This window comes from Aegilops tauschii, chromosome 1 (assembly GCF_002575655.3).
Source record: "Aegilops tauschii subsp. strangulata cultivar AL8/78 chromosome 1, Aet v6.0, whole genome shotgun sequence".
Lineage (NCBI taxonomy): Eukaryota > Viridiplantae > Streptophyta > Magnoliopsida > Poales > Poaceae > Aegilops > Aegilops tauschii.
The window spans coordinates 495,410,632-495,482,720 of NC_053035.3; the positions used below are offsets into that span (position 1 = coordinate 495,410,632).

Genomic DNA, 72,089 nt, shown 5'->3' on the forward strand with positions numbered 1-72,089 from the left:
TTTTTGAAATTACTACGTTCCCCAACAAAAGGCCCTTAGTTCTGCACTAGTGACATCTCAAATAGAAGCAAAAATGATCAAACTAAACAAAAATAAATCAACAATAAATAGTTCAATTTCGTTGTTACAACCCAAGCAAATAGTTTATCGTTCAGTACAACAAATAATGCAATAAACACAACAAATAGTTCATGAACAATACAATGTCGAACGCAGAAATCATGCTCTTTGTCGTCCATGCCATGCACATCACTCCTTAATGAGATCCTTCTGAAGATCATTGTGCGCTTCGGGACGCCGAATGGCATGATAGGAGGCAACAAAACAGGCCATCCTTTCAGCCCTCCGTCGCACTCGCACGGGATGTCCCAAGAGCTCATACTGTGAGTAGTCTAAAATCTTGGCCGCGCGGGGGGGGGGGGGGGGGGGGGGGAGGGGGAGAAGCCGCCGCGGGGCGGGGATAGGCCGGGGAAGCGCCGGAACGGTCGCCGGGTGGCGCGGTCGGCGGCGGTGGCGCGGCTGGATGGGGGGTGATAGTTGCGAGCGAGCGCGCGAGAGTCCAGCGCGTGGGAGCGGGCGCAGCAAATAAGCGGCGCGCGATTGAGTTTCGGCCCGCGCGCTGAACTACATATGCCGCGCGCGCTGTTTTTGCGCGCCCGCTGGAGCAACTATACCGGTTGCGCGCGCGCTAAAACGGGCAATTTTGCGGCTTGGCGCTAGTTTGGCGCGGCTGTTGGAGATGCTCCCAACACCAGAGTCGACCCCAACCTCTCCCAACTAGCTCCCGCGCGCGTGGCCACCTGCGTGTGGATTGGGGCCCCAGCTCGTGAAACGCGTGCTCTCCTGCTTAAACCCTGATGGACTCAATGAACCCTAGAACTGATGAGTCAGGGCCGGGCAGCATTATTTGCAACTTCTTTAGAGTTACCACGATCATCCTCCAGATAGATCTGCTTAAGATCAGATCACGTGGCCTTATTGAACACACATGTACATTTCTTGTTTTCCAAATGCACCATAAAGTACAAGCGGCAATAGAGTTGAGTGCAGCATGATTCTTGCTACTAGTTGGCTAGTACTGTGCAACAGAGATCCCAGTGGCAGCAACAATATGTATCCATGTCTGCTGAGCAACAACACAATCAAATGTACTCAGACGTCGGGAGTATGCGAAGTTATGGGGGACCGTTGTCCCAAATGGCCTAGTCCTCAGCGACGGTGAGCTTGGAGCTGAGCGCCGACTGAAAATATCGAGAGAGTCCATCGATATGCATGATCCGTCCAAGTAGTGCTGCTCAGGTGTGGCTGGCGCGGAGCTGGAACCCGCCCTTGTCCATTTGCCTGCGATACGTGCACGCACACAGCTGCACAATCTCCTTGGAAATGTACCCTCGCTCGCCCCCACACCCTATCTTGTAGGAGTATCTCTATCCCTTGGGTGGGACACATGCATGCAACAGCGAATCAGCTAATCTTATGCACCGACCATTAGCATCCACTAGTAGAAAACGGGGCAAAGGTCAAAGGGCAGTTTTCACATTAGCCCCGGTTCAGTCACGAACCGGGACTAATGTGAGCATTGGTCCCGGTTCGTGAGCCCAGGGAGCCGTCCGGGGCCTCGTGGGCATTGGTCCCGGTTCGTATGGACCCTTTGGTCCCGGTTGGTGGTACAAACCGGGACCAATGGGCCACGCTCCTGGCCCACCACCCTTTAGTCCCGGTTCATACCACAAACCGGGACTAAAGGGCTGGTCCTAGTTGCGGCCAGTGTTTAGTCCCACCTCGCCAACCGAAGGGGGCTCACACCAGTTTATAAGCCCGTCCCTCTCTGCCTTTTAAAGTGAAAATAGATGCCCTTATACAGGGAATTTGACCTAAATTCACAGTAAATTTCATAGAAATTTATTATGAATTTAGGTTGAATTTTCTCTATAAGCGCATCTATTTTCATTTTTTTATATTTATAAAATAAATAAACCTTAATAAAATAAATAAAACTAAATAAACCTTAATAAAATAAAATAAAATAAACTATAGTAACTACAATAAATAAACCTTAATAAATTAAGTAAAAATAGCAGCAGTAAAATAAATAAAAATAGCAGCAGTAAAATAAATAAAAATAAAATGCGTCTGGAAGAGATTGTCCGTTTTGTACACGAAGTGCATCCAGTTTATGCCGTAACCCTCTCAACTTTCTTGCACATGCTATGTGGATGAAATGATGATATCATGCCAACTTTCAACCTTTTCAGAGTTCATTTGAAATGCTTTTCAATTTTAGGGTCTTATAGCTCAAAATAATTAGTAAATGCATGAAAAATAACAAATGAAGTCAGAAAGGATTGAAAAATGATGATGTGGCTTTGAATGGTGCATTTTGAACACACAGAAAGTCAGGGGTTCAAATAAGTTTTAAAAAATGAAATCCCTTTGTAACAGACGAGTTTCTGGATGAAATCCTGATACTTTGAAAGAGATTGTCCCTTTTGTACACGAAGTGCATCCAATTTTTGCCGTAACCCTCTCAACTTTCTTGCACATGCTATGTGGATGAAATGATGATATCATGCCAACTTTCAACCTTTTCAGAGTTCATTTGAAATGCTTTTCAGTTTTAGGGTCTTATAGCTGAAAATAATTAGTAAATGCATGAAAAATAACAAATGAAGTCAGAAATGATTGAAAAATGATGATGTGGCTTTGAATGGTGCATTTTGAACACACACAAAGTCAGGAGTTCAAATAAGTTTAAAAAAATGAAATCCCTTTGTAACAGACGAGTTTCCGGATGAAATCCTGATACTTTGAAAGAGATTGTCCCTTTTGTACACGAAGTGCATCCAGTTTATGCCGTAACCCTCTCAACTTTCTTGCACATGCTATGTGGATGAAATGATGATATCATGCCAACTTTCAACCTTTTAAGAGTTCATTTGAAATGCTTTTCAATTTTAGGGTCTTATAGCTCAAAATAATTAGTAAATGCATGAAAAATAACAAATGAAGTCAGAAATGATTGAAAAATGATGATGTGGCTTTGAATGGTGCATTTTGAACACACACAAAGTCAGGAGTTCAAATAAGTTTAAAAAAATGAAATCCCTTTGTAACAGACGAGTTTCCGGATGAAATCCTGATACTTTGAAAGAGATTGTCCCTTTTGTACACGAAGTGCATCCAGTTTATGCCGTAACCCTCTCAACTTTCTTGCACATGCTATGTGGATGAAATGATGATATCATGCCAACTTTCAACCTTTTAAGAGTTCATTTGAAATGCTTTTCAATTTTAGGGTCTTATAGCTCAAAATAATTAGTAAATGCATGAAAAATAACAAATGAAGTCAGAAACGACTGAAAAATGATGATGTGTCTTTCAATGGTGCATTTTGAACACACAAAAAGTCAGGAGTTCAAATAAGGTTTAAAAAATGAAATCCCTTTGTAACAGACGAGTTTCCGGATGAAATCCTGATACTTTGAAAGAGATTGTCCGTTTTGTACACGAAGTGCATCCAGTTTTTGCCGTAACCCTCTCAACTTTCTTGCACATGCTATGTGGCTGAAATGATGATATCATGCCAACTTTCAACCTTTTCAGAGTTCATTTAAAATGCTTTTCAATTTTAGGGTCTTATAGCTGAAAATAATTAGTAAATGCATGAAAAATAACAAATGAAGTCAGAAAGGATTGACAAATGATGATGTGGCTTTGAATGGTGCATTTTGAACCGGGACCAATTCCACCCTTTGGTCCCTGTTGGTGCCACGAACCGGTACTAATGAGGCTGTGGCCCCACGAGCACCTTTAGTACCTGTTCGTGGCACGAACCGGTACTAGAGTTTCTTACTAGCTAAGCAGTTTTTTAGTCCCACCTCGCTAGCTGAGAGGCACTAGGAGCGGTTTATAAGCCCTGAGTGCAGAGACGATGAAGAAGAGGCGCAATGCTCACGTTGCTTAGCTTCAAGCCTTGAGGAATAAGGTAGACTGCATCGAGCTATGTGCAGTGCAGTCTACACTATTCCGAAAGGCTTGAAGCAAATCAACGCGCATTGCGCCTCTTTTTTATTTTTAATCATTAAAAGCAAAAAGAATTTTCATAAAGAACTTTTTTTGATAGAAACTTTAATAGCAGAAAGAATTATCATAAAGTAAAATAAATAAGTAATTAGAAATAAAATAAATAAGTTTTTTGTTGTAACTAGAAATAAAACAAAATAAATATAGCAAAAAAGAAAATAAAAAACTAAATACAGCAAAAAGAATTTTCATAAAGAACTAATGGCACTAATAGAAAGTTTATATGTTTTCTAAAACTAATGGCACTAACAGACAGTTTATAATTTTGCTGACCTAAAAGCAAAAAGAATTAAAAAATAAAGCAAAAAACAAAAGAAAATAAATAATGCAAAAAATTTAAAAAACTGCCACCTATTGGGCCACCACGGCCTGAATACGACTAGAAACCCAACCTGGGCCAGGATTCAGGCCCGCAGAAGGCCCAATAGGCCAACAGACATCACAGTTTGACATTAGGCCCATAAGCCTGCATTTGAGAGGAGCTCGAGAGGGCAGCCGCAGTGGAGCTTATAAACCACTCCGAGCCCCTCTCAACTAGCGAGGTGGGACTAAACTTTTGGCCGCGGGCAGCGCAAGGCCTTTGGTCCCGGTTGGTGGCACCAACCGGGACCAATGCCCCCCCTTTAGTCCCGGTTGGTGCCACCAACCGGGACTAAAGGCCTCTGCTTCCCGCCCTTTGCGCTGGTGAAAAGAGGCCTTTAGTCCCGGTTGGTGGCACCAACCGGGACCAAAGGGTGGGTATTGGTTCCGGTTGGAGCCACCAACCGGGACCAAAGCCTTTGTTATATAAGTAACACTTTGGAAATTTGCTGATTTCCATCGCCAGTGTCCCCCCGCCCGACGACTACGCCGCCAGGCTGCCCCGTCGTCGTCGCCGTCGCCCGTGCCCCCGAGCCCACGCCATCGCCCGTCGCCGTCGTCCTCCGCCCCCCACCGCCGTCGCCATCGGCATCCGCCGCGCGCCCCCGAGCCGTCGCCCCGTATGTCACCGTCGCCGCCCTCCGCCCCCGGCCCGCCGCGGTCGCCGGCCGTCGCCCTCCGCCACCCACGCCGTCGCCCTCCGCCACCCTGTGAGCACCGCCCCGATCCCCTCCTCCTCCTCCCTGTAATGGATGTGTAGTTAGATTTGTAATTAGATTTGTATGTGTAGTATTAATTTGGATGTGTAGTTAGATTTAGTTGTTGTAATTAGATTTGTATGTGTAATATTAATTTGGATGTGTAGTTAGATTTGTAATTTAGTTGTATTAATTTGGATGTGTAGTTAATTAGATAATTTAGTTGTTGTAATTTAGATGTATTAATTTAGATGTGTAGTTTAGATTTTTTTGGTGATATTATTATTGAATATGCAAATGTTTGTATGTTCATATGCAAAGAATATATCAATTTTTTCATAGAATTTTTATGATTTTTTCTGTTGTAATTTTGTTCATAGAATTTTTATGATTTTTTTTGTTCATAGAAATTGTGTATGATCAAAGTCATTTATGTATGTTCATATTTAGAAGAAAAAGAAGGAGAGAAAAAAGGAACATAAGAAGGAGAAGAAGAAGAGAAGAAGAGGAGAGGAAGTAGAGGAGAAATAAATAAGAAGATGAAAAAGAAGAAAAAAAAGAGTAGAAGAAGAAGAAATAGAGGAGAAGAAGAAGAAATAGAATAATATATTATTCTATTTCTTCTTCTTCTCCTCTATTTCTTCTTCTTCTCCTCTTTTTTTCTTTTTTTTCTTCGATCTCCTCCTCTATTCCTTTCTTCTTCTCCTCTTTTTTTGCGTCTTCTTCCTCTTCTTATTTTTATCGGGTATGTCATTGTCGATATATGTACCCCCCTCCCCGATAACTTTTAGTAAGTACTACCTAGAAAGTGTTTAATAGAATTAGTTAGAAAAATAATAGAACTAGTTAAACTAGCTAGTTTATTTTTAGTAAGTACTACTTTATTCTATTTATAGTAAGGAAATTAATAGAACTAGTTTGTTTTTTTAGTTAAAGCAATTATTCCCGCATCGACGTCGACGATGCCTATCCCGCATCCTCGTCGTCGACTCGGCGGAGGAGGCCGGCTTGATTAGAGGGGCCATGTCCGGGACTGGGCTCCGCCGGGCTGCTTTTGGGAGGTGCTACCTTCCGGTGGGCGTAGGTTGGTGAGGAACCAGCCCGTCGTTGACCCGATCCTTGTTTGGTGGTGCTCGCGTGGGCCAGTGACGGTGCCGAGGCTTCCGGACACCGCGGAGGAGGTACGTCACCGTGTCAGCGAGGAGGACCAGCACGTCCGTCGCTACATGGTTGCGTTGGAGGGCAGGTTCGACAGTACCTGGCAGGTTCTTTAGGGATCTCATTGGAGCTATGATCCTGTGATGGTTCCGTCCCTTTGGGTGTCCACCGCCCGCGCCGATGTCCGTCGGGCGCTACTGTTCTAGCTGTACTAGCGATGCTATATGTATGATAGTATTCGAGGTGTATTAGTGATAATATTCGGCGATGTACGGACGCATGGAGATGATGTAGTTTTACTTATAATTGAATGCATCCTAATTTGAATACTACTTTATTTTGTGATTTGATTTTGCTTATTGAATGCTCAAAGTGGAAAACTACTACGATCCTACTTTGAATGCTAAAATTGGAGAGCACTATGATTAGTTGATAGCTTATAGGGTTTTTGTTTTCGCAGAAATCTAGGAGCCCCCCCCCCCCCCCCGGCCCCTCCATCATCCCCGCCGTCGTCCCCGTCACCGCACCCTCCGACATCGAGGTGAGACCAGCCAAATCCTCTTTTAGAAAGATAATTAAACGATATTTCGGGTTGACTGTAAGTCTGTCGAGTCTCCATCATATATGAGAGGACGAAGAATCCCGACTGTGTTGTCGTGGGGGTAGCTTCTCCTTCGTTCCCGTGTGCTAGACAATTTGGTGTAATGCACTCGAGAACGAAAGGAGGAGCTACCATCACCGACGGTCGCAAATGTCAGAGAGGAATCAGTGAGGGAGAGTTCCACCATATATATATAAGAGGACGAAGAATCCCGACTGTTGTCGTGGGGTCGCTTCTCCTTTGTTCCCGTGTGCTAGCTAGACATTTTGGTGTAATGCACACGGGGACAAAGGGAGGAGCGACCATCACCAACAGTCGAATGTATACACCACGTGAGCTGAGAGTTTTCAAGAAAAGACTCGACAAACCGATAGTCAACCCATGATGAATAATAATGATCTAACTTAGGTTTTTTAGTACATATATTTAATTGTAGATGTTTAATATTTGAATTATATATGAACATAGGAAATGTCGTACTCGGACGACGAAAGTCTCCCGGGGGAGTGCGACTGGTGCCACGACGACCGAGGTCAGTGCGACAGGCCTCACCTGGACGAAGATCGGCGCTTCAGTATTAAGCTGGAGGAGACGTTCGATGTTGAAACGGTACGCAACGATGACAAGTGTTATTTTTTCGTAATTAAGCACGACTTCAACTATTTCAACGTGTACTTTTCATCTTTTACAATTCGGCTAGCTTATCCCATGCCATGCAAGACGCTACGTCTTGGAGAGGATGGGTTTCGAAGACCATGAAAGTATGGAAACAAAGAAAATTCACCTAAGGACCCATCATGATATAGATTTTGAAGTAAAGCTGTATAATTCTGAGAGCGTAACCCATTTTGGTTGCAAAAATTGGAAAGCATTTTGCAAGATGTATGGTTTTGGTATGGTTGTCACCATGGATCTTGGTGATCCTGACATCGAGCAAGACAATATGGACATTTGGGTCCTTGTTGATACGCCTCCAATTCTACCGCTATGTGAGTTTCTCAAACATAGTTATTAGCTAATTTATATTGTTCATTTCAAAATAGTTGACAACTTATTTTCATTGACAGCTTATTTTGATTGTTCAAACAATGTGCGGAACATGGTAGACAGAACCTACTACACCGATGGCTCTGAGTTAACTTATAAGGAGAAAACTCATCTGGTCGGATTTTGTACTGATATTGAGAATTACAATATCTACAATCAAACTCCTCATCATTATGGTCCTCCATACGTGCCACTAGTGCACGTGGTGAACTACGGTAACTACTATGGAGATACCCTGGTAAGATTTCTTACTATTACGACATCCGTGCATATTTTGCATAGTTCTAAAACTAGTGCATTATCATTAGTAACTATGAAGTTATTACTATGTTTTTCAACAGATAATCCCAGAGAATTGTGTGCCTCATTTGATGTATCAGAATGGTAGGCTTGATGTTTTGAATATACAACCAGGTCATCCTACGAATCTCAACTGTCCATACCGGATTTCTAAAAGAAGTGGAGACATGCAAATCAAAGAATGGAAAAAAATGTATGGACAGTCGCAAGGAGCTTCTTGGAAGCAAAAGGAAGCGAGGCGCAAGAATTGGAGACAGGATTATCTCCATTCTCCATAATGGAGAGTCAGGGTCTATATTGTTTTATGCTATTTTACCTTAAAGAGGGTATTTCGGTCCTACCTAATACTGATGATCATGTGCTAAGAACAATTAAGTAGGGTTGGTTCGATGACTGTGAGGATGATGATCGATCGTATGACTTGTTATTAATAACGAGTAGAAGTTGTATGATGATGATTAGTAGGACTTGTTATTATATATGATGATGCATGATGCGTGCATGAAGAGTTATTATATATCAGCGGGTGAAATGAATATGGATTGGATTGAAGTGAAGGCAACATGCATGTGGTGCGTGTCGAAAGTAGTACAATCCAAACTTGATCAAGTCCGGATTAGTATTACTTTCGACATGCACCACATGTTGCCTTCACTTAATCTAAGCCATGTTTAGGCATAGCAGTACGTAGCGTTGGTAAACCAAGCACGGAGATATAAGAGAGGACACTTCTCTCTAATAGCTACCTAATAACAACCTAAATTAACCCCCCAAAACCCCCAACCCCCCCCCCCCCCCTTCAAAAGAAAACAAAAACCTCAGCTCCTGCCAGGTGCTGACGCGTGGATGCCTATTGGTCCCGGTTGGTGGCACCAACCGGGACCAAAGGCCCTCCTGCCTGGGCTCCCCGCACCGGCCACGTGGACGGCCTTTAGTCCCGGTTCGTGTAAGAACCGGGACTAAAGGGTTAGGGCATTAGTAACGACCCTTTAGTCCCGGTTCCTGAACCGGGACTAAAGGCCCTTATGAACCGGGGTAAAAACCCCTTTTCATACTAGTGATCCAATTAATGACATGCAAAACCACCCGTCACAATCATTACCGGAACCGCAAAGTGATTTGCTGTACAGTACTATATGTGCACTGTCACACACATATATTTATTTTTACATACATGCATGCAATACATATATACACACATACATACGCTGGTACGCATATACTATCATTTTGAAGGGAGAGAAAAGGGCATTTCAACCCATATATAATTCTAACTCATTTATGTCTAGAAATCACCACATAAGACAAATTAATATTCCAATCATTCCGATAAATTATACATGCCATTCTGAATATCAAAATATTCTTACAGAAGGCACACCACTTTGTACCTGAATTGGGGAACAATCGTTCTGGTACAGGCATCGATCGCACGGACATTCTTCACTTTTAAGCTGCTACCGGCAAAATAAAGTCTCACCCAAACATTAGATTGGAAATGAAACACACATGCTCTCTCTCTCTCTCTCTCTCTCTCTCTCTCTCTCTTTCTCTCTCTTTCTCTCTCTTACTTGCGTTGCTTTCACCTTCAAGAGCAAAATGCACAAAAAAAGTTATCTAAGAAAGTATGAATTATTGGCATTGTATTACTCTTAAAGAAGAAAGAAAACAAATAATACAAAAACAAATAATTACAAAACTTGCGTAGCATTTACACAGAGAATTGCATTTCTATAGTATGCAAAAGATAAGCATATAATAGTGAAATTCTCAAAAAATGAAATTTCATAAGAAGGAATGAATTAGTGACATTGGTATTGCCCTTAAAAAGGAAGACAACATAAGAAATTAAGTTAGTTAATAAAAAAAGATTGCACAATTTACACAAAAATTGCGCCTTTTTAAAATATGCAAGAATAAACATATAATAGTGAAAGTTCCACAAAAAAAGGAGATTTCTAAAAAAGAATGAATTAGGGGTGTTCGTATTGCCCTTAAAGAACATAGAAAATGAAATAGAAACTAAAAGAAAATCAAAATAATTTTATAAGGAAGAATGGATTAGTGGCACTAGTATTACCCTTAAAAGAAGAAAGAAATGAAATAGAAACTAAGACAAAATTAAAGTCAAAATAATGAAGTTTTATAAGGAAGAATGAATTAGTGGTACTCGTGTTACCATTAAAGAAGAAAGTAAATGAAAAATAAATTTAAACAAAATAAAAATAACAAAGTTTTATAAGGAAGAATGAATTAGTGGCATTGGTAGTACCCTTTAAGAAAAAAGAAAAAGGAAAAAACTGGAAAAAAAGTTACACATAACCTTGCACTAAAATTGCACATTTTGTAATACGAAAAGAATAAGCATATAAAGTGCAATTTTCACACTCTAATATAATTTACACATATATTGTAACTTACACGTATAAAGATGAATTAGTGACATTAGTATTACCCTTCAAAAAGCTAGAAAATATAAATTAACTAAAACAAATGATGAAAAAATTGCACACAATTTACCCAAAAAATGTGCATTTTTATAATATGCAAGTATAAACATATAATAGTGAATTTCTTGCAAAGAAAATATCTATGTAGGAATAAATTAGTGGCACTGTTATACCCATAAAGAAGAAAGAATATGAAATTAAACAAAAACAGAAATAATTAAGTTTTATAAAAGAAGAATGAATTAGTGACATTGATATTACCCTTAAAGAAGAAGAAAAATAAAATAAAAACAAAATCAAAATCAAAGCAAATGTAACATAACGGCTAACATCATCTAGAGTTTTCTTTGCCCAAGCCCAAAATAGATAGTTCCTCCCTACATAAGCTTGACATCTTAGGCTTTATATATGCAAAGTTTTGAAAGTACTAGCTACAAAGAGTTTACCACTAATACAAAAGTACATAAATTACTAAGCTACACAAAATCTCAGAGTTTCCCCATGAAAATCAGGGGGGTGAAAACAACAAATCACAAAGTAACCTAGATAAATCTTATGGTTTCCCCCATGAAAATCAAAGGGGGAAAGTGATAGAACAAAGCAAAGATAGATCTAAATGGACAAAAACATCTTGTGGAGGAGGGGATTACGAGTGACAAAAGAGCAGGCAGTAACGGGCTACAAGCCCATTAAAAAAATCCACTCACCCCAAACCAAAGTAAGTCAAAAACTGTAAGTCCAAAATAGGAAGAACACACACACACACACACACACACAAAAGAGCATGAATCTTGAAACACTATTCAACGGTCCCAAAAATCAAATGACCCAAATTTAAAATCCAGGCGACTTGTGTTTAGCTAAAGTGGGAAACTAACGACCCGATTGCATCTTTCTTTTTTCTTTGTAAGGTCCTGGCATATGTTATGAAACCGACCTATAATCTTCTGTTTTATTTGGATCCAGTTGTAAAATGTGGTGTATTACCTGCCTTGCCTTCGTTTAGTGCAGTTTCTGGGTTTCTTGGCTCATCTATCGTTAAAAACGAATATTTGAGCACTCTAATTAGTAACATGGTTTTTTTTGCAAAATAATAATAATTAGTAGCGTGGTTTTATAATTAATTATTTAATGTGTGTTTTGGTGCCGACGCTGGCGCGGGAACGAGGACCCAGCGGTGGTCGGGGACGCCCTCGAGAGTATGAAGAGAAGGCAAAGAGGGGCGCGGAGCGCCTGGAGCTGCATGGACAGATGGGCGAGCGCCATCGTCTGCACTGCGTCGACGGGCGATAGGGAACGATGTGAAGTCAAAGCTTTCACTGCTGAGGATGGCAAGCTCCTCCACGTCGTCCGGCTCCGCTTCCTGCAGCAGGAACTACCAGTCCGCGGGGTCGTCGTCGTCGGACGCTGTGTTGCCAGAGCTCGAACATCGGTTGGAAGTGGAAGGGGCGAGGAGAGGAGGAGACGGAAAGTGGAGTGGAGTAAGGTTTGATTGCGGTCTAGGTTTCGTCCGAGTGGAAACATATGTGGGGTCTGAATGAGTCAGGATGGGCCTGTCAGATGTGGCAAACACGCTCGGACGCATTGGAGCCTTCCCATACCCGCTTCAGATTGGAGCTGGATTTAAGGGTGGCCAATTTGAGGAGCTCAGCTGAGTCACTTCGGGAAGCCCAACTATAAATGGTATAATTAAGTACGTGGACCCAGAAAAACAGGACGCCCGAGCTGAATGAATTATCATTCAATGTGCGCACATGACAAGAACTCTCTATCCATACATAATTATAATATTTTGGTAATACCTACTCGTTGGAATGTTAGGAGAAATAAGTATTCCGGCTCACAGGACTCAAGTTCTAAACTTAACACCGATGCTTGTATTTGTATGAATTTATTTCAGGCCTTTTCAACGATACGCGTTCAGTCAAAAGAGACGTTCCTATCGGCTATGAAGACGTTTCTGACGGCTTCGTCAATCTTAAGAGCATCTCCAGTCGCGCCCCCGACAAGGTCCCTCATGCGATTTTTTGGCCGCCGGCGCCGAAAAATCGGCCCAGTCGCATCCCCAAAGGCCCTTTTTTCGCCGTCTCGGGCCGAAATTGCTGCCGGCGGACCCAGGCCGAACCCGGCGTGCTGGGGGCGCTTGGGGGCGCCGGCCGAATCGTTTTTGGCGCGAAAATCGGCGGGCCCTCCTTGGCAGCGACTCGGCTGTGTTCTCGTCGCTTCGTCGTCCTCATCGCCTCGGTTCCCGCGGGGGAATCAATGCCAAAGCTGCCGCGCCGGTCAGCCTCCATTGATGCGTCACGGGCGGCGCAGTGAAGGCGGGGCGACGCGCGTCCCTCGCCCGCCACGCGTACACACGGCGGCCACGCGGCCGCCGCCTATATAAGTCGCCCCCTCCCGCACCGGTGAGCCACGCACAGACCTCGCTCTCCACCGCCGACGCCCCCGTTCCTCCCTCTCTTCTCGCCGTTCACCCAATGGCTGAGCGCTACCTAGGCGATGGCGCGGCGGCGAACGGCTTCGGCCGCCGCCACCTTCACGAGGACGAAGCCCGACTTCTCTATGAGGCCGAGTACCCGGTCCCGCTGGACATGCGGGTGCCCGGGGCGTGGAGGATAAGCGCCGGCGGGGCCCCGGTGCCACCGCCGCCCACCGGGGCGCGTCGTTGTGCAGAGATCGCCCGTATCCGTGCCTCTCTGCCGCAGGCGGCGAGGGAAGGGCCGAGGTACACACCCGACAACACGCTGTGGGAGCCGTACTTCCGTCGCCGCCACGCCGAGCAGCTCGAGGCCACCAACGGCGTCGTGCCCTCCGGGAGGCTCAACGCACGCTGGAGGCCGTCCTCGAGTACATCGAGGATGGCAACACGCCGAGGCTGGAGTACCCCACTCCCCCCACCTTCTCCCGCCGGCGTGGGAGCTCGTGGACGCTAAGACGCATGGACCCGGCGTCCTCCTCCTCGTCCGGCTCTCCCTCCCTCCTCCCCGTCAAGCCGGAGCCCCAGGACGCGCCGATCAGTTTGCGCACCCGCAGCTGCGGCGTCCGCATCGCCGAGTCATCCCCCACCTCTGCCTGGCTCATCAGGCCGAAGGTGGAGTCCGGCCTCCCCGCGGAGTACGAGGCCATAGTCCGACGCGGCTTCTTCGACGAGGCCGCCCTAAAGTGGGCGCGGGACGACTACCTTCGCGACGAGATGGTCCGGCAGCGCCGAGCCCTGGAGGAGATAGCCGCCCGCCAGCGTGGGCGAGAGGACGAGAACGGCGTGGTGATCCTCAGCGACGATGACGAGGACGCCCCCGGACCGTCCAACCCGCCGCGCCTCGGCGACCCTGGGGAGGGGAGCAGCAGGGACGGCGTCCGCGGAGGAGGCGACGACGACGACGACGACGACGACGGCGGCGGCGGCGGCGACTACACGTAGTTCTACAGGCTCCTCGGCATGTAGACCTTCAGGGCGGCGGGCGGCGAGGAACGGCGAGGGCGACGGCGGGTCTAATAGTGTTCTTTTTCTTCTTTTGTAAAATATGTTATGAACTCGCCGAAGTTTGGTTAAATTTGCGCCTTGTTTGTGCGAATGTGTAGCCGGATTTTGTTTTTCAAAAAAAATGGGCGCGGCGACTGGGGAGCATCACGCCCCCAGCACGCGGTTTAGCGCCGGTACGGCCCCAGGCGGCGATTTTAAGCGCCTTCTAGGGGGCCAACGGCTGGAGATGCTCTAAGATGATGTGTCAGTTTGGTCTTTAGGAGGTGCTTATAAGGATAGGGTATGTGTGTGCGTGCGCGCGTGCATTTATAGTGACGAGCATATGTGTGTATGTACAAGTGTCTACGTTTGTACTGTATTAAAAAAAAAATAGATAGATAAAAATTTCAGGCAAGACCTATATATTTTCTTGGGCACCATTGTTGTTGGAGATGTTTTCTTGCCCCCAGATGATTGGCGATCTTTTTGGGCACGGCTGCGTTTCTAGGGACCGTTTTTGGAGATGCCGTGATTAGTTGGCAGAATCTGATTAGAGGGGATAAAGAGGATGCCGATCGAGTGGGGGGCCCGGGAACGCGATTCAGACAGACGCAATGTGATGTGGATGGTGGCAATCAATCGAGCAACGCAACGCACGGTGGTGGCACACAATCAATCAAGGCAAGGGGGTAAATAAAATACTCTTTCTCTAATCTCAACGACCTCCTCCACTTGTATCTCTGATTTGATTCGTGGTGCGTGCGCTAGCTGAGAGATTAAAGCTTAAGCTAGACAGACGCGCGCTCAAGCTTAATTTGGACGAGCCATTAAACTCTCCACTGTGCACACCATGCCGCTCAGGGTGTGAGTGGCGGCGGACGCCACTTATCCCACGCATGCCGCCCACTAAAATGGCGTACGTGGACCGGTGGACGTCCACTTAAACTGGGTGGACTATGCCACTATGGTCACGGCGGCGACCGGAGCTGAGTGTTATGGCTGCCGGCGGAACCCGACGTACGTCCGTTAAGCTGATGGAGGCGGAATTGGGAGCACCTCTTGGATGTTGACGTGCGTGCCCGGCGGATTATATGGAGTGCAAGGTCTACGATCTTTCTTGTTTTCGAGAATACGCTAATGGCGTACCATATTTGTATACTCCCTCCGTTTCAAAATAGATGACCCAACTTTGTACTAGACGCGGTTGCGAACAGCCGGCTAGTGACACCAACACCACACGGCACAACCTAGACTACTCTCTCACAAAAGGTTCTAATCTACCAACTCCCGCGGTTTTCCAATCCTTCAACTCCGCTATGATTTGGTCGACCAATAGTTGAGGTGTCCTTTGCTGCCCGAAGCGACCGAACACGCGCGCATTGCGTTGTTTCCAAATGGACCAAGCCGTGGCTATGATCAGCGTGTCAAATCCTGTCCTGTGCTTACAAGGTCTACGATATTGACGTGCCCGTATGGTATGGGGCCGGGCATCACACCATAGCCACACCCAACAGCACTGAGGAGCGACCATGCATGCACAGGGGGACCAGACCTCAATAAGCTAGACAGCACACACCATCGTCTTTGGCTTCCAACGCCCGGCTGGCACTGCAGGCTAGGCAACGCAGGTAGTCGAAAACTAGAGCACGTACTACGCCGCTGTGCAATGTTTAATCTAGCACAAGACGAGACGAGCGTTGTCTCCAACGTATGAGGTGCGTGCTCATTCTCTGCTTATTTTTTTAAGAGTACGCAAATTGGGTACCATAGCTTTATAAAAGAAAGAATTGCAAGTACACGACGGCTAAACTTGCTGCGAACAACGAGCGTAACACGAACTTCACACCCGGCTAGTCTAAAGACAACCATCCACGACAAAACAACTACAAACACAAAAGAGCCTGTCGAAAACAAAAAACCTCGCCGCGTCTCAACCGACGCCGGTCACCTTCGAAGAACTGCAGCTTCCGTTGAGCTTCTCTTGTCGACGCACCATCCACCCTTATAGTGCCTAAAGGAGGTGGCAAGTGTATGGCGGGACTCGACCCGACCCGAGAAGGGCACCGTCTTGGAGACACTTGCCTTCAACCCTCTTGTTTTTTCATCCTGTTTGTTACATTTTCCTTTCATTTTTTGTTTTTTAAAACTTTTGCTTGTCTTTTGAAATACTCCAAAGATCTCTATTACAAATATCACTATGCATACAAATTTGAGAAATGTCAATCGTGTACTTGAAAAATGTTAAATGTTTCTAATGTATATGAAAATTGTACAATGTGTTGGAGATCGTTGCAGAAATTAAAAAATTTCTACGCATCACCAAAAACAATCTATGGAGTCTTCTAGCAACGAGAGGGAAAAGAGTGCATCTACATACCCTTGTAGATCGCGAGCGGAAGCGTTCAAGTGAACGGGGTTGATGGAGTCGTACTCGTCGTGATCCAAATCACCGATGACCGAGCGCCGAACGGACGGCACCTCCGCGTTCAACACACGTATGGTTGGGGAAGACGTCTCCTCCTTGATCCAGCAAGGGGAGGGAGAGGTTGATGGAGATCCAGCAGCACGACGACGTGGTGGTGGAAGCAGCGGGGATCTCGGCAGGGCTTCGCCAAGCTCAACGAGAAGGAGAGGTGTCACAGGAGGGAGAGGGAGGCGCCAGGGGCTTAGGTGCGGCTGCCCTCCCTCCCCTCTTTATATAGGGCCACTTGGGGGGGCGCCGGCCCTAGGAGATCCAATCTCCAAGGGGGGGCGGCGGCCAAGGGGGTGGCTTGCCCCCAAGCCAAGTGGGGCGCCCCCCACCCCTAGGGTTTCCAACCCTAGGCGCAGGGGGAGGCCCAAGAGGGGCGCACCAGCCCACCAAGGGCTGGTTCCCCTCCCACTTCAGCCCATGGGGCCCTCCGGGATAGGTGGCCCCACCCAGTGGACCCCCCGGGACCCTTCCGGTGGTCCCGGTACAATACCGGTGACCCCCGAAACTTTCCCGGTGGCCGGAACTGGACTTTCTATATACAATTCTTCACCTCCGGACCATTCCGGAACTCCTCGTGACATCCAAGATCTCATCCGGGACTCCGAACGACTTTCGGATTTCCGCATACTAATATCTCTACAACCCTGGCGTCACCGAACCTTAAGTGTGTAGACCCTACGGGTTCGGGAGACATGCAGACATGACCGAGACGACTCTCCGGTCAATAACCAACAGCGGGATCTGGATACCCATGTTGGCTCCCACATGTTCCACGATGATCTCATCGAATGAACCACGATGTCGAGGATTCAATCAATCCCGTATACAATTCCCTTTGTCAATCGGTACGTTACTTGCCCGAGATTCGATCGTCGGTATCCCAATACCTTGTTCAATCTCGTTACCGGCAAGTCACTTTACTCGTACCGTAATGCATGATCCCGTGACCAAACACTTGGTCACATTGAGCTCATTATGATGATGCATTACCGAGTGGGCCCAGAGATACCTCTCCGTCATACGGAGTGACAAATCCCAGTCTCGATTCGTGCCAACACAACAGACACTTTCGGAGATACCCGTAGTGCACCTTTACAGCCACCCAGTTACGTTGTGACGTTTGGCACACCCAAAGCACTCCTATGGTATCCGGGAGTTGCACAATCTCATGGTCTAAGGAAATGATACTTGACATTTGAAAAAGCTCTAGCAAACGAACTACACGATCTTGTGCTATGCTTAGGATTGGGTCTTGTCCATCACATCATTCTCCTAATGATGTGATCCCGTTATCAATGACATCCAATGTCCATAGTCAGGAAACCATGACTATCTGTTTATCAACGAGCTAGTCAACTAGAGGCTCACTAGGGACATGTTGTGGTCTATGTATTCACACATGTATTACGATTTCCGGATAACACAATTATAGCATGAACATTAGACAATTATCATGAACAAGGAAATATAATAATAACCATTTTATTATTGCCTCTAGGGCATATTTCCAACAGTCTCCCACTTGCACTAGAGTCAATAATCTAGTTACATTGTAATGAATCGAACACCCATAGAGTTCTGGTGTTGATCATGTTTTGCTCTAGGGAGAGGTTTAGTCAACGGACCTGCTACATTCAGATCCGTATGTACTTTACAAATATCTATGTCTCCATTTTGAACATTTTCACGAATGGAGTTGAAGCGACGCTTGATATGCCTGGTCTTCCTGTGAAACCTGGGCTCCTTGGCAAGGGCAATATATAGCTCCAGTGTTGTCACAGAAGAGAGTCATCGGGCCCGACGCATTGGGAATAACTCATAGGTCGGTAATGAACTCCTTCACCCAGATTGCTTCTTGTGCCGCCTCTGAGGCCGCCATGTATTCCGCTTCACATGTAGATCCCGCCACAACGCTTTGCTTGCAACTGCACCAGCTTACTGCCCCACCATTCAAAATATACACGTATCCGGTTTGTGACTTAGAGTCATCCAGATCTGTGTCGAAGCTAGCATCGACGTAACCCTTTACGACGAGCTCTTCGTCACCTCCATAAACGAGAAACATATCCTTAGTCCTCTTCAGGTACTTCAGGATATTCTTGACCGCTGTCCGGTGTTCCATGCCGGGATTACTTTGGTACCTTCCTACCAAACTTACGGCAAGGTTTACATCAGGTCTGGTACACAGCATGGCATACATAATAGACCCTATGGCCGAGGCATAGGGGACGACACTCATCTTTTCTCTATCTTCTGCCGTGGTCGGGCATTGAGCCGTGCTCAATTGCACACCTTGCAATACAGGCAAGAACCCCTTCTTGGACTGATCCATATTGAACTTCTTCAATATCTTGTCAAGGTACGTACTTTGTGAAAGACCAATGAGGCGTCTTGATCTATCTCTATAGATCTTGATGCCTAATATATAAGCAACTTCTCCCAGGTCCTTCATTGAAAAACACTTGTTCAAGTAGGCCCTTATGCTTCCCAAGAATTCTATATCATTTCCCATCAACAGTATGTCATCCACATATAATATGAGAAATGCTACAGAGCTCCCACTCACTTTCTTGTAAACACAGGCTTCTCCATAAGTCTGTGTAAACCCAAATGCTTTGATCATCTCATCAAATCGAATGTTCCAACTCCGAGATGCTTGCACCAGCCCATAGATGGAGCGCTGGAGCTTGCATACCTTGTTAGCATTCTTAGGATCGACAAAACCTTCCGGCTGCATCATATACAATTCTTCCTTAAGAAAGCCGTTAAGGAATGCCGTTTTGACGTCCATTTGCCATATCTCATAATCATAGTATGCGGCAATTGCTAACATGATTCGGACAGACTTCAGCTTCGCTACGGGTGAGAAAGTCTCATCGTAGTCAACCCCTTGAACTTGTCGATAACCCTTAGCGACAAGTCGAGCTTTATAGATGGTAACATTACCATCTGCGTCCGTCTTCTTCTTAAAGATCCATTTGTTTTCTATCGCTCGCCGATCATCGGGCAAGTCTGTCAAAGTCCACACTTTGTTTTCATACATGGATCCTATCTCGGATTGCATGGCTTCAAGCCATTTGTTGGAATCTGAGCCCGCCATTGCTTCTTCATAGTTCGAAGGTTCACCGTTGTCTAACAACATGATTTCCAGGACAGGGTTGCCATACCACTCTGGTGTGGAACGTGTCCTCATGGACCTACGAAGTTCAGTAGTAACTTGATCCGAAGTACCTTGATCATCATCATTAGCTTCCTCTCTAGTCAGTGCAGGCACCACAGGAACATCTTCCTGAGCTGAGCTACTTACCGGTTCAAGAGGTAGTACTTCATCAAGTTCCACTTTCCTCCCACTTACTTCTTTCGAGAGAAACTCTTTCTCCAGAAAGGACCCGTTCTTGGCAACAAAGATCTTGCCTTCGGATCTGAGGTAGAAGGTATACCCAATGGTTTCCTTAGGGTATCCTATGAAGACGCATTTTTCCGACTTGGGTTCGAGCTTTTCAGGTTGAAGTTTCTTGACATAAGCATCGCATCCCCAAACATTTAGAAACGACAGCTTAGGTTTCTTCCCAAACCATAATTCATACGGTGTCGTCTCAACGGATTTCGACGGAGCCCTATTTAAAGTGAATGCGGCAGTCTCTAAAGCATAGCCCCAAAATGAGAGCGGTAGATCGATAAGAGACATCATAGATCGCACCATATCCAATAGAGTGCGATTACGACGTTCGGACACACCATTTCGCTGAGGTGTTCCAGGCGGCGTGAGTTGTGAAACTATTCCACATTTTCTTAAGTGTGTGCCAAATTCGTGACTCAAATATTCCCCTCCACGATCTGATCGTAAGAACTTTATTTTCCTGTCACGTTGATTCTCAACCTCACTCTGAAATTCCTTGAACTTTTCAAAGATCTCAGACTTGTGTTTCATTAGGTAGACATACCCATATCTACTCAAGTCATCAGTGAGAATGAGAACATAATGATAGCCACCGCGAGCCTCAACACTCATTGGACCGCACACATCAGAATGTATGATTTCCAATAAGTTGGTTGCTCGCTCCATTGTTCCGGAGAACGGAGTCTTGGTCATCTTACCCATGAGGCATGGTTCGCACGTGTCAAATGATTCGTAATCAAGAGACTCCAAAAGTCCATCTGCATGGAGCTTCTTCATGCGTTTGACACCAATGTGACCAAGACGGCAGTGCCACAAGTATGTGGGACTATCATTATCAACCTTACATCTTTTGGTATTCACACTATGAATATGTGTAACACTACGTTCGAGATTCATTAAGAATAAACCATTAACCAGTGGGGCATGACTATAAAACATATCTCTCATATAAATAGAACAACCATTATTCTCGGATTTAAATGAGTAGCCATCTCGAATTAAACGAGATCCTGATACAATGTTCATGCTCAAAGCTGGCACTAAATAACAATTATTGAGGTTTAAAACTAATCCCATAGGTAAATGTAGAGGTAGCGTGCCGACGGCGATCACATCGACCTTGGAACCATTCCCGACGCGCATCGTCACCTCGTCCTTTGCCAGTTTCCGTTTATTCCGCAGCTCCTGCTTTGAGTTACAAATATGAGCAACCGCACCGGTATCAAATACCCAGGAGCTACTACGAGTGCTGGTAAGGTACACATCAATAACATGTATATCACATATACCTTTGGTGTTGCCGGCCTTCTTGTCCGCCAAGTACTTGGGACAGTTCCGCTTTCAGTGCCACTTCCCTTGCAATAAAAGCACTCAGTCTCAGGCTTGGGTCCATTCTTTGGCTTCTTCCCGGCAACTGGCTTACCGGGTGCGGCAACTCCCTTGCCGTTCTTCTTGAAGTTCTTCTTACCCTTGCCTTTCTTGAACTTAGTGGTTTTATTCACCATCAACACTTGATGTTCCTTTTTGATCTCCACCTCCGCTGATTTCAGCATTGAATATACCACAGGAATGGTCTTTTCCATCCCCTGCATATTAAAGTTCATCACAAAGCTCTTGTAGCTCGGTGGAAGCGACTGAAGGATTCTGTCAATGACCGCGTCATCCGGGAGATTAACTCCCAGCTGAGTCAAGCGGTTGTGTAACCCAGACATTTTGAGTATGTGCTCACTGACAGAACTATTTTCCTCCATCTTACAACTGAAGAACTTGTCGGAGACTTCATATCTCTCGACCCGGGCATGAGCTTGGAAAAACATTTTCAGCTCTTCGAACATCTCATATGCTCCGTGTTGCTCAAAACGCTTTTGGAGCCCCGGTTCTAAGCTGTAAAGCATGCCGCACTGAACGAGGGAGTAATCATCAGCACGCTGCTGCCAAGCGTTCATAACGTCTTGGTTCTCTGGGATGGGTGCGTCACCTAGCGGTGCTTCTAGGACATAATCTTTCTTGGCAGCTATGAGGATGATCCTCAGGTTCCGGACCCAGTCCGTATAGTTGCTGCCATCATCTTTCAGCTTGGTTTTCTCTAGGAACGCGTTGAAGTTGAGAGCAACATTAGCGTGGGCCATTTGATCTACAAGACATATTGTAAAGATTTTAGACTAAGTTCATGATAATTAAGTTCATCTAATCAAATTATTCAAAGAACTCCCACTCAGATAGCCATCCCTCTAGTCATCTAAGTGAAACATGATCCGAGTCAACTAGGCCGTGTCCAATCATCATGTGAGACGGACTAGTCAACATCGGTGAACATCTTCATGTTGATCGTATCTTCTATACGACTCATGCTCGACCTTTCGGTCTTCCGTGTTCCGAGGCCATGTCTGTACATGCTAGGCTCGTCAAGTCAACCTAAGTGTATTGCGTGTGCAAATCTGGCTTACACCCGTTGTATTCGAATGTTAGAATCTATCACACCCGATCATCACGTGGTGCTTCGAAACAACGAACCTTCGCAACGGTGCACAGTTAGGGGGAACACTTTCTTGAAATTATTGCGAGCGGTCATCTTATTTAAGCTACCGTCGTTCTAAGCAAATAAGATGTAAAACATGAAAAACATCACATGCAATCAAATAGTGACATGATATGGCCAGTATCATATTGCTCCTTTGATCTCCATCTTCGGGGCGCCATGATCATCTTCGTCACCGGCATGACACCATGATCTCCATCATCATGATCTCCATCATCGTATCTTCATGAAGTTATCACGCCAACGATTACTTCTACTTCTATGGCTAACGTGTTTAGCAATAAAGTAAAGTAATTTACATGGCGTTATTCAATGACACGCATGTCATACAAAAAATAAAGACAACTCCTATGGCTCCTGCCGGTTGTCATACTCATCGACATGCAAGTCGTGATTCCTATTACAAGAACATGATCAATCTCATACATCACATATATTTCATTCATCACATCCTTTTGGCCATATCACATCACAAGGCATATGCTGCAAAAACAAGTTAGACGTCCTCTAATTGTTGTTGCATGTTTTACGTGGTTTCTATAGGTTTCTAGCAAGAACGTTTCTTACCTACGTAAAACCACAACGTGATATGCCAATTTCTATTTACCCTTCATAAGGACCCTTTTCATCGAATCCGATCCGACTAAAGTGGGAGAGACAGACACCCGCTAGCCACCTTATGCAACTAGTGCATGTCAGTCGGTGGAACCTGTCTCACGTAAGCGTACGTGTAAGGTCGGTCCGGGCCGCTTCATCCCACGATGCCGCCGAAACAAGATAAGACTAGTAGTGGCAAGAAAATTGACAACATCTACGCCCACAACAAGTTTGTGTTCTACTCGTGCATAGAAACTACGCATAGACCTGGCTCATGATGCCACTGTTGGAGATTGTTGCAGAAATTAAAAAATTCCTACGCATCACCAAGAACAATCTATGGAGTCTTCTAGCAACGAGAGGGAAAAGAGTGCATCTACATACCCTTGTAGATCGCGAGCGGAAGCGTTCAAGTGAACGGGGTTGATGGAGTCGTACTCGTCGTGATCCAAATCACCGATGACCGAGCGCCGAACGGACGGCACCTCCGCGTTCAACACACGTACGGTTGGGGAAGACGTCTCCTCCTTCTTGATCCAGCAAGGGGAGGGAGAGGTTGATGGAGATCCAGCAGCACGACGACGTGGTGGTGGAAGCAGCGGGGATCTCGGCAGGGCTTCGCCAAGCTCAGCGAGAGGGAGAGGTGTCACAGGAGGGAGAGGGAGGCGCCAGGGGCTTAGGTGCGGCTGCCCTCCCTCCCCCCTCTTTATATAGGGCCCCTGGGAGGGGCGCCGGCCCTAGGAGATCCAATCTCCAAGGGGGGCGGCGGCCAAGGGGGTGGCTTGCCCCCCAAGCCAAGTGGGGCGCCCCCACCCCTAGGGTTTCCAATCCTAGGCGCAGGGGGAGGCCCAAGAGGGGCGCACCAGCCCACCAGGGGCTGGTTCCCCTCCCACTTCAGCCCATGGGGCCCTCCGGGATAGGTGGCCCCACCCAGTGGACCCCCCGGGACCCTTCCGGTGGTCCCGGTACAATACCGGTGACCCCCGAAACTTTCCCGGTGGCCGAAACTGGACTTCTTATATACAATTCTTCACCTCCGGACCATTCCGGAGCTCCTCGTGACGTGCGAGATCTCATCCGGGACTCCGAACGACTTTCGAATTTCCGCATACTAATATCTCTACAACCCTAGCGTCACCGAACCTTAAGTGTGTAGACCCTACGGGTTCGGGAGACATGCAGACATGACCGAGACGACTCTCCGGTCAATAACCAACAGCGGGATCTGGATACCCATGTTGGCTCCCACATGTTCCACGATGATCTCATCGAATGAACCACGATGTCGAGGATTCAATCAATCCCGTATACAATTCCCTTTGTCAATCGGTACGTTACTTGCCCGAGATTCGATCGTCGGTATCCCAATACCTTGTTCAATCTCGTTACCGGCAAGTCACTTTACTCGTACCGTAATGCATGATCCCGTGACCAAACACTTGGTCACATTGAGCTCATTATGATGATGCATTACCGAGTGGGCCCAGAGATACCTCTCCGTCATACGGAGTGACAAATCCCAGTCTCGATTCGTGCCAACACAACAGACACTTTCGGAGATACCCGTAGTGCACCTTTACAGCCACCCAGTTACGTTGTGACGTTTGGCACACCCAAAGCACTCCTATGGTATCCGTGAGTTGCACAATCTCATGGTCTAAGGAAATGATACTTGACATTTGAAAAAGCTTTAGCAAACGAACTACACGATCTTGTGCTATGCTTAGGATTGGGTCTTGTCCATCACATCATTCTCCTAATGATGTGATCCCGTTATCAATGACATCCAATGTCCATAGTCAGGAAACCATGACTATCTGTTTATCAACGAGCTAGTCAACTAGAGGCTCACTAGGGACATGTTGTGGTCTATGTATTCACACATGTATTACGATTTCCGGATAACACAATTATAGCATGAACAATAGACAATTATCATGAACAAGGAAATATAATAATAACCATTTTATTATTGCCTCTAGGGCATATTTCCAACACAATATGTACGTAAAAAAGTAGACATCAAAACTATATGAAAAGAATATTAATCATGTATTTGAAAAATGTTATATGTGTATGTGAAAAAAGTTTATGATGTATATAGAAAGTACAATGTGGATGGAAAAAGTAGATATAAAAAACTATATGTTTGAAGTAATCATGTATTTGAAAAGGTTAACTCCAATGTATATAAAAATAGAAAATGTGTACAAAAAAGTATAAGCTTTCAAAAATATTAATCATAAATTTGAAATATTGTAAACTTGTATATCAAAAAATGTTCCTTGTGTATACGCGCAAATGTAGAATGTGTGTGGAAAAAAGTTGACATCAAAACATATGTTTAAAAGAACTTGTTAGTCATGTATTTGGAAAAATGTTCAAAGTGTACACAATTTTCTTTTATACAATGTTATAAAAATATTCGTGTAGATTAAAAAAATGTTATTGCCAATAAAAAATGCATGTGACATTTAAAGAAATATTCATGTGTTTCCAAAAAATGTACATGGAATTTTTAAAAGTGTCTATACAATGTTAAAAAATGTCACAAAATTTTAGAGAGAACAGTATTGGCGTTAAAAAAAAATCTTCAATGTGCATTTAAATGTTTTTTGACTATAAATTCGAAAAAGTGTTCAAACCATGTATTAAAATAAATATACACATCGTGTGTTTAAAGAAATTCAATGTGCATCAAATAAATTTTTTCACATGTAAACACAAATGTATATTATATACTAAAAAAGTAGACATGTGTTAGGAAAATAAAACCATGCTTCCGACTCATTTTATTTTCTTTCTGTTTTTTTTAATTTTTTTATCAAAACCTATTAACATGAGATCTAGTTTCAAAGATCTCGACACAAGAATCCAATGCTGAAAACGGTTCGGATTCGAACGCATGGTATAAAAGATAAAACTTGTAAATAAAAAAATATAAAAAAACTCATGTTGCGATAAATGACGCACTGTACATGCACTGTACCAATTGTCGCAACCTGCAAAAAAAGGTAGGAGGGACGTTTGCAACAAATCAACAATGTCTTCAGCTACGCCGGGCCGGGCCAAATCCTAGTCTGGCCGGGAATAATATCCTAAAAAAAAGCAACCAAACACAGCACCCCCGTCTCATCCTATATCGACTCCTTCTAAGTAACATCATGAAGATTTGCACCAACAGATATAAAAGTATGAGTATTTTCACTCTTCGTTGCCTCATTGTGTGCCATAAGATTATGTTTCCCGGTTTGTTGGTGGACATGCCATGTCTGTGAACAAAATTATATAAGAGTGCCACACAATCAGCTATAGAAATAAGGTACAATAGATTAAATGCCACACATATGTATAAGCAATCACACACAGCCAAGCAACAAGCAACCAGAAAGTCACACATCAGCAGCAAAGAAAAATAATGCATGGATAAAAGTAACTTGTTTTTATGTAAAGTACCTCTGCTGGAAGTTTCTGATTAGTGCGCAGACCAGATCTTGGATCAGCAGACATATTTTCATGGTCTTTATGTTTAAGATAGATGTTTGCAAAGTTGTGTTTCTTTGCGAAGTTCAACATCTTAACGACTGAATTGTCATCATGAATTAAATCAATTCCTTCGTCAAGGCTACAACCAGGGACTGTATAATATAACTCATCACCATCCTTGAAACCTACGTCTTTAGCCATGCGAACTAGACGAAAATACGATGTACGCTCACTGTCACAGTCTCGAAAAATAGACACTTCGCCACCATCATAAGTAAGTGGTCCTTCCATTGAAAATGTACCCCCATGATGCATTTTGATATGGATCAAATCCCCCTCCATTCTGTATTTATATAAGGCAATCGAATACATGAATCAAATGGATGCTTATTACATAATGCTATACTATACTGATGTACAAGAGCATAAGGTGCAGCATTAACATGAATTAAACTACTCTTTTTTCAGTTCACATGTACTCTTCAGACTGAAATATAAACAGTTTTATAGATAATAAAGATGCAGATCTTTCAAAGTGCAGGTTGTAGGAATTTCACATTATTTCAAATGTAGCGCAGCAGGAAGCAAGGAAGCAGTCACATAAGTTTAACCTTGTCATGAACCTGTGTAGTACCAATCAGGTGCGCAACCACTACAGCAAGCAGCCGCAAGCAAGAGTGTTAATTTCGTCTATCATATCCGTTTGTATTAGAATTTATGCACAAACTATTTACACTCATTTTCTAGTGTATTACTGATAAAATTCAGATGCTAAGCAGGACAAAGATAGAGCCAGACAGATAAATCTGAACATATTTCTACAGTTACAAAAGAATAAGTTCAGCCATACCTCTTGTTCTTTGCTTGAGATCTGTAGAAGATAAAGTAAAATAATGAGTACCGTATGACTTAATCAAACAAGACATGATCAGGGGGAAAAACGAAACTAGAAAGGGAATAGGTGGGGAAAAGCTACAAGAATCATATAAGCTGGGACTTAAAAGACATCTAATCTGCATCAGCTATCAAGATTTGTTTGTGTGTACATGTGTATATAAAATATGTGTCGATGAAACATGCATATATGTTCGGTAAAATATGCCTATGCATATGCCACTAACAGTTGTCAGTTGGCACTTAATTGTGTATTTAAAACTGTACTTAGAAAGTACAGGAGCCTGAAGCAAACATCCTGAACAATCTTGGTTATATACATGTGCAAGTAGCAGCCACAACGGCAAGCCAGCGATGATCTACAACAGCAGCTGAAGAATAACATAAAAAATTGTACAAGTACAAGAGATTTCATCCACTAATTATACCCATCCATGTCCCACCTATGCTTCTAAAAAGGCCAGAACTTACTATGTAAGACAGAGACCTCTCTACACTTTCCCGTACGAATCAAACAAGGGAACAAATGAGATGCAAAATGAAGGATTACTTCCCACCTGCAGCCTTTTGGTTTCTCTTGCTCCTGATAGAAAAGGGGAACGAAGTGCTGAGACAAATCTGCGACCTGTGAAGCAGGAGAAAAAATAGAAAGAAGAATAGATCTACATCAGTTTGTGAAGGGAAAAGCAAGGAATCCAATTTTGTTGCAAAATCAGATGGGATACAACTAGATGTGAACGAAACAAGGTTGGATTGGCAGGAAAATTTCTACGAATTCAAGATGCAAAGATGAAGAATAGGGCTACCTTAGCTCCTGTTCGTGCGTGCCGCCATCTCTGCAGAATGAGGAGAAATTAGTGGGTCGAAGATTTGTTTGGAGGAAGAATGGCTCCGCTGCTAAAGAGGGGTAATCAGGTAGGATTTTACCGCGCTTTCTCTAGAATTTTCGTGCCTTTATCCCCTTCCGCCGCGGGACGTGAGGAACAGCTCGCGGTCTCTTTTTTTTTTAACCTCAATTCCCACTCCCACGCTGAATTACTAGGGTCCCCCCAGGGAAGAGTCTGATGGGAGTTGGGCCTCCGAACTCCCTTTCCCCTGCCTCTCTTAACTCCCATGTCCCTGACCCAATCAAGGGAAGTGAAGTCCCACGGGCCTCCAACTCCCATTCCCCACCTCTAACTTCCCCCAAACAAACACGCTGTAAGGGAAAAAAAGAACCTCACAAGGGCAAAGGCACCGCCGCCGCCAGTCGCCCGTCCTCCGCCGGCCGCGCGCTCCGGTTCTCTCTCCCTCCACCTCCAGGCAATGCAGTCTCTATCCTCCCCCCTCTCCGGCTGCTAGTCCGCCCGACGCCGACGATAAGGTCCCCGTTCTGCTCCGCGTTCGATTCGCGGGCAATGGACGCGCTCGTCTCGGCGGCGGTGGAGGAGGTGTGCGCCCGCCTCTCCCTGGGCCTCCCGGTGGCCGACCTCTGGGCGGCGCTCTCCGGCGCGTTCCGGGCGGCCGGCCTCCCCCCCGGCCTGCCCGTCAGGCGCGTCCTCTTCGCCCGCCTCCTCGCCCTCCCCGTCATCAGCCTCATGGAGGGCGAGGAGGGGGCGCTCGTCCGCTCCCCGGAGAAGGACGTGGAGGCGGCCGAGCGGCGCGGCGCCCGGCTGGTCGCCAGCCCGGCCCTGGGGGACAACTTCCTCGGGATCTACGACCACCGGTGCTCCGGTTCCAAGCTCAGCGACAACCAGAGGAAGACGCTGGAGCATGTCGCAGCAAGCAGGTGGGAATTTGGCAGTTAATTAATTAAGTAATTTATAAATGCCACATGGTTCTTTTATAATTTACTCAAAGGAGAAGTTGAGCTTGATGTTTCAGGCCCACATTGGCTCACTCTTACTGGTTTAGGAAGCTTATAAGATTTATTTCTTTTAAGTATGACCACCATGTGCAGGCCATGTGGGAATCAATATGGCATTGCCAAAGTGTGTTTACTGACACCCTGCCTATGTTCATTCCAGTTTTGTGCACACTAGTACTATAATCAACTTCTGGAAGGGAATTACTACCTGTTATCCCTTTCTTGCAGTGTCGGCCATATCGTGTACCTTTTTATTCAAAAATACATATGTGCATTGGTAAAGAAAATACAGTAATGCCTTTGATAATGCTGTGCGTAGTTAATAACTTGTATTTGTCATAGGACTTCCGGCGTTGCGCAAAGGACTCTGTCGAAGAGGTTCCACATAGAACCAAACAAGTTCTATTTTGTTGTCAAGACCCTTCAGTCGCAGGGGTTAATTTCTGGAAAGCAAGCAATCGTAAAGTCTAATGGCATTGGGGGTCAGTGTGAAGATGATTCAGGGAAAAGTCTTGTCGGCAGTACCAATTTACTGTATCTCTCAAGATATGCTAAAGGATTGAATATGAACTCACATCAAAGAACAGAGATTACAAATGTAGACGCTTTACAAGAAGATGAGATCCTTGGTGTAGACCACAAGAGCCATGTTTCTATTCAGGATTATCTTCCAGCAATGAAAGCCATATGTGACAAACTTGAAGAAGCTAGCGGAAAGGTCGACTCTTCTCTTCCTTTTGTTTGTATGTTACCTTTTGTTTTCATTTTTCTAACTCGGCGCAACTATTTTCCATGTATGTGTAGGTTCTTGCTATTTCAGATATAAAAAAGGATCTTGGTTACAGCAAGCCACGTGGGCACAGGGCATGGAGAAATGTAGGTATTCGTGGAATCACTTGTTGCATATGTTCTCTGTACTCCTGGATTCTACTGAGACACCCTTTTCTTAGGTACTGTGTAGGCTTTTAGATGCACAGCTTGTTGAAAAAATCAGTGCCAAAGTTGACAATAAGGTGATGTTTGACCTTGCCCCTTTGTTCTCTGATCATTTGGTGTTATTATCTCATACCATTTCCTAACGTTTTTTGGCTTAATTCTTCTGGTTCATGGTGCTTCTTGTTAAGGATGAGAATTAAAGAAATTGACATAATAACCTTTATTAATAAAAGCAATGCAGGAATTTAAACTTTTTATCCTTCATAAATGCTAGTTACTGTGGATGGGCTAAGAGCCCAGTGGTTGGAGCGCAACTGTGCGTCCCAGCTGGCACAGGTTCGAACCCTGTGAGCGAGATTTAATTCGTGGGTTCGAACGTGGGTCTCACACTTTTCTTTCGTAATTAGAAATCTGCAGGGCTCCTCCCCTGTTGGTCTAGTTTTTTTATAAAAAAATAAACGAAAAAAATAAACGCTAGTTACTGATTTACTGTACCATAATGATGATTCAGTACGCTGGTGATTTTCTTTTTCACAAGGATGATATGGCCACAGTTCTGTTTTCCACTATAATAATCTGAAGCAGAGTGTAAGTTGACATAACTGAGACCCGAGAGTCCAGATAAAACAGTCCAATTTAAAGACGGGAAAGGCCAGACTAGAGATTTCCATGAGATAGGAAAGCATGAATTGAAAAATTACTCGCATTGAAGTAAAAAAGAGAAACCATGGGTAGCATGCCCACACGTTATCTCAAGGATCGTAGCAGTTCCATTCAATGATCTGACCTATTTGGGGACTGGAACTACGTATGCAATAGCTTCTTTTGAAACTGCTATGGAAGGGCTAACAAAATCTGTCAGGCATGTAGTGACACTGTTAATTCAGTCTGCAGTGCACCGTTCGAGCTTCAATCATTTACGCAGTTGCATTCTTCGTTCAACCTACAAGCTGTGTAAATCATTCCTTTTTCCAGGTTGTTGGCTGCTTGCTCCTTCTGAAGAAATTTAATTCAGATGAGTTTAAGCCTAAAAGTACAGCTTTAAACTACAAACTTGGCATGAAATGCCTGGCAACGGATCAACTCATGGAGCTTCCATTGGACAACTGCATATACGATATGATCCATGCTCAAGGGCCAAAAGGTGCAACTCTTGTTGAGGTACCTCTCTGAAACTTTCAGCAGGGCAATTGTGGTGTGTAGCGTTCTTTCTTGAATTGCATGCTAACTTCATAACATCAAGAGCACCTTCATATTCTTGTTTTCAGAGCTTCACTTCAGTGATGCATATTCTTCACCTAACTTGTCGTAGCTGTTTGCATCCAGGTAGAAAATATTATATTTGTTTTAAAAGATATAGGTGTTTCCGCAGCTGGTTATTTAATTTAGCAACCTGGAGGACAGCAGTAATCTTAATCCTCTCCCTTTTATCTCCATAAAACTGTCTGACAAAATGAAATAATATCTCCTGACGAAATAAATAAACACTTACCAAGTTCTATCTCCCTTGGACAAATAGTGGTTTGTGAGTCATAGCTGCCACCACCAGATCATAGGTCGTCTTCGTTGCCATGTGAGGTCCTTCTCTACGGGTTCAGTGGCTGTGATCAGTCTCACACTAGCAACAGTGACGACTGGGTGTGGCGGTAGGTTGAGGGTCCAACATCAATAGTGCATAGTGGTTGAGGCGTCATGTGGACTGCCACGGTGGTGTATACTGTTTGTCCATGGTTTCTACTGGTTTTTATAGAAAAACCAACCTGCCTGTAAGGTAATTAAGTTAGGCAGATTCCACAGTATTTCCTTTTTGGCCTATCGTTGCTAACAAATTGCCATCAATAGTCACGGAGAAGTCGTCAACCCCATCGAACTCAACTGCTTGCTCTACTTAGCCTGGAGCAGAGCAGAGCAGGCAGATCTTGTGCCAGAGCAGGGGCTGCCAAGGCAACTCTGTGAACTGGTACCTGGAGTCAGAGTAGGACCTCACCATGGCGTGCAGCAATCCAAGCGAGGTTCCTCTCCATAGCGTCACAGCGGTTGTTCTTCAAGGGTTGGGAGCTTAACGATGGCCGCAGCACACCAGGGCTCCCTCGTCTTCCTTGTCCTATGAACACAACTCCCTTGTCGACGCACCATTAGTGTCCATGTCTCTGGTTCTCTGCACCTGCTTTATATAATAAGTATCTTCACGCAACACATCCGCGTAGTTCTTACATATACACATGTGCAGTTGTTTATGATGTAATTGTTTTTAAACATTCTAGAAGTGACACACTTGTGTACATGTTTCCATCCAAAAGCTCAGCATACAGCACACCAGCACCAATACCAACACCAGCGCCAGGGATGACTTGGGCATCTCACCAGGGTTTAAATTCCAGAAATAGTTCTCAAGCCTTACTATGTATGAGCCACAATGGCACTGTGATGCGGCCATCGGCCTTTTGAGACACGTAGGTTGTATAGTGTGTGAGTGTGGTTTGTATCTGAAACACAGAGGACTCAAAAGAAAGAAAAACTATTTTTCTGTAGTAGAAAATGACATTAGTTTATAATCTGAGCTATCATTATTTTCTCTACCTTATATTACACGGCCAAGCTTATCACATAATATTAGCCAGTTCTACAATACAGTCTATTGAGTGCAGATTATCACAAGATGTTAGCCAGTTCTAGCCCTGAATCGTTTCTGGTAGAATTTTTGATATCGTTTCATGTGAGCAGGTGTCTCACTGGCATATTTGCATCCCATCCTTCCTTCTGGGCTGTACCTGGCTCATCTCTAGCATCACAATTACTTTTTTTAGCTTCAATGGCATTAATACGTTCGAATTTATTGATTGGTCAACTTAAATGTGATCAAGACATGAAATTCTTGCCATTGCATTATCATTCTTGACTCTAATCTTTAACAAAAATAGAACAAAACTCTCTGGAATGAAGATAGTTATTATATAAAGTTGATTGTTGTTTTCTGTACTATGCATCCTTTTTTTCAACGAGAAGAGAATTATTTTTTGAGCATCTGTGACTTGCAGTGTATTTATTTAAGATCCATCGCAATTCGCAAACGCAAGTTGCTAGTGTAATAAGAAACATTGTTTATCTCATGTTGTTAGTTTTCTTTATTTGTTGAAATTAGTAACACATGTTCTCATTACACTTCCAACCAGCTTGGCAGACGTCTTGGTGGCAAGCACAGCAATCCAAAAGAGCTTGGTAGAAGAGTGTCTTTAATGGTTAAAAAATACAATTTGGCTTCGCAGGGCGAAGTCATAGATAAAACAACACAATACCGATTTTGGACTTCAGAAAACTTCACACTGCACAAAGCAAATACTGCTTTGCAGAATTGTGATGCGCTAGATGATCATGACCATCGCCCCGATTTGTGGTTTTCTATTCCATCTAAAGAATCAGATTATCTTAGCCCACAGGACGATTCATTTGTTGATGACAAACTCTTGTTTGAAGAAGATTGTTGTGAAAAACCAGTCGTACCTGTACATCATCTCCCGAATAACCATGAAGCTTCTGTCGGAGTTTCTCAAGTTGAACAAGGTACGGCAATCCAAATTCCTGTGAATTCCTATACTTTTCTGTAAATGCTGTGCTCAATACCTCTTTGGGAATTGCCATGCTGCTGTAAGAGCTTGTGGTATTTGTGCCGCCTGAAACTAGACTTAATTTGGCCTTGACTTTTGAGCACCCATATATCCAAATGGCTTCATAATTCCACTCAGGTAACTATGCAATTAGGTAGTATGATCTATTTTCAAACCCTGCACATTCTGTTGAGGGGGCTCACGGCAGATCATAGCTAAAAACAAGTCTTTATACGCATGTCAGATGTAATATTTCTTTCAATTATTATTGTTCAACATACTGCTCCGCTTGATTTTGTTTACTTGTTTTGATTTATCTCTGAAGTTTTATTTATCTGTATGTGGTTCCTTTATTGGTTCTGGTAATGCGTGGTTTGACTTGGCACAGTCTAAGAAACTGTAACTTTAGCAGTTAACTCTTTTATAATTTCTTTAATAATTTGATGCAATGATCGTATGAACGGTTGGTTAAAGCGTGCTGATAATGTCAAGAGAGATCGGGGTAGACCAAACTGGACATGGGAGGAGTCCGTAAAGAGAGATCTGAAGGACTGGAATATCACCAAAGAATTAGCCATGGACAGGGGTGCGTGCAAGTTAGCTATCCATGTGCCAGAGCCATGAGTTTGTTTCGAGATCTTATGTGTTTCAGCTCTAGCCTACCCCAACTTGTTTGGGACTAAAGGCTTAGTTGTTGCTGTTGTTGTTATGAACAAAAGTAATTTCAATTGTGAATTTACATGACTTCTTTTATGTATTTAGACTCTTTAGTTTTTTCACCAACACAGTCATTGTGAAAGAAAATATAGGTTTAGTTGCAGCGACTTATAAACTTTTGTTAAGTTTTATTTCTTCTGTTTTTTATCCTTTTTTCCCTTGCACAGGCTGTTTATTCCCTTTCTTTATATAATATAAATGTATATGTAGCAGAGTAGGGCTCTCCAGTACTGTATTTGCTTACAAAGAAAAAGAGTACTGCTATCTCAATTGAAGTGATCCTATTTTTATTTTTCTTCTACATAAAGTTGCCTTTCAGAGCAAGAGGCGTCACTGGCCCTTGTCAACTTCTGATGATGGGAGACAGAAAAGGATTCTTCACATATTAGAGGTTGGTTGCTGAGTATTTGTTAATTAATCTTTTTGTATGAACCATCTGCCATCGTTACTGATGTGCTGGGAATCGTTCTTTTTCTAGATGTCCTTGACTTTTTGTGAGCTTGATTTGTCTTATGACATTGACTCGAAAGTTTGCTATTGGTTGACAAACTTTATAGGATCATGGATTTGTCTGTGCCCTGTTACATATACTTCAAATCGCATTGTCTGTGCATGCGTTAGATGCACTTATATAAATGTCGGTGGAATTTGCGCATTTCCTGAAGGGCGGGCCTGGTGCAGTGGTAGAGTCTCTCCACTTGTGGCCTGGAGGTCCTTGGTTCGAACCAGCCTCCTTGCAGAATTATTATGCAAGGGTAAGGCTGTCTAGAAATTCCTCCACTTTATAGGAGCACTTGACATACTTTGTAAGTGTTACTTTGTGCAATTTGTACCTTCTATATAGGACTCCAGTCGCTTATTCACTTTCAGCACCAATCATTTGAAACATAAATCTGTTAGACAAGCTTTTTATGGGTCTTTGACACCCCTATAACTTATTTTCCTATACAAATACTGTTAGTTTTTCTCATCTTGCTATGAGTTGTGAGTCTCATGAAACTGTGGCACATCTGCAGCCATGAACACATGGGATGCACCAGGTGTCTTGTTCTGTCATCTCTGCTTTCGTCATCTATAGCCTCCCTCTTCACTATTTTACTGTTGGTGTTGGCAATGCGCCCCTAGTACGTCCATGTGTCATGGTTGGGACAGTTCTATGGCTGCTAATATGTCAAGATTTGATGACAGACACAAGGAATTTGCAATAGAATGATGAAAATAGAGTTATAGGTGATATTTATACATGATAACATGATTTCTGGGGATTTTAATAATCCAAAATAACTTATTTAAGGGTCAGTTACACACTATTATTTTTTAAATCTTTTTTTAGGTTAAATGGTCTGCAGGTTCAGATTGTAGGTTCTATATTCCCTAGGCATGTATCCTTACAGTACCCTCCAATTTTCTTGAGTGTGACAGCTTTGTTGCAGTGATGTTTAGTTCTCTGTTTCATGTTCTTCATTTGAGTGAAACTGGATTAACAGTTTTGTTTAATTTTGTCGCTCCAATGAAGGATACATAGAGGTAGGCACAGCCTATCATACTGGTGCAGATGCAAGAGAATAATCTGTAGTTTTATTATAATCAGAATTGCGAGAAGCAATATGTGCGTGTGCGCGTATCATATTCATTCCCTGTGTATGTACACCCTTTGCATATCTGTCCGCATCTTATGTAGCACCTTCCTGTTTCCCTGTGCAGAAAAAGAATTTTGTACTGATGGTGGAGTTACGTAAATGGTTAGAGAAAAAGGAAAATGGAAAAATAATGGACAGGAAGACATTGATTCGCACTTTGAATAAGCTTCAGCTAAAGCGTATCAAAGTTAATGCCCCTCTTGTTACAGACTACACTGGCAGTCGTTCCATTGATGTGATACTGAATCCTTCTGTCAAGGTCATGTCACCGGAACTCATGGATCAAATTAGGAACAGACTAAGGAACTTTGATTCTCAAAGGCGTTCAGGTGCAGCTGCTAAATTGAAGCAAAAGCATACGCTTGCCATACATGGATTGAAGGTTCAACGCCGAGCCAAAGTTAAAAAATTACCAATATCAGAAGCTATTCATGCCAATGGATTCATAGGTGCAAAGATGATTCGGGCAAAGCTGTTACATAAATTTCTATGGGAATATGTTAGTGGTTTGCCAAATCTTGATTGTGCCAAAGAAGGGCAGCATGACAAGAACCTTAATCAATCATGTCAGTTTTCAATCACAGCAGCTATAAAAGAAATGCCTCTTGAACTCTTTCTACAAGTTGTGGGATCAGCAAAGATTGACAGCAGCACTGTAACTAAGTGTAGTGGGAAAACACTTTCAGAGATTCCTATCGGCGTATACAGTCAGCTCATGGGCACTCATGCCAAGGGCCGCCTCTCACGCTTAATAACTATTTTAAATAGGCTCAAGGTAATATTTGCCTTTTCTATTTTCAATTAGTATTGCGAGAATCTCAAATTTTAAGTGTGTTCTTAAAACTAACATCACAAAGCTGGGTTTATTAGGTTGACATTTGGCTGATGTTTCTTCTGTTATAGCAATTCCTCTTCATGTTTAATGCAAGTCAGCTTGCATGATATCTGGACTGGCGAGCGCAACAGTGACCATTTGTTTATTTGTGTTTGCTAGTTGATTGAACTTGTAAGCAATCATGTAGAGGATTCTGATATGCGATCAGGGGATATCCCTACATATTCGCTGGAGCTCAGGCCTTACATTGAAGAACCAACACCAAGCATTGTTCAGTCATCACACGTCAGTGTGAACCATCGTCCAAAATTTCGGCATGATTTTGTGCTCTCAAAGCAGGAATCTGTCGATGCTTACTGGGAAACATTAAAGTACTGTTATCTAACAGCTGGTTCAGCTGAGCCAAGTGCCTTCCCTGGTAATTGCGTACCTGAGGTAGTGTGTTCTACGCTCACTCCTCACTCCTGAAGATCTTTTGCGGCTATGCATTTACAGACATGTAGTTTTGCGTTTTCATAATTGTGTACTGCTCCCTCCGTTCCTACATATATGACCTTTTAGAGATTCCACTATAGACTACATACGGAGCAAAATGAGTGAATCTACACTCTAAAGTTTGTCTATATACATCCGTATGTAGTCCATAGTGAAATCTCTAAAAGGTCTTATATTTAGGAACAGAGGGAGTATATGATTATTCTGTGTTTTTTTTTATTGGCTAAACTGGCCAGTGTTTTTTTTACGCTAACCTTCATTTCATTCTCTTGTCGTAAACTATTCCATCACATAAGATCCTCTCTGGTAAAATGTGCATGCTGTATTTGGATGGGCCGAGCTGGCTTGCATCCTTATCATTTCATAATTGTGGTATTTGACTATTGCTATCTCTCTATGACTTCAATACCATTTGTGACTACTGCTGGTATTCACTATTTCAGTTTTACTCATGATTGTCTCCTGCAGTGCTGCTGCCCGATATAGCCATTGAAATCTTAGTTGGCTAGTTGCATGTATCTTGAATACCATTTGTGACTACTGCTGGTATTCACTATTTATTGTTTGTAGTATCTTTTAGGTACATATATTTTCAGCTGCAAGCATGTTATTGTTTGTTGAACTTTTTTTCCAGTAGTTAATCCTGCTGTTTTTTACGGGCTCAACAATTATACCCACTGTAAGCAATATTGGTTGGCATTGGCTATTTTGCAAGATTATTGAGATCTGTCAGGCCTGAGCTGTGAACTTGCGATTTTCATCTGTAGAAGTTCTTATATGATACTGTCCTTGTAGGTTTCTCATGTACGGTCATGGAGTTCAGTAAGAGTAATGACTACCAAACAACGTCTGGAATTACAAACGCGTCTCATGAATGAAAACGAGAAGGGGATACTTCCTCACAAAGTTTGCTGTATAATTGCAAAGGATTTGAATCTCTCTGTGCAGCAGGTATGTGTTTGAAGGTCGCCCATTTCCATTTGGAGATTCGTATGGATTACCCTTTTTTTTTACCATGTCTATTCAACTTCTGTACTAATGCTTTTTCTTGACCTATCAAATGAAAAATTAACAAAGACACATGCAAAGTATATTAAGAAAAGGGTAAACAGAAATCTGCTAAAGAATCAATAAAACCTCAACCCAAAATATGGGAATGCTTAGTGTTTCAGCAGTGAACCTCAAGTATGTTCCCAGTGTCATCGTTATGTGTTGAGCACAGGAGGGGCGTACCTTGTCGACAGGTCAGGCGGCTGTGCAGTGCGGGAGAGGCTCTCTCTCCCTTCTGGTCGAGCTCCTTGCCACTGCCCCGTCCTCCTCTTCTATTAGGTCAGTCACAATGGGCTCAGGCCACTTTAGCAATACATTGGCCCCTCATCCAACACCTCCCTTTAGAGGGGTGATAGATATCTATCATTCCCATCTTGTCACATGCCAGATTGCATTTTTTTAGTTCCCAATCCTTTAGTCAAGCAGTCTGCAATCTGCTACCGAGAATTCACATGCTCAATCTGGATGATCCCAGCGTCAAGTTTGATTCTATTATGCTGCATTGGATTGTGTGATATGTTGATTGCTGATTGGTTATCATACCACACATTCATACAATTAGTCTTCAATATCTTCAATTCTTTTAATAAATTTGTGGCCCACAACATCTCACTTAGCCATTGAGCCATAGCTCTATATTCGGCCTCGGCAGTCGTCCTAGACACAACAATCGGATTCTTACGTCTGCATGATACTAAGTTCCCACCAACAAAGACACAAAATCCCGAAGTTGATCTATGATCCTCTAGGCAACTTGCCCGATCCGCATCACAATATCCATCAACCACGAGATGCATGTGTTACTCAAAAAATAATAGTCCCCTTCTTGGAGTTCCGTTCAAGCACCTCCGAATTCTGTATGATCACTCTTAGGTTCATGCATATACCCCCTTACATATATCTGCTTACCACACTTACTGTAAAGGCAATGTTAGGGTGTGTATGATGTGTACAACAACCTCCCAACTAATCTGTGATATCTCTCCTTATTCACTGGCTCTCCTGAGTGAGTACTTTGTGGTTTTGATCAATTGGAGTTGATGCTGCCCGACATCCTATCATTCCTACATCGCTTAGGAGATCTAAAGTATACTTCATCTGAGATAGCGCAATCCCTCAGACGTGGCCACCTCTTTCCCCAAGAAGTATTTGAGTCGGCCAAGATCTTTGACTTTAAAGGCCTTACCCAAAGACTCTTCCAGCCGCCACCTCTTTGCCCTATGATAATAATATCATTCACATATACATGAAGTATAGTGTTTTTCCTCTTTTCATGTCTGTAGAACAGTGTATGATCACCATTACAGTGCCCATACCCATATTACATACAACATGTTTGAACTTGTCGAAGCATGCTCTTGGAGACTGTTTCAGACTATAAAGAGCTTTCTTTAACCTGCATACCTTGTCAGCAGTATGTGAAGTAGAGAACCTAGGTGGGATCTTCATGTTGACCTCCTCCTGCAGGCCCCATGCAAGAAAGCATTCTTCACATCAAGTTGATGTAAAGACCACCCGAAATTTGCTGCACAGGAGATCATAATCCTCACTGTGTTCATCTTTGCTACTGGAGCAAGTCTTATCATAGTCAATGCCGTAGGTCTTGCTCTACCCCCTCGCCACAAGCCTTTCTTTGTACCTTTCAATCTTTCCTTCTGCATTCCGCTTCACAGTGTATACCCACTTGCAACTGACTGTCTTCTTTCCTGTTGGAAGAGATGTTAGTACCCATATCTTGTTCTTACTCAATGCGTCCAGCTCCTCTATCATAGCTGCTCGCCACTTTGGATCCGCTTTTGCTGTCTTCCGATCAGTTGGAGGAGACACCAATTGAAGCGAAGCAACAAATGCTTTGTAGGTAGGATATAATGCTTCATAGGAGACATAATTTCCAATATCATTTGCATCGAACCCATACCGTTTCTCTGGTATCCCTGCTGTTGTTCAAGTAATTCTCCTCAAAGCAATTTTCTCATCTATTAACCGTTCTGTAGCGAGTTCAGCCTGATCCCATCAGAGGAGATTGAAATCACACGAGTACTACCCTATTGTTGTTCGGTCTGTGGCTGATCTAATTGCTCCCCCTGACATGCAACACCATCACCTCGCCTCAATACACCTTTAGCAGTTGGCTTGTGAATCACCTCGCCTCTGCGAATACACCTTTAGCAGTTGGCTTGTGATCCCTGACGAAATCATTCTTTCCCAAAAGTAACTCAAAAGGTGACTTCATACCCAGTATTCTGCGACTGATCAGGTATGTCAGTCATCACAACTTCACTCCACAAGAATTTCAGCACATTCATAGTAAACATCAATGATCCAGCAACCTCTAGAATACATCGATTCTTCCTTTCTGCCACTCTATTTTGAGGAGTGTTTGAACATGAGGTTTGGTGAAAAATCCCTTGCTTTGATAAGAAAGCCCAAACACTTTGTTCACATACTCAGTACCATTGTCACTTCTTATCACTTGTACCTGAACATTCAAGTGATTTTTGACATAGCCATGGAAAGTCTTGAAACATGGAAAGTTTCATCCTTGTGACACATCAAATAGATCCATGTCATACGTGTTTGGCAGTAATAAAGGTTACAAAATACTTTCCACCACTAACCGACGCCACAGGACTTGTCAACACATCCGAGTGAACAAACATGAATGGGGATATACTTCTAAGTCCCTTACTCACATAAGATGTCCTCGTGTGTTTCGCAAACTCACACCCATCACATTTCAGCTTGTTCTTATCTACTCCATGCATTACATCAGGAAACAACTTATACACCCATCCCGAAGCGATGTTTCATCGCCACTCTCTTTCTTACACAATTGCCGCAAACATTGGGCTGCCCATCTGACCAAGCCCATCACGGTCCATGCGAGTCCCCTACGCCTTATTCCAGTCCCAATCCTCCTTCCAGTCGGCCTGTCCTCAATCAAGCACATTCCTCTGTCAACTGCCGTGCAACACACCTGGTCAATCAGAGCACTCATAGACAACAGATTCACCGGGAAAGCTGGCACATGTAGGATTGAAGATAACTTAATAGGTGTACATTGAATTGTCCCAAAATACCCTTAATAGGCTACCATGTCCTGTCAACAGTACATAGTGTTACTTCGAGAGGGAGTGAGCTGATCATATGACTCAGATTCCTTGAAGTCGCTTGCAACATGTTTAGAAGCACCAGAGTCTAGAACCCACTCCGAATCAGTTTTGTGAGCAGCAATTTTGGCCTTTTCAGTGGTGTCCTCATTTGTACAGATAAAATGAGCCAACTTTCGAAGACTAGTATCCTCCTCGCTATCATGCTATTTGTTCTCACTGGTATCCTCTACTGGATCACTTCGCCAAGGGAAAGCAACAAAGCACACGCCTGCTGCGACATACTTGCTGCACATGTGCATAGCAAACCAATGCCATTCGTCGTCATCTCCTCTACCTCGCGCATCTCATAATTGCACGACACATGCGTCCTCTTTAGGTCATGGTCTTCTCCCAGCCGCACTGACTCCCCCTCGACGCGACCACAACCCGTAGTTGCCTTCACGCGCCTTGACGCAGTAGCTCCGCCCTCGCTTCCCATGACAGCCTAGACCTCTTTTGCTCCTAGCTGCACCACCTGCTCCAATTGGTCCACCTTCCCCTCTCCAATCAACAGCAACAACAACGGATGCAGCAGCTGGCACCAAAGCAATAGCCAACAGCAACAGTGCAAGCCTCCTTTTCTTCTTTGCTTCCCGCTTCTTCTCCATACATCCATTATGTCGTCTACGCGCATTTAATGTGCCAGGTGATGGAACATGGGCTACCTGGGGCTCGTGCCACTTTGCGTCCCCTTTTGAGCTACGATGACCCGAGCCTATGGATTCAGCCATCTTTTCCTCGGCGACAGTTGAACCGGACTTGACCCCGACCAGTCATGACATCAGTGATGACCTCATTAAGGATTTGCGGCGCTTCACTCTTCCTGTGTGGCCTCGGCCAAGCTTGACCGGGCCGGGCGCTCTTTGTTGCATAGAGCGGTCGGCTCGTTATGGGTCGGCCCTTGGTACAACTACGACAAGGCAAAGGATTTGGCTGCCGAGCATGTCCTACATGCACGTTGCTGGCCTCACCTTTGGGTGCCCGCACCCAGCTGATCCCATTGTTCCTGTCCTTCGGGTGAATGCTACTGGGTCTAATTTTTTTCCAGCAGTTCCAGGAGTCCATCAAGACCTCACTATGTAATCCAAGAAGGCGCACTCAATTCGGATTCGGGGGTTGCTGGTGGTGCCATGGCCTTGGGTGTACAAGCAGGCCGGGACTCGGCCCATAAGGCCACGAGGCGGCCCAAGCCCGCCACCCAGCGGACGACGTACACTAGGGGTATATCACCAACTTGACGAAAAGACTATCGTCCCAGGGATCTAGTAGTATCTTGCTAGATCATAACCAACCAGGAACCCTAGCCCTGTCCCCATATGTAAGGCATGGCTATGGTCCTCTCTCAATGACTCTATCTTACCTACATGATCCTTGCGATCTCACTATTATACTCAAATCCAAGCTCTCATATGAGGCTGGTCATATACTATACACGAAAGCAGGAGTAGGGTGTTACCTCCACCATGAGGGTCTGAACCCGGGTAAACCGCCTTGTGTGAATCCCATCTGGTGATCCACCTATGTACATCACCGCATGATGATTACTGTTGGGATATTGAATTGTCACTTTATGTCTCCAGGCTTACCCTAATTGTTCTGCCACACTAATACGGCCTTAGAGCCCTCATATGAATATGTTAAGGCGCATTAGTATTGTTCTAGTAGTCCTTTTCCTTTCTTGTACCTCAAGTCTTTCATACTATGTATTTGCCCCATAGGCCTTACAATACAATAAGTTGCTTCTGTAACTTGGTATTAGAGCCATAAGTTTCTCTTTCACAAGCGCAACTCATGCTCATCCAATCTCGATCTACTTTTTTGGGTCCCTATCCGAGCAATAGCTCGTAGTCACCTCCACATTAGATCCCTGTCGTTGCCTCGTTCCCTTCTCCCAGGAAGGCACGAAGGTCCGCATCCATCTATTCCCGATTGGATCGATTTGGTCGATTCGTCCTTGTTCGGCCAACATACACAGCCACCTGTAGGTCTTCCTCCTCAAGGTCGCCACCTCCAGATCGACACCCGCCGCCGCCTCCCCTCTAGAGATGGCCAGGTGAGAGGCATCCTTGAAATGGTGGGCACACCTCGGGCAGGAAGAGTCAGAAGCAATGTTTTAGTGGTGCAGGTTCGCCTTGGTATTTAGTCGACCCCGAAAGAGAAGCCTGCCAAAACTCTTGACCTTGATTGGTGCTTTGGGAACTCCAAATCCGTGTCGTCATGGATGTCGACCTCGGCGGAGGAGAGTAGCGAGTAGGCGCACCTCGCGGAAAACGGGACGCCATGGGCGAGGAACTTGTCATCGGGAGCGTCCCTGGTAGCAACATCTTGCAACAAAGATAGAAGAACAACAAGCTCTGCAGAAGCAGCATGGGTTAGGCGGTTCCGCAGGGTAGCAAGTAGGCCATCATGCACGACCTCAGTGACTAAAACGGAGGGGTATGTGGAGTGGGAGAAAAGGTTAGGGTATTTTTGGGCTAGCGGTGTAGCGGTGAGCCAAGAGTCAAACAAAAAGTAGGTGGAGGTGCCAGTGTTTATTAAAACAAAGGAAATTGAGAAAATGTTTTGGATCTGGTTTTTAACAATCTTCCAAAGGAAGGAGGGGTTTCAGGGTGTAAGAGAAAAATTAAGCGAGTAGTGTTGAAGGAACCATCTAGCGCAAGGTAAGTCTAGTTTTTGAAGAAGTTTGAAGGCAAATTTTAGGAGAAGGCAGCATTTGTCCAAGGGATAAGACACTTGGTGCCCGAGCAGGTTTTCTAGGCAGCCCAAAAGGAGGACTGGCGAATCGTGTCTAAACGTTTGATAATTTTCTTAGGGAGTTTGAAGACAGACATGAAGTGAGTGGCAAGAGCGTCGAGTGTGGTGGAGATTAGGGTTAGGCGGCCACCCCAAGAGAGCAGGCAGGCGGCCCAGCCGGCGAGGTACTTTAGGAAGCGTTGTACCAGCTGTTCGAAGGCAGATGAGGGGAGGCGAGTGTGAGACAGGGGGATCTGGAGAAAGCGGGAAAGGTCGCGGCCAAACATTTGTGCGGTATTTTGAGCAAACGTCGGCGCGGTATGGATGGGAAGGAAAGTTGTTTTGTGGAGTTGATGGATAGGCCCGTAGCCAAGGCGAAGTCATCCAAGATGGATTTTAGATTCGTGGTGGCCGAGGCCGAGGCCTGAGCGATGATAAGAGTGTCATCAGCATATTGCAGAACAGTTGGAGCGCGGTCAGGGTAGATCACGTGGCAGAAATCATTTGGTTTGAAAGCCTGCAGGATCATACGTTGCAGCAGGTCTTTCACAATGATAAAGAGGTAGGGGGGTGGCGGCCCCTGGCGAAGGCCGTTCTTGCAAGAGATCCAGTTGGCGGGGATACCATTGAGAGGAATAGCAGTTTTGCTGGGGATGTGGAGAGTCCTGATCCAGGATACCCGTAGATGGGAAACCCCGTGCCGTGAGGATGAGCAGCAGGAAGTCCCAACAGATGGAGTCAAAAAGCTTTTCAGAAGTCGAGCTTGAAAATCATCGTGGGGGCCTTTCTGATGTGGCAGGCACTAAGGATGTCTGCGGCGTAGATAAAGTTTTCTGCAATATTTGTGCTAGAGATGAAACCGGTTAAGGGTTTGAGCCTAGTGGTGATGGCCTTAGCAAGGGGGCAGTTTTGCAGAGAGATAGGGCGGAAAGCGTCGGGACTTCTGGCGGAATCATTCTTAGGCAGAAGGATCATGTGAACCTGGCTGAAGCGTTCGACATCGACCTGCAGGTTGGTGAAATCATTAGAAAAGGGAAGGATGAAGTGTTTAACCGAGTGCCAGAATCTGCGATAGAAGCCTGTCCCCAGCCCATCTGGGCCAGGGCTAGCGTGAAGGTTGATTTGGATGATCTGAGGGACTTGGTCGTGGATTTTGGATTATCATTTCTTCCGCTAGTGTTACACTTCTTCAAATGCTATGCTATTGCACAGACTTTCGATTTGAGAGGGGAGGGGGGGGGGGGGTAAAGAGTATTAGTATTAGTCTAGGAGTCCTTATTTCGAAAATCCAATTCGGTGCCCAGGCTCATCTGCACCTGCCCAGAAAAAAAATCAAAACAAATACGAAAAAAATTCAAAAAAATCCATTTTTTTTGTGTGATAGAAAATTGTATGCGTGAGGTTCGCTCCAAATTTCAACTTATTTGGACATCTGAGCAGCTCTCAGAAAAAAAACAAATCGGGTCAGAACAGTGTGTGAACAGTAAACTTTTTCGCAGACCCTGAATTTGTCTTTTTTGCTGAGAGTTTCTCAGATGTCCAAATGAGTTGAAATTTGGAGCGCACCTCACGCATAAACTTATCTACCACACAAAAAAATTTGGAATTGTTTGAATTTTTTTAGTATTTGTTTTGATTTTTTTCGTCAGGGGGGCTATATTTCCTTTCTTGCACCTCAAGTCTTGTACTATATATTTGCCCCATGGGCCTTGCAATACAATAAGTTACTTCCATAACAGAATACAAGAGCTATTTATAACGTCTGCTTACATCATTCTTTTGTAATTAAGAACAACATCCCATTTTCATTATTGTTTGGCTGAGTTGTTTTAATCTTTTTCGTTTGAGTAGTATTTTTAGTTTTGTATACTATCTGTATGGTTGCTGTTCAATAATCATTCACTGGACGGATTTGTTTTGCTGATGTAGGTGCTTTATGCTTCCTCCAAGAATAGACAGCTTCATGGACAGGCAAGCATTTCTGATACACAACATCAACAAAAATCTAATTCTAGATCAACCTCTCAGAAAAGGAAAAGATCGGCTAATGAGATTGCCATGAAGTTTATTAAGCAAAAAGTTTTAGCTAGTGGATCATCCTCACAGAGGTTAGTCAAGTCTATTCTGGATGAAGAAATAACAGAGAAAATCTCTCCATCACCCACTGGCCTACCAGAACAACGTCATCGAGCTGGCAGCACTCCCACACACAACATTGTTGGTACTTTCTTGCATACAAATAAAGACAAGGGGGTCACCAGACGCATGGGAAAGAAAATTTTCTTTTGGACATCCGAATCTGACAGGTATTCCTTGATTGACCATCCATATTCTTATATATTAACAGAATTCAGTTACACTTAATAATGATTTGAATTTTTCCATGATGCCTGGGGCCTGATCTGTTATTATTATTTTCAGAAAATTGCTCATGGCATACACTAGATACCGCACAAGACGTGGAGCAAAAATATCCCGTGTAGCTTGGAACTCTATTTCTGATCTTCCAGCTCTACCAGCTGCATGTTGTAAAAGGATGTCAACCTTGAGAGCTAAAACAAACATAAGAACAGCTGTGAATCGAATCTGCAACATTCTTGCAATACGGTATAAGAGATCAAAAGCGAAAGAATTATCAAAATCTAGTTATGAGAATTCTGCAGATTCAGATTCTGAGCAATTCAATTGGGATAATTTCGATGATCCGGAAATAAGAAATGCACTTGATGAAATCCTTGAATTCATTCGACTAGGAAACATGGGCCAGACCAATCGGATTAGTGCAGAGAATGAAAGGAGGAATGATGATGTCGCTGAGGAAATTCCAACTGAGCAGGTATGACCGGTCAGTAATTTTATATTTCTCCTCAGCCAATATATACTATTGAATATTGACTTTTCACCATCAAATAATCAGGTTATGCAATGTCCAACCAGCAGAAGCACTATAGCTCCAGAGAATGTGGAATTGTGTACATGTTCCAATTCAATGCATCCAAGTAAAAACATGGCAATTCCCTGCAGTGTTCATGAAAACAACATTAGACTCAACAAAGCTGAAATTAATAAAAGAGGTGTATGCAAATCCTTGGCAATTGCCAATGCATTAGAGCTCCTGAAGGTGTTTCTTCTCAGTTCATTATCGGGTTCAGAAGCACAAGCTGCATTAAAAGCCACCTTTCAGCTTTATTCAGAGAGTGAAATTTTTACTGCCCTTTCCTTTCTGAGAGGGAAGAACTTCTTGGTTAGTATGTGTAATTTATCCATCAGTATATCAAATCTCTTTTATTTATTTCTTCACTATGCTCTATATGTTTTGATCTGTAGTAGCTCCCCTTGCTGGGACCTGCATCTGAAAAATCGAATATATTGATAATATCATTAAAATTTAATATCTTAGTATCTTACATGCCATGTTGAGTTTTGTTAGTTGAAAAAGAAGATTGTTCTTTTTGCGTGAGAGGCCTATTTCTACATTTAGGTTGCACTTTCATAGGATTAAACATAATATATATCTGAAACGTGGTCTTATCACAAACCACCATTAGGAGATTAGCTTTGTACAACTTAGACGCACTAATGTAAGCTTGCCTATGGTGGATGTCGATGTTGGGTTCTGATGTGGATGGCTAGAACTATGTTAAGCCAAAGTATAAATGTGTGTGGTTACATTCCTGCACCACTGTCTCTGACTTCTACATACTACCCCTTGTTTTGCAGGTTACTGGAAATGGAATGAAACCTGTAACCCTTTCTGGAAAATTCTTCTTTGATGCTTCTTATTCACCCTTCCCATATGGTTCAGGGAAAAAGGCTTCTGAATTTTTGAAATGGCTTGTAGGGCAGCAAAAGAATATTGTGGACAGTACAGTTTATTTGCATCCAGATCCACAATGCGGGGAAATTGTTCACGTCTTTTCTCTTGTGTTGTCAGGAGAGCTACTCATTTCACCTTCCTTGCCAAGTGAAGGAGTTGGTGAGGCTGATGAACCTAACAGCTTCAGTCCTTCAATCGAGGATACCAGTGATTTGGATGACTGTACTTACAAACGCAAGGGTACAGAGTTGGAAAGCAGTAGGACTAAGAGACACAAACCTTTTCCCCATATAGATAGCCGCAGAGATAAAGGTTTCCCTGGTATCCAAGTGGCTTTGAATCAAGAGAGGATTCAAACAAACAATCCCATGCAGGTGTTACATCATAAAGAATGCCTTATGTTTACTTTAGCTAGGGAAATGGGCAGCAAGGATGTTGATTCCCAGGTAGAAAGCCGTGACATGTTGCCAGACTTAAACGATCTGAATTCATGTCGCTGTTTATTGTCTGCATTTCATTTGGAGACTTCTTATAGAGGATGGCCTTGGGATGCTATGAAATTATATGCCGAACAGTTACCATCACTATGTTGTAATAAAAATGAACCGACCGTTCTTTCATCTGACCTGTTCAGAAATGCATTTTGTATTATTCGTCAAACTGGTGAACAAGGAGTTAATCTGAGGGAAATGTCACAGGCACTGCATCCACTAGGTACTCTTTATCCTTGTGAATAAAAACCGGTGTAGTTTTGTAGAACTTGCATAAAGCTACATATTTTTTTGCTAGGATTCATTTATTTGGTTTTATCCCCTGCATGCAGGCATGCAATCTATCAGTTTGGTTGTTGATATGCTTGAGAGATTTCAGCTGGCCATTAAGGTAGATCTGTGAATATGTATATAGTAGATTGGTGTACCTGTTTTTATTATTTATTACTGTCTATCGATGGATTGATTAAAATTTACTTCTATTGTTTTACTTTCTTTCTTTTATTTCCTTCTATTTATGTTTCTTTTCTCTAGTTCTGCATAAATTCAGAAGACAGATAGTGATATTCCCTTTCCTTCTATATTGAATATTATACACTTAAAATTGGCATCAGCATTGCGAAATATGTAGTTGGCCACAAGAACTAAGAAGGTAAGTAAAATGCCATCTGACCTCAATTTGTCCTCTCTAAGGTGTGCATATGGTGAAAGAACTTAGTGATGCAATTAAGGAAGGATAAGATTGTAAAAAATTGGCCAAAATTGTGTAGAAGTTGTAGAAGATCAAGTATTCTGAAGATTACATTTTTTATTTCCAGCACATCAATTAACATATAGGAGTCTGAATTTGGTCAATGGCAGGTCAATGCATATGATGGTGTGCAGATTGTTGACTCATTACATAAGCCAAAGTATCATATAACCACACTTGCCGAGTACAGCCATTGCAGCTGTTTGCGAGCTCCGGGTTCTGAAATGGCATCAACTGGAGACACCAGAAATATACTGAAAGAGAAGCACTCGACGATGCCTCTTAATTTGCATGGAACTGTAAGGAAGCTTGGCGAGGGGCACACTGTCACAGTTGTTGATCTTGGAAGGAAGTCAAGCTCTCATTTGCAGAGTGAAAGTCCTGGAGATGATGAAAGGCCATCTTGCTGTCATGTTTGCAGAAGTCGTATTTATCATCCAATATTACCGTGGATAAACGGCGACGGTAGCGTGAATAGCACTGTCTATGAAGGTTTAAGCCGTCGTATTATTGGATATGTCATGCAATATCCAGGAATTTCGGAGGTGAGTGTGTTAATTATTATTATCTAGTCCTGCTTATTTTGTGCTGGGAAGTTCTATACATGCAATTGGATTTGTGAGTTGTTGGGTCAGTCGTATTAATGTTATGAAGAAAGTACGCTTGTATTGACCTCAAAATAGGTAACCTTGTAGGAAGATCTTATTTATGGGTGTTGCAACTCTAAACTTCATATCATGATATCACTTAAAGCCCTCATATTTAAGGTTTTCTAAATCCATCACAGTTGTTCTGAATATTATCAGTTACTGAAAGATGTTTGCATTTCCATATGGAGCTATGATTCTACCTATAATTGTCAGTATTGTTGAATTAAAAGTTACTCTGCTCTGCTGTTACATGTACCAGGAGGATGTAATCCATCGAATGGATGTACTGAATCCTCAGGTATGTATGTTGGCTACATTATACCATGTTTGTACTATATATTCAACATTCAAATGTAAGTAACTAGTTCACCCTGTCCATCTACAGACATGCAGGACCTTGCTGGGGAAGCTGACAATTGACAAACACATATATGTTCATGTTGGGGTGTTTGATGAAGATGTGCCTAGTGCTCCGACCATGCTGCAGGGTCTTTTGAAGCAAGGTCAATATGAAGAACGCTTCAAGTCTGCAAGGCGGCGCTACTTCGCTAATCCGATGAGCACCTTCATGCTGTAGGACAGATGTGGATGGCCTGTTCTATAATTTATTGGTGCCATCCCTCCCTTGTAAAATATACTACTCCCCACTGATCCATATTAATTGTCGCTGATTTAGTATGGATCGGAGGGAGTATTGTCATTTTAGTTTTGTCCTAATAAGTTATTATTATGCTTGTCATTTTATTTTTGTCCTAATAAGTTATTATTATGCTGCATATATATGCAAGATAACTTAGAATTATTGATTCTGTGTCTGTATTATATCTGTATATACGAGTCAGGTTGTATATATATATAATAATTGACTTAGAAAGCATGTTGATGTAATCTTAGCATACAGACGAGAGAACAATGGACATTGGTTTATTAGAAGGAATAAATTATTATGGAACATGTTTGCATTACCTATTGACAGTGGATAGTTTAAAATTTAGAATATCACTTGAATACACCTGAACTTTTGACATGATGCTCATTTATCCTTTTTTTTTGAAACGGGGTGTTTATTTCATCATAATGCCTACATACAAATGCATCCACTACGAGTACTAAATTGTGTGGGCCGGACGTACGTGCTGTTTATATGTGCCTACATACAAATGTGAGTTTGGCAGTGTTTTTTATTTTTTGGAAAAAGGAGTAATAGACTGGGATAGAAACAAATATAGAATTAGCCGTGTTGGAGCCGGAGGCGGACGGCCAGCAACCAACTTTTAATAGATGCCTAGCGTCCAAATCCGCAGGAGAAAGCAGCGAGACACCTTGTAACATTTCAAATTTTCAATTTGGAATGTTATGCATTAGATCATCATTACATATCATATTTTTATTGTATTTTGGCTTGATTCTAGAAATTCCACGCAACTCAAGGACCCACGGAGAGAGTTGGGGATTTCGTTATTTTCATATTTGAGTTTTCTCAAATTTTGAAAAGAGGATCGTTTGATTTTAATTATTTTCTCTTCAAATATTTCTTTTATGAAAATAAAAGAAAGGGGATAAAATGACTTCCTCAAAATAAAGAAATATTGGAGATTTAATATTAAAATCAAATAAGATCTTTATTCGGAGTTTTATCGCAATTTTATTTGAATTAGGAAAAATATGCGTTTTTCAAAATTGCATTAGAGTCCCAAATAAATGTTCACCTTGGCCGGTAGATTTTTAGAGGACGGGGAAAATTTATTTCAGGATTTTTGGAGTCCGTTTAGTATTTCTTTTCTTTGTTTTTCTGAGCGGAATATTTTTTTTAAAAAAAAAGAGGAAACCGACTTCGGGCCGTACCCGAGCGGGACTCCGCCTGGGGGCCTTTATAAGCCGCGCCGGCCGAGCCCCGAAGCCCATCAGCCCGCGCCCCGCCGCCAAACCCTAGCCGCCGCGCAGCCCCGCCGCTGCCGCCGCTTGCGCTGCGCGCCGCCGACGCCGCCCGCTGCCGCGCCGCCCCGCCGCCCGTGCCGCCGGAGCCGCACCGCCGCCGCCGCCGTCTCGCCCGACCCGCCGGAGGTAGCCGCCGTCGTCCTCGGTTTTCGCGAGAAAACCGATCGGTTTTTTTCGAAACCCTAGATCTGTTTTGTTTTCAGATCTGGTTCGTTTTTTTCCGGTTTAGTTATTTAGCGGACGTTCGTCCGTACTTCGTTTTAATGAACGGTTTTCGCCCGTTAGCCGCAGATAACGAACATTCGTTCATTAGCCTGTTCGACAATTTTTCTTTTTCTTGGATTTTTCGCGATTATTTTCGTTCGCGATTTCTGATCCGATTTTCGTTCTAGTATAACTTTTCGCTCGTTTATCGGAATCAGGCGATTCAAGTGCCTAGAGTTTCGTCTCGAAGCCCTCTTTCTGTTTAACCAACTTAAACAAGATTTTGCTACTGTAAAATTTGACTTTAGTCCAGATTAGTAATCGGATCTTGTTTCTTTCGCAGTTTGAGTTTCGTTGCTTCGTTTGATTTGATTCTTTTTGCAAACCGGAGTTATTAAGTTGAATTTTCTGGTTAGATTTCTTATTTGAGTTTTACCCGTGCTTCTTGCTTGATTGCTTATTGTATGTTTGTTTGTTTGCGATAGAGTACCCGGAGTGCGAAGCGTGTTACTACGAGTCTCTAGGTTTCGCGGATCATCAGCAAGGCAAGTAACACTTTGATCATACCTCTTTGCTACCCAGTTTTATTGCATTAGTTCAATCCTCAAACAATTGCATGGTTAGGATCTGATTAAATTATGGGTTTGGGAAGTAGATGAGGTAGTACCTATTCACCTGTTTATTATCAAACCTTTGGGAGTTACTTCTACGTTGCTTATACTGCTATGCTATGCTCGCAGACGTGGATTGAGTTTGAGTGTATTCATGACAGATGTGAGTTTGTTAATTAATGGTTCAACTTAAGGTGGCAACTTAAATACACATCTGGGTGGATTTGTTGCGGGCACCTGGAGAATCCAGTGTTGTCCTAGGATATCCCGGAGGACCCGTGTGATCATCCTACGGCTCGCCACCCTGGCTCAAAGGGATCATAAGACTATTCATGCTAAAAACTTCCGTGTGCAACCACAAGCCATTATGGGCTCTGGCATAGTTGAGTAAGTTGTGTGAAGCTCTCGAAGAGGTAGACTAGCAGATGTAGTGGGTTGTAGGTGGTACTGTCTATCCAGAGTAGAGAGTTAATGCTTCAGAAAGACTGTGTCTCGAATCTCCGATCATGGATGTATTCGAGTCTTGTGGGGAAAATTGCGCAAACCTCTGCAGAGTGTACAAACTAACCATGATTAGCCGTGTCCCCGGTTATAGACATCTTGAGTATCTAGTTCTTGGATTATCATGTGGATCTCATCACTCTTAATATAAATTTTGATTGGGTTTAATGATGATTTTTAATTGGGATTGAGTTGGAGGAACCCTCTCAATGTTTAACAACTACCATGATAGTTAAATAAAATTTATTCCTTTGTTGTAGGAAAAAATTGGCTTTCCGCAAAACATATTAACCATACAGCCTCCACCAGCCATATATGCATGTAGTGATAGCATTATTTCTGTTTCATTACTCTCTTGTGTTGCATTGCCAGCATATTCCATGTGCTGACCCGTTTTGGGCTGCAACGTATCATGTTGCAGATTTTTCAGACAACGAGTAAGGTGCCTTAGGTCGTGGTCTTTCACTCAGTGATGCCGTTGGACTTGATGGACTCGCTTTATCTTTCAAGCCTTTCGCTGTTATCGTTTTAGATGACCTTAAGCCATATTTATTGTAATAAGTTCTCTTTTGAGACATTCGATGTAATAAGTGTGTGATTGCTACTCTGTTATAAATTCTTCAAGTATTGTGCGTGTCAGCATTACCGATCCAGGGATGACACTGATGCACAAAGATCAGACTGTTTGAGGTCTGGTCGCTACACACCTTATCATGTAAATGGTACACATAGCATGGGCGCCCGTAGAACGCGATCGTCTCGAACTCTTGATCATGGCCGCGCTCCGACGTGCGGCGAGGGGGCTCATCGGCGGCCAAACGCACGCGGTCTGCAAGGCCGTCGCCTCGCCGCTGCTCGCCCACGGCATCGCCAATGGCACCGCCGCCGCTGCCCAAACCCGCAGCCGCAACTCATCGTCCGCCGATAACGAGCCAGTGTACGTCGAAGCTGAGCCACAGCCCGACCCCGAGACAGCCCGTCTGATGGCGGCGATGGACACCAGGAAGCAGCAGCTCTTCAACCTGCTCGCCGACATGGACATGAGGCGCCCGCGTCCTACGTACACGTGCACGGCGGATGTATATGAGGTTAACCCCACCGCCTCTTCGGACACCCCGGTGCTAATCCCGATCACCCCCTCTGGTATGATCATCACCCCCAAAGAACTACTGTAGCACATACTGATCTGCCCACCTTCAAAAAAAGAATTCTATCTACATTGGTGTGGAGTGATTTTGTTTATAATCTGTCGTTCTAATTGCAGACGCCACTCGCCAGTAAAGAAAAAGGATCAGTAACTGCGTCGTATATACATATGGAGTGCCTACGTTGTTTGCGATTTGGATGTATCTGGATTGGGAGGGTTGGAGCGAATCTTTGTTTGGTGGATATGTTTTTTATTTTCTTAGGGTTAAACAAATCTTTCTTTGGTGGATCTGCTCGGATCTATTCGTCGTTCGAATACGTTCGTGTGTCTTCTGGTTGGATCCTTAGCACAACCATTTTCCGACTATCTACTACAACAAGTTTAGCCTGGCTCCGACTAGGGAGGGGCGATGACGGCGGTGTGCCTTCGGCTCGCTTCAATTCTTCTAGTCGCCGCTAGGTGGTCTATGAATCTGGATGTAATTTTTATTATTTCTGGTGTTCGTTGTACTGCCATGGTTGAAGATGAATAGATCAAAAGTTGTTTCACAAAAAAAAAAGCCTATGCTAATTAGCCTGTGCAAGATTGCCATGTCACTTAGTAGATACTACTCATTGTCAACTGTAATAATTCTCTCATGGAAGCCTTGTTTCAAAAGGCTACATCTTGTTAACGAACTGAGCCTATATATACTTCTTTAAATTTTTTGTTGGTACTTTTTGTTGAACTGGTCATGGATGCTTCCATGCTACTTCGCTGTGTCGCTGCAAGGTGGAACCTGGATGCGAATTCAGATGTAGAGCTAAAAGGTGTTGTTTTCCAAACAAGTTGCGACAGAAGTTTAGTTCATTGGCACTTGATTTTAAAAGTGCAGTATATCGGCATTTGGCCGACAGAAAATGTTCTTTTAAAAGAAATTTGCTCTTATCAATGCTAGCACAGGAGCATGAGACTACTAGTGTTCTGTTTAGACCGTTGCTTGTTGTGCAAACTGAATAGGTTCACCATGTTTGTTATCATAAAGGAGTGACCGGTTATATGGATGTCGCATCCGTGTTATTTTTTCATTATATGTGGAGTCAGTTAATTGTGATACAAGGTCATGAATATCTGAAAGGCTAGGAAATAGCATGACTGACCGCGGCATGATCGACCCATCAACAAAGCTTCGGTTGAAGTGCCAAGCCTTACATGATGCCTCGAGACAGGATTATATGGTGGCTAGGGGAATCATCGGTCTGTACCTCGGTGCAACTTAGGCTCTCAGTAGATTTTATTCGTGATCATTTGACCTTCTTCTGCCGAGGCTCTCGGTTTAGAACTGTGATGCTTCATGTGGTCACTTGACACTGTATGGAACCCTTCTAGTTTGTTTTGTTTTATTCCTTAGGACCTATCTTGCGTTGTATGAATTTAAGGGCCACAGCTTAAGGATGGGGAGCTCCTTTATTCTTAAAATAAGTTTGTCAGTTATTGCTTATACGCAATTATGTTTATCATACTGTTATTGTTTTGAATTTGGCTTTTTATGCATTGTCCTGGCACCTGCATAGAATGATGTGGTATGGAGCTTGGCGATTGTTATGATATTTCTAAACAAGTCTCTCAAGCTAGATATGGTATGGCTACTTTTTTCTAAGAAGATGTCTTCTTGAACTATGCTGATTTGTTGCCTACCACATTAATCTTTCTTTTCTTTGGCTTGATGCGGGAGGCCCTAATGGACTCTGAGGTAGTTTAGTTTAATCAAATTGTTTTGAGTAAAATGTTGAAAATCACTTGCATTATTTGAGCCCTTCCTTTTTGAGAAAAAAAATTGGGCCTCTTTGTTGTAATTTGTAACACATAACCGAAGGCAATACAATTACCTCCTTCCCATTTTATAATGCACATATTGTTCCGAGATTTAACTTTGGCCCCCAACTAGACCAATAATATATGAGTTATGTGGGGATAATAATTATACCATTCAAAACCTTTTTCAATTGGGATTTCAATTGCATAATTTACGCTATGATATATAAGACATATTTTTTTGGTTAAATAAAACACATGCAACGCATGTTTGTGAGGGGTGCATCAGCATGCGATTCTGAAGGAGCTCGTGGCGGTGCAAGCCTTTATAACTAATGGTAATGGTGGGTGATTTGCAGCAAGTCTAGTGGTATTAAGTGTGTCTTGATGCGCTTAACATGGAATCAATCTGGACCATTAGACATGCATGGTTGAGTGGTTAGTATGTTTTGAGTCGAGCAAAAATGATGCTTTTTATGTTAGTAGAAATAACTAGATGATCAAAGTTGAACCTCCAAATGTGTGTGCGCCTCTTATAAACTAGAGATGAGAGGATATTGTTGTACGTAGGAAATATGAATCAGAAGCGGAAGTATATATATGAGACCAATGGATTTTCAAATCCAGTCAACGGCGTGGTCCCGAAATTGCTTCAGTTGTCCATCATTGAGCACAACCTTCCACATGAACGAGACCGCGCCGATGACTCCAACAGCCGTGAACATGGTCATGACTACCACATTGTATAGTACATTATTGAGTCATTGCAATTTATAGTCAGAAATTAAACGACCATCCATCCAGTGATTGCCACAATTCTCTTAGAGCATAGTCTATATTTTGTTAGTATTTTCCTTCCTTTTGTTGCAATCATCACCCACTATATAGTAGTTCTATTTCGAATTATGAAATGGTTCAGGATGTCATTTCCACCGGAGTTTGGTAAAAAAAATCCCTTGCACATAAACTTTTTAGATTGATGAATACAATCTAGTTCTATTATTATTGCTATAGATCCTTGGATGTCGCTCATGTATGTGGAGACAACCGGCCTTGTGGGTATTGATGGCCCATAGAAGGAGCTTGTGAATATGTAAATAGGCACCTCAGAGAAGTGGGAGGAACTTGTCAATTTGTAAACAGATACCTGAGAAGATGAAGGTGGTGCCTATTGCGAGATTCAGAGGACTAGATAAAAATACATTGCTATAATGCAAAAAAATTATCATAAACAACTCGAGATTTCTTGGAATTTTGGCAAATATTCATTTCTCCGGTCTTCAAGATCTGGTCCAATTTTTTAGGTCAACGAGCAAATATATTACTCACTGACATGGTTACATTCCGAGATCATCAAATTCCTAATACTGACAGAGATATTAGATATTGGGGAAGTGTCACTGGTTATCTTGTCCTTGGCGGCAAGTTCATGGGGTAGGCCATTTGCTTTTTTTTCCTTGTTATGCTAATGTGGAAAGACAAGAAGAATGACAGGGTTGTCTGCCAGAAGGGAAAAAGCACACAGACTGGTTCGCTGCGTCAGTCTGGAGCTCTCGTCCGATAGCATAACAGTCTAACTCATAAAACACAGGGGCACTGTACACACCGACTAGTTCTTTAAGTCTCATCAGCGCTGCTGTGGCCTATGCTTCTTCCACTGATGAACATGTATTGATATGCTTGCATGCAAAGACAAACACGTGCCCTCCCTCTGTGGTCCCTGACTACGACACCAGTGTTGCTTTCTCCCATCTTTGGAATAAAAGAGGCATTAGAGTTGATACCATAAACAGCTTCACCCACAGACCAATGGCGACAGAGCTTGTCCATTTTGTGACTTAACAAATCCCGGGCTCCAACGTATGTATATTACATGACATACATACATTACAATTAGAAAAATTAATCAAATACCGTTGTTGCTAAATATTATGTTGATGTTATACAAATTTCAACATTTATCATTACAGTAATTTCAAGTAGTACATTATACTCCCTCTGTCCCAAAATAAGTGTCTCAAGCTTAGTACAATTTTTGAATTTATGCAAAGAAAAATTGTTTCCTACCATTGAGATTCAGATATGGTCTTCACAAACGCCGTCATTGAGGATAGATACCATTGGCAAGGTAGTACCCCATGGTGTAGTTGTGCCTGTTGACAGTGTTGTGGCACGGCGGAGTCTCCCCATCATAAAGTATCTTGACAAAGGAGATCGTTGTAGCAGATTGATGTCATTGTTAGAACCAGGCATGCCAACAAAGCATGCCAAATCCACAAGTTCTACGATGCCACTTCAAGTATGATGATGGCCTCTTTGGTGTGACCTTGGTACTGCCCGCACAAACCTTTGGGGGCAGTTATTACATTGAAAATGCATGCAATCAACTGAATCGAGCATACCTAGAAAACATCTTGCCGCTCTCATTGTTGCTATCAACCTTTTTGTGTCCTCAACAGTTGGTTCTATCAGACAATACGCTCCAAACACCTTCACCAAGTTGCATGCAAATTACACCATGGTATTCAGGCATGTGGTATCTCTCATCCGGATTTTAGCATGAATGGCATCTGCAGCCTTATCATAAGCAAGCATCCTGAGGGTAGCCGTGCATTTCTATAGAGGAGAGAAGGAAAGTTGCCAGCAACAATCCTTCCTCAACTTGAAATAGTCATTAGCCTCCTCCACGGCATCACTACAAAAAAAATACACTTCCGTGATGATACGTGTTTGTCACAGTAGGTCGCGTTTTCTGTCATGCATGTACATCCATGACAAATTTATGACAGAATCAAGATAGTCATACCTGTGCTGTCGTAGAAGTGTTCCATGACATTGCCAAAATTATCATCACGGAAGTGTCCACTTCCATGATGATAAATCGCGCGTCACAGAAGTGCTTTTGTCAAGGGTGACCGACACGTGGCATCCACCGTAACGGAACGCCGTTAAGCTATCGGGTCGGATTTTGGATCCGATAACCCGTTAACAGCCACGACCAATGCCGATTTTCCACGTGTAAAATTCTCATTGGCTGACGGACCGACACGTGGACCGGCCCAAAAGTGGCCCACAAAGTTTAAATGTGCCGGCCAACTGAAGGCCCATAAGATTTAGCGGACCATAATGGGCCAGCCCAGCTAAAGGCCCACAAAATTTAGCAGACCATAATGGGCCGGCCCAGCTAAAGGCCCACACGATTTTGCAGACCATAATGGGCCGGCCCAGCTAAAGGCCCACAAGATTTTGCGGACCACAATGGGCCGGCCCAGCTAAAGGCCCACAAAATTCTGCAGACCATAATGGGCCGGCCAGCTAAAGGCCCAACATTCTCTGTCACATCGGCCCGTCAACGGCCTTTCCTAAACTTGTCATCAACGCGGCCCATGGTCACTTCTGGCCCGTTAACAGTCCGCTAAGTAATTGGGCCAAATTACGGCCCGGTGTATTTCCGGCCTGTTAAAGGTCCGGCTTCATTTGGGCCCATTTACAGGCCATCAAAACTTTCGGCCAATAAACGACCATGAAGGATTTGGGTCATATTCGGCCATGTCTGACATTCGGCCTGTTAGAGGCCCACTATAGCTTTGGGCCACTTTCGGCCTGTTGTCATTTTCGGCCTGTTAACGCCGGACGTAAACCATGGGCCATATGTGGCCCAACGTCATATCGGGCCCATTAACGACCCATATAAAAATGATGATAATCTAGCCCGACCGAAGTTCCGGCCTGTTAAAGGCCCGTGTATTAGGTCGGCGCATTTACGGCCCGTCCGAATTTCGGCATGTCAAAGATCCGCATCGTAAATGGGCCACCATTTCGGCCTGCTAAGTCCAGTGGGTTATTTGGCACAATCAGGGCCCAATCTCACTTTCGGTCTATTAAAGGCCCATGTTTTTATGGGCTCGAGATATTTACACCTGTAAACGGCCTATTTTTACTGAGGGCCCAAATTATGTTTAGGCCTGTTAAAGGCCCACTATGGGCACAGGCCTACCAGAAAAATATGAAAGCTTATGCTGATTTAGGCCCAGATATTCTTAGTGGGCTACATGCCAATTTCGGCCCGTAATCATTTTTAGCCCAATTGGAATGGGCCCGATGAATGTTGGCATGTTGGGCTCCTACGAAGCTTTCGGCCGAATACATTACTAAGATAAACCTACACTATACAAAAATAGCGTCGTAATTACTGCAGCCTCAGGCAACATCATAAATGTTGTATCACAACAAAATAAATTCCAACCATACAACAAAAGGCCTGTTGGCATAAAGTTTACAGTCCTTCCAGATAAAAGCACCATCAGATGTATAGAAGCACAGATAATTTGACCTGAGTGCTAATGTTTCAGGTTGTAGAATCTAATGGAGTAGCACGATCTCCACCTTTTTTCCGCCATTGCTCTTGAACAACGAAGCGAATGTCTGATAGTCTGGTTTCAAAACCATTCATATCTTGACGACATTTCTCAACCACTATTCTTGTTTCCGAAACAACGTCCATTAGGGATTGGACTTGTGTCTGGAGCACAGATATATCACTCTGTCTAGCAGGAAGATTTTGTTCAGTAGGCGATTTGGACGAGGTTACCTTGACAACCAACCCAGAATTACGTAGGAAGGTGCTTTTTGCACTGTTAGTGGAGAGATACTGACGCACTGCAGCAAGTGGTGACATTGTGCCTGTAGTAGCCTCGTCACCTTCAGGTGGTTGTGGCTATTCAATCATTTGTTCCATAGCTTCCTGAAAGTTTGAACTTGTAGATTAGTGTACCAGATAAGTTACTAATGAGACAAAAACAAACAAAGTAGGTTAAACGTTTATACATAACTTATTTTGGTGAACTACTGTAATACATTAGCATGTATTGTAGTGCCAACTACATAATAAAATCACTTTCGGAACATATGTCCATGTAGCATGCCTACTGTATTGTCTATTTCCTCAGATTCGTTGACATCTAAGGATAAAGAGACATGGTTTAAAGTAGGATGAACATAGTATGGCATCATTCATATCATGGGAAAACAGATATAAAACAAACAGGCTATTTTATCATTGTGTGCGCACGTGAACATAACAACTAGATTACAGATCAAGACCAAAAGAATATCCTTCATCTCTTTTAAACCATGTAAGGTGAAATGATACGTTAAGACAACTGTGAATAAAAGTGAACAGAGTAACTGACATTGGCTGCAAACCAAGTAGTTAAATGAACACATCACAGTACCAATCAGTTCAAGGCAGGAGGAGTAAGGACTTACAACAGCGGCTTGAACTGGTGTGCTCATGCCCTTCATCTTGCTGGTGTGGCAATCCTTGAAGATTTGCACTGCATTCGGTTCAGGTTCTTTTTGGTCCGCACGGGATTTCCTCTGTATTTGGAACAAGTCAATATAGATACGATAATATGGCACAAAAAAGAAGGAAGTAGCAGCTATTTACAAGAGCCTCGCAGTGTGCAATATAGCTACGAGATCCTGTTGTCTGTTGGAATTTCACTTTAGAACGGTTGGTTTTGTTCTTCAAACAGTTAGCCTAGAAGAAGATACACTTGTAAGGCACATACATAAATGCAAGTTCAATATGTGGTCTGATCAAATACATATAGCCTACCTGATACTTTGGATCAGACCAGTGTTTAACGAGGGCTGTCCAGTCTTCATCTGTAATATATTCCACTGGAGATGTTTGGGCGATTTCATTGTTAGCCTTGCCTTCAAAGTGAGATTTTCTAAGGTGGTACCGATACTGTCGCAGAGCAGACTGAAAAACATGAGTGCATGCTTGTTTAGTTGCATCATCTTTCGGATCCAACTTGAACCTCATCTGTTGAAAAAAGAATGTGAGTCTTATTAGGAGGAAGCTAGAAAGTATGGGACAGAGCAAGGCAATATTACTAATTGCGATGAATAACATTACTTACGGATAAATGGTCAAGGAAGGTGTTAAACTGGGTATTGTCTTTCTCATTCCTGTACTGGATCCATGTTGGGAGGATACGTGCATGACACCTAACGACAACGGCTGCCTCTGATACTAACTTGGCTGACTTTGTAGCATCACGTGGCCTTTTTAAACCTGCCTCAAAATGGATCTCCATTCTTTCTCCTTTAGATTTTGTTAATCTGTCAAGCATTATCCCTGATGTCTGTTTCCGCTTGCGCCGTGGTGCTAGTTCAACAACGAATATGGAAAGTGTTAGTGTACATCAAACTGTGAGAGTACATATAAAGGAGCATGCAACTGCAACTTGACTCGGTCAGGTACCGTCTTGGTGTTGATGCTCATGAGGTTCATCTGATCTTGCCAAGTCCTGTTGTGTCAGCAGTGCTTCGGAAGTAGTGTTAGGTGTGAAGGCAGCTTGGGAACTGGCCAGTTCCGGAGCAAACGAACGAGTAACTGGTTGAGATGCTGGTACAGTTGAAGCGGATGCTGCAGCTGGTGGAGCAGGTGATACTGTGTTTGTAGATTTAGCCGGTGGACTTGGACCTTCTACTGCACTATAAGTACCAGCAGAATCTCGACGGTAGACCTTTTCCGTTTCACCCGACGAGTAACAACACTCCCTACTATATTATTTTCCTTGCTCTTTTTTGAATTTGCCATGCCAAGCTGTACCCACAACACAAAAGAATAAAATCACTCTTCAGAACTCATTGATGCATGATACAGACAAGCAATACTTTGATGTAAGACAACCGTATGAGGATGGAATATGTAAGAAAAACAGGACGGCATGACATATTCACAGCTACGATGTGCAAACTAAGCAGAAGGATTTTCAAGAAAATAGAAGTAATGCAAGCTAGACACCATATGAAAGATGCAACCAATATTACTCTGCCAAGTTAAAAGTGTCTTGTCATAAGTGGCAATTCGAAAAATTAGAAGCAGTACAACGTAGAAATCAATGCAAGATGCAACCACTATCAAACTGCCATGTTAAAAGCGTCCAATCATGAGTGACTGATGCGGGATACACGACAGCAGTACTTTGATGTAAGAACATGGTATGATAGATAGATGAAGTGTATTCTAGACACAAAAAGCCATGTCATATGCACATGTATAACGTATGAACTCAGCACGTGCAACTTAATCAAAATAGAAGAAATACAGGCTAGACAACATATGCAACATGAAACCAATTATCACACTGTCAACTTAGAGCAAGCACCTGCGATGGTGGAGTATGGGAGATGAACTCATCATGTAGACTTGGGACTTCAACTTCATTAGCAGTAGCAGTGGCAAATCTAGAGAGTCTCTGTTTGCATCGGTCCGGAGGACCACCAACATCCCCTAACTTACTCTTTTCCTTCATATTTTCTGATATTGCCTTATGAAGTCAAAACCACAAGAAGATGAATAAAATTAGCTCCGCATAACTGGTTGATGCATGATACAGACGAACACTACTTTGATGTAAGGCAAGCGCAGGATAGGAGGATGGAATATATACAAAAAAAGACAGCGTTTCATATTCACACGTACGATAGGAGGATGGAATATGTATGAAAAAACAGTAAGCGGAAGGCATTTCAACAAAATTAGAAGAAATGAAAGCTAGGCACCATATGAACATGCAACCAATATCACTCTATCAGGTAAAAAGTGTCTCGTCGTAAGTGCCATTTCAAGAAATTAGAAGCAGTACAAGCTAGAAGACAATGCAAGATGCAACCTACATCACAGTCCCAAGTTAAATGTGTCTTATGGGTAAGTGATCGTTGCAGGTATAAGTTGTAAGCTACGCAGATGCAATTCAACATAATCAGAAGCAATACAAACTAGACATCATACGGAAAATGCAACCACGTATAACAGTTCCAAGTAAGAGCAAGCACCTGTGATGGTGGAGTAGGGGAGATGTGCTCATCATGTACACGTATGTTCTAGAAACAGGAACACGTGTCATATTCACAGGCATTATGTGTAAAGTAAGCAGATGCAATTCAAGTTAGAAGCAATACAAGCTAGACATCATACGCAACATGCAACCACATATAATAGTGTCAAGTTAGAGCAAGCACCTGTGATGGTGGAGTAGGGGAGATGTGCTCATCATCTACACAACTACGTTGACTGTCCAGCCTTGTGTTGTCTTGCGAATCTTGTTGGGAGGATGGCGGAGTAGAATCTGTAGAGACCCCCTGTTTGAGTTGCTCCGAAGGACCACCATCATCCACTGCCGGACTAATTTCCTTCAGCTGTAATGATTTTGCATTGTGAAGTCAAACCGATAAGAAAAAGGAATAAAATTCGCTCTTCAGAACTCATTCATGCATGATACTGACGAACACTACTCGGATGAAAGGCAAACACATGATGCGAGGATGGAATATGTATGAAAAACAGGATGGTGTGACATATTCACACCTATGATGTGGTAACTAAGCAGAAGGCATTTCAACAAATTAGAAGCACTGCAAGCTAGACACCATATGAAAGATGCAACCAATATCACTCTGCCAAGTTCAAACTGTATGGCGTTTCAACAAATTAGAAGCAGTACATGCTAGAAATCATATGCAAGACACAACCAATATCACAGGGGCGACTTAAAGGTGCCTTATCATAAGTGACTGATGCGGGATATGCAAGAATAGTAGTCTGATGTAGAAACAGGAACACATGTCATATTCACAGGCATTATGTGTAAAGTAAGCAGATGCAATTCAACAAACTTAGAAGCAATACAAGCTAGACATCATACGCAACATGCAACCACATATAATAGTGCCAAGTTAGAGCAAGCACCTGTGATGGTGGAGTAGGGGAGATGTGCTCATCATCTACACAGCTACGTTGACTGTCTAGCCTTCCGTTGTCTTGCGAATCTTGTTGGGAGGATGGCGGAGTAGAATCTGTAGAGAACCTTCGTTTCAGTTGCTCGGAAGGACCACCATCATCCAATGCCTTGCCAATTTCCTTCAGCTTTATTGATTTTGCATTGTGAGGTCATACCGACAAGAAAAAGGAATATCATTCGCTCTTCAGAACTCATTCATGCATGATACCGACGAACACTACTCTGATGAAAGGCAAAGTCATGATACGAGGATGGAATATGTACGAAAAAAATGGACGGCTTGACATATTCACACCTATGATGTCGTAACTAAGCAGAAGGCACTTCAACAAATTAGAAACACTGCAAGACACCATATGGAAGGTGCAATCAATATCACTCTGCCAAGTTAAAACTGTCTCGTCATAGGTGGCGTTCATTAAACTAGAAGCAATACATGCCAGAAATCATATTCAAGACGCAAACCAATATCACACTGCCAACTTAAAGGTGTCCCATCATAAGTGACTGATGCAGGATACACAAGAAGAGTAGTTTCATGTAAGAACATGGTGTGATAGACAGATATAGTATGTACCAAAAACAGGAAAGCGTGTCATATTCACATGTATCATGTGTAAGCTAAGCAGATGCTGTTTACACTAATTAGGAGCAATACGAGCTAGACACCATATGCAACATGCAACCAGATATCACACTGCCAAGTTAGAGCAAGCACCTTGGATGGTGGAGTAGGGGAGTGGAGACTTGGACCTTGTAATGCACTATCAGTACAAGGAGAATCGGTACAGATGCTCCGTTTACGTTGCTGCAGAGGACCACCATCATCGCCTTCCTTACTCTTTTCCTTCCTCTTTCTTGATTTTGCCTTGTCAAGTCAAACCCACAAGAAAAAGGAATAAAATTTGCTCTTCAGAACTCATTGATGCATGATACTGACGAACACTACTTTCATGTAAGGCAGCCGCATGATAGGAGGATGGAATATGTATGAAAAACAGGATGGCGTGACATATTGACATGTATGATGTATAAAGTGTAAACTAAGCACAAGGTGCTTGAACTTGTTAGAATCGATGCAAGCTAGAAACCATATGAAAGATGAAACCAATATCACTCTGCCAAATTAAAAGGGTGCCCTAACAAATGTATTTGACCAAATTAGAAGCAATACATGGCAACAGGCTAGAAATAATATGCAATATGCAACGAATAAAGGTGACTCATCGTAAGTGATTGATGCAGGATACAGAAGAGAGCTAGTTTCATGTAAGAACAAGGTTAACACATAGATGTAGTGTGTACCAAAAATAGGAAGGCATGTCATATTCGCAGGTATAGTGTGTAAACTAAGCAGATGCAATTTACCCTAATTAGAAGCATTACAAGCTAGACACCGTATGCAACATGCAACCACATATCACACTGCGAAGTTAGAACAAGCACCTGTGATGGTGGTGTAGGGGAAGTGCGGTCTTCAGGTACAGAGCTACGTTCAATATCTTCATTTAGGCTTGCTGTTTCTTGAGAATCATGTGGAGAGGATGAAATTGCATTCTTTATAAGAGTATTGCGTCTCATATTAACCCACGCGCGTGACTGTCTCATCATAAGCGATAGACGCAGGATACACAAGAACAGTAGTTTGATGTAAGAACATGGTGTGATAGGCAGATGTAGTATGTACCAAAAACAGGAAGGCGTGTCATATTCACATGTATAATGTGTAAGCTAAGGAGATGGAATTTAACAAATTAGGAGCATTGATGAGGGATACACAAGAAAAGTAGTTTGATGTAAGAACATGGTTAATAGAAAGACGTAGTATGTACCAAAAACAGGAAGGCATGTCATATTCACAGGTATAATGTGTTAACTAAGAAGATGCAATTTACCCTAATTAGAAGCATTACAATGTAGGCACCATATGCAACATGCAACCACATATCACACTGCCAAGTAAGAGCAAGCACCTGCGATGGTGGTGTGGGGGAATTGTGGTGATCAACTAGAGAGCTACATTGACTATCTTCATTTAGCCTTGCTGTTTCTTCAGAATCATGTGGGGAGGATGACACTGCACTCTTTAAACGAGTAGGGCGTCTCACAGTAACCCACTCAGGTGACTGTCTCATCATAAGTGATTGACGAGGGATACAAAAGAGCATTAGTTTGATGTACGAACATGGTTAATAGACATATGTAGTATGTATCAAAAACAGGAAGGCATGTCATTATAAAAGGTATAATGTGTAAAGTAAGCAGATGCAATTTAACCAAATTGGAAGCAATACAAGCTAGACACCATATGCAAACAGCGCGAAGTTAAAGCAAGCACCTGGGATGGTTGTGTGTGGCAATTGAGATCATCAACTGCAGAGCTACGTTTACTGTCTCCAACTGCTGACACTGCACCCATTAGAGCGCTGAAACGCTTAGTGCTTATCTTCGAATTACACTGGAGCGACTTCTGTCTTTTCTTTTCTGCATTCATCAACACTGCGTCAGAGTCTGAAATACCCATGCATAAAAAACAATAGTGTGAGTATGGGTGAAGTGTGTGCACAATTAGTACATTGTAAAGGTAGCAGATAGCAGGTCGGTGAGAAATAAATGACGGGAGACATATGATAGCTCTACAACATGCATGGAACACTAAATTACTACAGGATTCTATGAAAATAACAGTCGACTAAAAGCAAATAGGTCAGTCCATTTTTTCTGCACCGTCCGATGTACAAAGAACGGGCAAATCGCCTTCATCTACCTCCAGCCAGTCAGTGTTGACGATCTTCCTCGAAACGCCAGCGACCACGGCCCAGTATTCCTCCCCTCCCTGCGCCCTCCCCTCGACCTCACCGCACCGCCGTGTTTGGCACCACCCCCCGGCCATCCATTCAAGCCCCGCCGACCTCCAGATCGGGCGCAAGCAGCTCCTGCGCCCCACACCCCTATGATAGACACCGATGCGCCGCTTCCCCGGGGAACAGGCGGACTAGGTGCTCCGCGCGCCTAAGCGGGTGCTGCTTCTTTTAATTGCGGTTCGACTGACCCTGAATTGAAATCCAGGCGGGCTACTGACCTCTAGCAAAGGTGAAATAGTAAAAGGGAGGAAACCTTGTGCATTTAGTATCACGAAGAAGATGCAGTAAGAAGCGCTCAACTAGTTTCTTTCGTGGGATGAATACGGTGTGAGCGGAGACGTAAGATTTGCACGAATAAGGGAAGAGGAGTACCTCTTTCTGCTGGCAGTGCTGTGTCCTCCTTCTATTTTTCCGACGATCTTCTTCTTGTTCGCCGGAAACCAGAAGTTGTGGAGGACGGTGCAGCCTTGGACGAATCCATGGCCAAGTTGTTGAGTGTGGTGCGGTGGCCGTCTGTCGGCAGCGGGGAAGCAGATCCGAGGCGGCGAACGACGGCGTAGCGGGAACAGCTCCGGTGCGGTGGACGGTTGCGACAGTGGAGCCGCAGCAGTGAGGCGCAGGACGACATGGTCGGAGTGGTTCTGGTACGGCGCATGTCGGCGTCAGCGTCGTGGAGGCAGCTCTGCCTCGGCTTCAGCTGCTAAGTCCTTGAGGGCGTTGCGGTTGCGGTTGCGTTGGACGACGACGTCGGGGTACCGGCTCCGGCGTGATGGAGGAGTGCAGCGGTGGATTGGCCGCTATGGGGTGGAGGACGGAGGAGGCTGGGGTTTCGCGGCTGGTGGAGAGGGCGTTTTCGCGCCCACGGAGTATGAATGGGGAAACGGAGGGAGGCGGGGAACTAAGGGGGAACAATGTTTCGGTTTGAGACGTGCTTGTTTGAAATTTGGGGAAAGTTACAAACTTTGCCCCCATCTAAAATTTCGGACATATTGCGGGTTGGGGGTAGGACAGTCAGGTCAGGTGTCCCAAATGTGGGCGGGATAGATTTCGGCCGAGCACATGGGTAGGCGCCCACGGCGTATGAATGCTTCTCAGAGGCGGTTGAGACTGGCGTCTTGGTGAAGTTACAAACCTACCCCGGTTTAGACCTTTGGACATCGGGCCGATAGGCTACACGGGCCAGAGTCAGGACAGTAATTTCCTACCACCAAAACATTAGTCTCGCACGGTTTCGGGTGACCAGAGGCCTATTTGGCGCTTCGTTCAATATTTGGGAGCAGAAGCATTAACATTTTCGGTTCTCTTGAATTGAACTTTCAGGATTTGTCAAACTTCACAAATCTTTACTCTTGAAAATCCTAAAGCTACGATTATTTTGGAATGGAGGGGGTACATTTGAATATACATTGTACACGAGTATATATTAAAAAATATGCAACTTACCTCAGTTCATGCATGGTTCCAGATATAATCTCCTTGGTTGCAAAAAAAAGTTAGATATGCGTATGAATATATATAGCATGTTCAAACTCACAACAAAGATTGATGCCCCCTTTTACATCAGATTTACAAATGCCATTATCTCGGGTTCAAATAGATGAATGCACTTCCTATGAATTCGAATATTTGAAACCCCCTTTATGTTGAATTCGACATGTATTCTATTTCGTAGCTAGCAATTTGGAATTATCCATGCAAGTGACAAATGTATAAAGTGCTTCACACTAACAACATGGAGTGCACTAATTAATGTTTATATATGGATTGCAAAAGCATCCATTGCCTGTATTTCAAACCGCTCTCACTCTATGGATCGATAATATGAAATAAACACATGCACATGCTAGAATTCAATAGAGTATGGGTGTCTGATAGACCGATTTTCGTCCATACGCAATTTGCAAAATTCATGATCTCATCCAAAAATAATAATGCCATTTATATTTTAATTTAATGCGTAGAACCGCCTTTTACACGTAGATGTACTATGCCTCGCCCCATTCTCACAAACGCGTTATATATATCTCTATCTAACGGATAAGTGCACACACTTTATATGCATCGGCATTTCTCTTTCACACTTGCTCACAATCTCTCTCAGGGTGTCGGGGTGTCTCACGCACATGCTCTCTCTGTTTCTCTCTCTCTTTCTGACTACTATGTACCACTCTTTTCACTAATCTCAGTTGGAAAACACTATTTCTCTCACATGCATATATACACATGCACGGTCTCTACTAGCCCTCTATACGCACATATATGTGCCTACGTGTCTCCCACACGCACATTATCTTTAGGCCTCTCTCGCACACATTCCCCCCCGACACACCTCTCTCTTAGTAGTTGGCAGATATGATTTCATCATATCATTCGGTAGGATACCCCTGGCTGTTAGGCTGGATGGTAATACGAGGCAAAGTTTTACCCTAGTTCGGATCGGACCCTTGCAGTTGAAGAAAGAGCCTACTCCTGGTACTATATATTAGTGATAGGAGTGTGTACAAAGTACACGTGAATACCAGGCATTGTGCGTGTGTGTATACTATCGACGAACTAGCCCCCAAGCTTGTCTAACATACTAAGGGCCTAGGGTTACAAATGATATATAGTCGGCTTATCACCAGTGGGGATAGAGTCCTCCGCGACTCTGGTAGCTTCGTGTTGTACGCCGACTCCTCCACATGGGTCTTCGTATAACACGTCTCGGTCCAACCTATATGTGGCGCAGGATGGAACCGACCCATGAGTCTTCATGTTGACCCACCACAACTAGAAATGATGTGCCCACCACACCACATACGCAATCGGCCACTAAGAAAATAAGCATATACAATAGTACAACGATATCTAGCTCACGATACGTCTCCATATTTTGTTGATGACACTGACGGACTTTGCATTTGATGTGTGCTCCGTATTTTGTTGACGACACTTACGGTCATTGTATTTGAAGCGAAAGCACGATTGGTCACTGGACTTCAGAATAAGCTCATCACGGTCACCACATACATTTTGTCGTGCTAACCAACATGTGGTTGGATGGTTAGAGGACAGTGGTTTCTCGAGCCCACCAAGGTTAAAGTCCCGGTGCTCGCATTTATCTTGTGTTAATTTCAGTATTTTCCGGCGATGTACGTTCAGTGGGAGGAGACGTTCCACTCGACTACGAGGCACCTATGGTGACTTCGTAAAATCTCAAGATCATATATGCTGGCCCACTCTCTCGAAGGTGCTCATAGGGGTAGGGTTCGCGTGTGTGCGCTTATAGCGGTGAGTGCTTGCGCGTATATATGAGCCCTTGCGTATGTACCGTGTTAAACAAATACATATCATGATTATACGGTCACTTGCTCACCCGTACAACTCCGTATTTTGTTGATGACACAATCAATTGACAAGTCAAACGTTCCACGCGGCGCAACTAGTGTTGCACCATCGGGGCGCGTAACTGTGGGGCCCACTTGTCAGCCCGTATATGAAAGAAAGAAATGGTAGTTTGAGTCTGTACTGTGTTAATAAAATAGGAGTACATTTTAGGGTGATCATACGGTCACTGGCTCACCATACAGCTCCGTAATTTGTTGATAACACGATCAATTGACCAGTCAAACGGTCCACATTCAGCAGCGCACATTACCATAGGGCCCACCCGTCAGCGCGTATATGAAGGACAGAAATGGTAATAAATTAGTGGTCGGTGGGTATTCGAAGTCGTGAGACCTCTGGTTGGCAGTCACCGGCGGTTAGGGGGGGCGTTCATTGGGTGGTGGGGTGGGGATCCCCGGAGAAAAAGCTCGGCGGGGGGGGGGGGGGGGGGCTAGAGGGATGGCCGGTGCGGCGGCGGACCGGCGGTGGGGAGTGGTTTCGGGGAGGGCGGGCCGGCCGCGGGCGGCGGGGGCTGGCGGTTCGGCCGGTGGTGGCTGGCAGCTCAGGGGGGGGGG

The 72,089-nt window shown here is 43.6% G+C and overlaps 2 protein-coding genes across 2 annotated transcripts; one reads left to right on the top strand and one right to left on the bottom strand.

The window, feature by feature from the left end:
- Positions 1-26,081: 26,081 nt before the first annotated feature.
- On the bottom strand, positions 26,082-28,503 carry LOC109784876 (uncharacterized). Its single transcript, XM_020343493.3, has 6 exons — positions 28,480-28,503; positions 28,359-28,388; positions 28,110-28,177; positions 27,509-27,529; positions 26,629-27,001; positions 26,082-26,444 (listed from the first exon to the last, which is right to left on the bottom strand). The coding sequence occupies exons 5-6, from the start codon at positions 26,998-27,000 to the stop codon at positions 26,325-26,327; spliced, it is 492 nt and encodes a 163-aa protein (XP_020199082.3). The 5' UTR covers position 27,001; positions 27,509-27,529; positions 28,110-28,177; positions 28,359-28,388; positions 28,480-28,503; the 3' UTR covers positions 26,082-26,324.
- On the top strand, positions 28,486-51,235 carry LOC109784875 (uncharacterized). Its single transcript, XM_020343489.4, has 18 exons — positions 28,486-29,320; positions 29,741-30,116; positions 30,203-30,274; positions 30,349-30,411; positions 31,310-31,495; positions 33,508-33,895; positions 34,965-35,047; positions 36,361-37,071; positions 37,291-37,566; positions 38,422-38,577; positions 46,491-46,867; positions 46,983-47,397; positions 47,479-47,805; positions 48,282-49,092; positions 49,202-49,260; positions 49,731-50,165; positions 50,530-50,568; positions 50,656-51,235. The coding sequence occupies exons 1-18, from the start codon at positions 28,617-28,619 to the stop codon at positions 50,845-50,847; spliced, it is 5,670 nt and encodes a 1,889-aa protein (XP_020199078.2). The 5' UTR covers positions 28,486-28,616; the 3' UTR covers positions 50,848-51,235.
- The last annotated feature ends 20,854 nt before the right edge of the window (positions 51,236-72,089 follow it).

Bases quoted from the DNA above. Each gene is read 5' to 3' on its own strand.
- LOC109784876 (XM_020343493.3), bottom strand. From the start codon at position 27,000: ATGGAGGGGGATTTGATCCATATCAAAATGCATCATGGGGGTACATTT. The intron at 26,445-26,628 runs GTACTTTACATA...TTTTGTTCACAG, and splicing joins ATCAGAAACTTCCAGCAGAG to ACATGGCATGTCCACCAACA.
- LOC109784875 (XM_020343489.4), top strand. From the start codon at position 28,617: ATGGGAGTTGGGCCTCCGAACTCCCTTTCCCCTGCCTCTCTTAACTCC. The intron at 35,048-36,360 runs GTTGGTTGCTGA...TTCCCTGTGCAG, and splicing joins GGATTCTTCACATATTAGAG to AAAAAGAATTTTGTACTGAT. The intron at 50,166-50,529 runs GTGAGTGTGTTA...TACATGTACCAG, and splicing joins AATATCCAGGAATTTCGGAG to GAGGATGTAATCCATCGAAT.